At 52.6% G+C, this 67,914-nt stretch overlaps 5 protein-coding genes across 12 annotated transcripts in view; 2 read left to right on the forward strand and 3 right to left on the reverse strand.

Annotated features, from left to right (window-relative positions):
• Positions 1 to 13,160: 13,160 nt before the first annotated feature.
• Positions 13,161 to 18,704, forward strand: SHFL (shiftless antiviral inhibitor of ribosomal frameshifting; the record flags this gene model as incomplete). Its single annotated transcript, XM_084781658.1, has 8 exons — positions 13,161 to 13,474; positions 13,865 to 13,988; positions 14,139 to 14,188; positions 15,846 to 15,884; positions 16,014 to 16,163; positions 17,819 to 17,922; positions 18,060 to 18,214; positions 18,475 to 18,704. Exons 1-8 carry the CDS (start codon positions 13,454 to 13,456, stop codon positions 18,702 to 18,704), a joined length of 873 nt encoding a protein of 290 aa, XP_084637784.1. The 5' UTR covers positions 13,161 to 13,453.
• A 37-nt stretch (positions 18,705 to 18,741) lies between these two features.
• On the reverse strand, positions 18,742 to 25,603 carry ANGPTL6 (angiopoietin like 6). Its single transcript, XM_084781657.1, has 7 exons — positions 25,521 to 25,603; positions 25,164 to 25,221; positions 23,841 to 24,392; positions 21,529 to 21,706; positions 20,410 to 20,597; positions 20,060 to 20,330; positions 18,742 to 19,006 (listed from the first exon to the last, which is right to left on the reverse strand). Exons 2-7 carry the CDS (start codon positions 25,209 to 25,211, stop codon positions 18,816 to 18,818), a joined length of 1,428 nt encoding a protein of 475 aa, XP_084637783.1. The 5' UTR covers positions 25,212 to 25,221; positions 25,521 to 25,603; the 3' UTR covers positions 18,742 to 18,815.
• Positions 25,604 to 29,639: 4,036 nt separating this feature from the next.
• On the forward strand, positions 29,640 to 35,583 carry LOC311598410 (suppressor of SWI4 1 homolog). Its single transcript, XM_084783464.1, has 13 exons — positions 29,640 to 29,790; positions 29,883 to 30,053; positions 30,678 to 30,779; positions 30,969 to 31,019; positions 31,109 to 31,279; positions 31,879 to 31,955; positions 32,147 to 32,254; positions 32,340 to 32,463; positions 32,541 to 32,619; positions 32,705 to 32,834; positions 32,914 to 33,080; positions 33,161 to 33,382; positions 34,309 to 35,583. The coding sequence occupies exons 1-13, from the start codon at positions 29,773 to 29,775 to the stop codon at positions 35,385 to 35,387; spliced, it is 2,499 nt and encodes an 832-aa protein (XP_084639590.1). The 5' UTR covers positions 29,640 to 29,772; the 3' UTR covers positions 35,388 to 35,583.
• A 329-nt stretch (positions 35,584 to 35,912) lies between these two features.
• Positions 35,913 to 39,964, reverse strand: EIF3G (eukaryotic translation initiation factor 3 subunit G; the record flags this gene model as incomplete). 3 transcript variants are annotated; one of them, XM_084783229.1, is made up of 11 exons in its annotated part: positions 39,828 to 39,963; positions 39,663 to 39,709; positions 39,373 to 39,456; positions 39,191 to 39,279; positions 38,983 to 39,042; positions 37,659 to 37,763; positions 37,371 to 37,560; positions 36,681 to 36,788; positions 36,424 to 36,560; positions 36,222 to 36,328; positions 35,913 to 36,003 (listed from the first exon to the last, which is right to left on the reverse strand). In XM_084783229.1, the coding sequence occupies exons 1-11, from the start codon at positions 39,845 to 39,847 to the stop codon at positions 35,988 to 35,990; spliced, it is 963 nt and encodes a 320-aa protein (XP_084639355.1). In that variant the 5' UTR covers positions 39,848 to 39,963. The 3 variants fall into 3 exon arrangements, with proteins under 3 accessions (XP_084639355.1, XP_084639356.1, XP_084639354.1); XM_084783230.1 differs by lacking the exon at positions 35,913 to 36,003 and having other exon boundaries at positions 36,218 to 36,328; XM_084783228.1 differs by lacking the exon at positions 35,913 to 36,003 and having other exon boundaries at positions 36,218 to 36,328; positions 39,191 to 39,456; positions 39,828 to 39,964.
• A 10,793-nt stretch (positions 39,965 to 50,757) lies between these two features.
• Positions 50,758 to 67,914, reverse strand: part of DNMT1 (DNA methyltransferase 1) — a 60,524-nt gene continuing 43,367 nt past the window's right edge. For all 6 annotated transcript variants that reach the window (XM_084783146.1, XM_084783145.1, XM_084783142.1 and 3 more), the window contains 18 exons: positions 65,807 to 65,904; positions 65,523 to 65,670; positions 63,724 to 63,839; positions 63,012 to 63,213; positions 62,799 to 62,938; positions 62,295 to 62,468; positions 60,525 to 60,743; positions 58,526 to 58,718; positions 56,852 to 56,936; positions 56,332 to 56,460; positions 55,894 to 56,176; positions 55,624 to 55,765; positions 54,230 to 54,396; positions 53,638 to 53,815; positions 52,860 to 53,055; positions 52,232 to 52,515; positions 51,365 to 51,455; positions 50,758 to 51,092 (listed from right to left, as the gene is read on the reverse strand). In XM_084783146.1, coding sequence (XP_084639272.1) covers positions 51,052 to 51,092; positions 51,365 to 51,455; positions 52,232 to 52,515; positions 52,860 to 53,055; positions 53,638 to 53,815; positions 54,230 to 54,396; positions 55,624 to 55,765; positions 55,894 to 56,176; positions 56,332 to 56,460; positions 56,852 to 56,936; positions 58,526 to 58,718; positions 60,525 to 60,743; positions 62,295 to 62,468; positions 62,799 to 62,938; positions 63,012 to 63,213; positions 63,724 to 63,839; positions 65,523 to 65,670; positions 65,807 to 65,904 — 2,886 coding nt within the window. In that variant the 3' untranslated portion in view covers positions 50,758 to 51,051. The remainder of the gene's footprint in view (positions 51,093 to 51,364; positions 51,456 to 52,231; positions 52,516 to 52,859; positions 53,056 to 53,637; positions 53,816 to 54,229; positions 54,397 to 55,623; positions 55,766 to 55,893; positions 56,177 to 56,331; positions 56,461 to 56,851; positions 56,937 to 58,525; positions 58,719 to 60,524; positions 60,744 to 62,294; positions 62,469 to 62,798; positions 62,939 to 63,011; positions 63,214 to 63,723; positions 63,840 to 65,522; positions 65,671 to 65,806; positions 65,905 to 67,914) is intronic.

Raw genomic sequence — 67,914 nt, forward strand, 5'->3', positions numbered from 1 at the left:
AGCCTGGGTCCAGTGGGTGGCGCACGCCTTTAATCCCAGCACTCTGGGAGGCAGAGGCAGGGAGATCGCTGCGAGTTCGAGGCCAGCCTGGTCTACAGAGTGAGCTCCAGGACAGCCAAAGCTACACAGAGAAAGTCTGTCTCCAAAAACAAAAACAAACAATAAAAGAAAACAAACCAAAACAGTGCTGGAGATGTGGATCAGTTGGTAGAGTGTGTGCCTTTCACAGATGAAGCCCTAGATTCCATTCCCAGAATGGTATGACCTGGGTGTGGCAGTGCACACTTATAACCTCAGCACTCAGGAGGTGGATCCAGAAGAGTCAGGAGTGCACTATGTCTCCATGGTGACTGTGGGGCCAGCCTATAAGACCCTGTTCCAAAATTTTTTGAAGGAAGGTGCAAAGAAAACAATGCTAGGTGACCCACAAGCCAGTTGAGCTGAGTAGCCCAGTTCTGCATAAGTAGAGCAAAGCCATTGGCCAGTGGACAAACTGGATCAAAACCTCATCTCGCTGAACATCATTGAGGAGACAGCCTACACACTCACCCAGAAGACGCAGCTGGGTCGGCACAGTGAGACAAATGCCACTGTAGAGTGGTTGACTGACAAACAGGGACTGAGAGGCGGCTTTGGGTCCTCCCAGGTGATACAGACGTGGGGAAGACAGGGGCAGGGAATGAACCTAGGTGTTGGTCCAACCAGACTCTCGCTGTCCATGGTCCTGAGTCCCCAAGGTGTCCTACCGAAAGCTGTCCGCAGTGCTGACAAGAATGTTGGGAAAGAGGTGCTAACCCAGGAGCTAGCTCACCCAGCCGATCTGAAGGGAGCTACCAGCAGATCGGTAGACAGTGCTGAGTGGGGACCTAGAGGAGGCTGGTTGTGGACGTCCTGACAACCTGGCGGAGATCTGTCCCTGGCGTTGAGGACCTTGAGGAGAGGGGCGTGGTGTGGTGACTGACGTGCCGCTGTGTCCCGCCCAACCCATGCAGCTGTCTGTGGTGCTGAATGGGGCTTTGGGAAGTGGGTCAGCAGAGGTTCTCAGACCAACACAAGGGTGTCTCTCCATGGTGCTGAAACGAGGAGGGTTAATGGCGGCCATCAATCCATACAGAGCCCTTTGGGATGCTGCACAGAGGCCTGGTTGCATGGGTCACTTTTTGTGGTACTGAACTGCTGTCTGTGTTCCAACACTCAGCCCACCATGGTGACCCTTGAAGCCTTGATCCACTTCAAACAAGCTGTATTCTTTGAGGGTACCCAGGATCCCCGTGTGGAAATGAATGTCCCCAACAGAACTTTGGATGTTCAGTGGAGCACCCACCGATCACAAGACCCACCAGCAGCAGTTAGCAAAGGCAGTGCTCTGAGGGATGAACATGCAGAGTGATACTGGGGCTAAGACCAAAAGCCGTGTCCCTGCCATCCTTCCACCATAGGATGACCTCATAACCATGGGCAATTTGACCATCTGTCAACATGTCACCCTGTTGGTTCTTTCTGGGGCTCTTCTAAAGCCCTACACTTTGAAATCCCCATAGCCCTTGACAACCAGAGCTTACAGTCTAGAAAGACACTACAGTCTGTGCTTAATAGATTCCATCCTAATATTCTAAATACAAGAGCAGAGGAGTGAGTGTGTGAGGGAGGAGACTGTGGAAACAGGGAGTAAGAATCCTTCCATGACCCGGATGCCATGAAGCCTCAGCCATGGCCCAGCCTGATGACAGGCCTGTCATCCTGCCTGTTTGGGAGGCTGAGACAAAACCATCACAAGGCCAGCCTGGGATTCAGAGCGAGTTCAAGGCAAGCCTGGGCAACTCAGCAAGACCTTGTTTCAAAATAAAGTAGCTGGGAGCCTAGCTCAGTGCTACAGCCCATGCCTAGAATCCCCCAAGGAGAGGTTAGGAGCCTGGCTTAGCCGTAAAATGTGTACCTAGAGTCTCCCAGTGAGGCACTGGGGACATGGCTCAGAGATCTAGCACTTGATAGTATGATGGGCCTGGGCCTGGTCCTGAGCACCATCAAACTCAGAAGAAGAGAAAGAAAGAAAGAAACTCTTTCTATGGGCTGAAGAGATGCCTCAGTGACTAAAAGCACAGCCGTTAAGAGCTCTTCCAGAGGGGCTGGAGAGATGGCTCAGTGGTTAAGAGCACTGATTGCTCTTCTGGAGGTCCTGAGTTCAATTCCCAGCAACCACGTTGTGGCTCACAACCATCTGTAATACGATCTGATGCCCTCTTCTGGTGTGCATGAAGATAGTGTACTCATATACATAAAATAAATAAATATTTTTTAAAAAGAGGTTTCTAATAGAGAAAGGCAGAAATGAATAAATTCCAGGTTGGGAAAATGGCAGAAGGCCAAGGTTCTGTGAGTGCTCTCCTCCCTACCTTACCTAATGGCTGGCTGTGTTGCTTCGTCCTCCATCCTCCAATGCATTCCCTCAGTTCTTAGCTGAAGGTGAACCACACATCAAGGCCAGTGTCAGGGGCAAAGACACCATCAGGTAAGTGTGACATCTCCACCACCTTAGTGTGCTCACTGTCACCTGAAGGTGAGCTCAGCAGCCAGCACCCGCCCAGAATTCCTAGTGAGGGACGGGGGCATCGCTGAACCCTGCAGGACCTGCCTAGCATTCATGAGTTTGTGAGTTGCAACAAGGCAAACAAACAAACAAGCAAACAAAACAACAACAACAAAAGCTGTCATAAACTTAGGAGGGGGCGGGCTAGAAAGATGGCTCAGAAGTTAGAAACACTTACTACTTTTCCAAAGGTCCTGAGTTCAATTCCCAGCAACCACAGTGTGGCTCACAGTCATCTATAATGTGATCTGATGCCTTCTTCTGGCATACATGTGTACATGCAGGCAGAGCATTGTATATATAATAATAAATAAATACATCTTTATAAGAACTTAGGAGCGTCATTAACAACAGCAGGCAGACTCCTAGCTGTTCTGTAGTGCTGGAGGAGTCAGTTCACAGATAGTGCCTCATCCTCCTCATCCTCTTCTTCTTCTTCTTCTTCTTCTTCTTCTTCTTCTTCTTCTTCTTCTTCTTCTTCTTCTTCTGGGGAGTTTGACAGGGTTTCCCCGTGTAACAGCTCTGGCTGTCCTGGAACGCTCTCTGTAATCTTGGAGATCCACCTGCCTCTGCCTCCCAAGTGCTGGAATTAAAGATCTTTTTCTTTTTTTAATTTTCTTGTTCTTTTTTTTTTTTTTTCAGACAGGGTGTCATTATGCAGCTTTGACTGGAACTCACTCTGTAGACCAGGCTGGCCTCAAACTCATAGACATTTGCCTGCCTCTGCCTCCTGAGTGCTGGGATTAAAGGTGTGTTCCATCGTGTCTGGGTCATTTTCTTTTACTTTTTAATATTCTTTGTTTGTTTGCTTGTTTGTTTGGTTTTGGTTTTTCAAGACAGGTTTTCTCTGTGTAGCTTTGACTGTCTTGGACTCACTTTTGTAGACCAGGCTGGCCTCGAACTCACATCGATCTGCCTGCCTCTGCCTCCCAAGTGCTGGGATTAAAGGCATGCGCCACCACCATCTGGCTACTTTTTAATATTCTACTCATGTGTGCATGCACATGTAGAGGTCAGAGTTCAACTCTGCGGAGTTGCTTCTCTCCTTCCATCATGTGCATTTCCAAAGATCAAAGGTTATGAGGCTTGACGGCAACGCCATTGTCCACTGAGCCTTCTCACTGGCCCTTTGTGGGTCTTCTGGACACTAGAGGCTCTCGTAAGCTAAGGTTAGGGCTCAAGATGAACAGAATTTGAGCTGGATTCCCACACGGCTCCAAACGTGCGAAGGGAGGGAGGAGACAATGAGTGAGGATAGGAGGTCCCTGTTGGCTCTGTTTATTAACAATTAAACTTTATTATACAACCCAACTAGCATATACAAGAAGGAAAAAAAGGTTAAAGGGACAGAATAGTAAACCTTCTGGAATCCGTTCCGCAGGACGAGTCCTTAGGTGTCTCTGTCCCGCGAGCTGGTCCCTTCCTCTCTCCGCGTCCCTGCTCGCCTTCACCTGTTGTTTTTCTTTTCCCCACCTTCCCAGTCACAAGCAAAGGGCGGTCTCCTTCTCCCTTCGAGGGTCAATTAGGAAAACAATAGCCACGGTGGGGCTCCCAGGTCGGCTTCCTGAATTCCAAGCCCAGGAAGGCTCCAAACAGTCTGTCACAAGGTATTCATGGCTTGCCCCAAGGGTAAAGCCTGCTAAGACTGCTTCCACCTGTGACAAAGCTTAATCTTTCCCACAGTACCCCTTTTCTGCCTGGTAGATTCTGACCATGAACTACATGTCCCCAGAGGCCTGGGAGGGAACCTTAGAAGAAATCTGGCTAAATGGGATTCTGCAACACGCTCTTGACAGTGAGCTGTGCCCAGCCAGCCTCCCGCTGCTACTGTGTTGGTTTGGTTGACTGCTTCCCACTAAGCATAACCACAACTTCGTTCAATCACTCAAGTTACATCTATGAGCATCAGTCACACGTTGGGCCATTTCTTGGCCACGGGAGCATTTCCATAAGCTAGAAGAATACCCCCTCCTTGTTGGACATGTGTGAGAGCTAACAGGTGTTTGGGTGAGGGAACAGGGATTGTCTCAGAGAGGATGCATCACCAGAAAGCCCCCGCCAGCTCAAGTGGTAACTCACGGCAGGTGCATATGGGGGACTCTGCACCGGATCCGTCACCCACAGGCCTAGGGTGTCAGTTCTGCCTAAAGTGGAGGCACAGGGTGGGCACTGGATAATTCTGAGACAGTGGAGATGGAGTGTGTGTTATGACTGGCTTATCCAACAGAGGGCAGAGGACAGGAAAAAGGGGACATTTCCCCCAAATCTCCAGTCATAGGGACTAGCAGCTGGGAGACCAAAGAGATCTTATAGCAAACACACTCCACGATGACTTTCTTGTATGAGTGTGTGCTCACATGTGTGTGTGTTTATGGAGTGGGGGGTACTTGTGCCTTTGGAGGCCAGAGGTTGATTCCTCTCTACAGAGAGGTGGAGCCTTTCACTTAACTCGGAACTCGTTGCTTCTGGCCAGTCTAGCTGGCCAGCTTGTCCCAGGATCTCAGCTCTGCCTCCTCCTGGGTGCTTAGGTTCCAGGCAGCTGCCACACCTGCCTGCCTTTCATGTGTGGACCCAGCACTGCAGGTCCCACACCTGACAAACCCCTTACTGAGGGAGTCACCACCATCCCAGGCCCAAAGCTGAGAATCTCATAGTCAGAGTAGCAGGACAGATGGGAGAGGCGGGGAGGGGACGCCATGCTCTCCTGGCCTATCCTCCCACCTCCCCGTCTCCCACCCGCAGGTACCTTTACTTCTTGGCCAAGGAGATATTCCTCATGCTTTGGCCAATGGACAGGTGGTGGGGCACAGAGAACACTGCTGGGCCAGCTTTGGAGATTCTCAGAGTACATGACCACCCATGGCCGCAGTGAAACAGAGGAAACTGGGGTCCTCCTTTGAGTTATTAGTCTCCATAATAAAAGAATTTAATACTGGACTCGAATAGAGACACAGAGGCAGTCTGTTGGAGTTAAAGAAAAAGAAAATCCCAGTGAGGGCCAGCTGTAGAGGAGGAGGGCTGGAGAAAAGGGGAAATGCCGTGGCACTGAGGGTCAGACACGTGATGGTAGGGGAAGCTTTAGGGAAACAGTAAGGAAGCTGCAAGTGTTGAGGGGAAACCCCATGATTCAGGAAAGCGTGTTAAGGAAAGACACAGAGGAACAGTTACACTTTTTCTGGATAATTTAGAAAATTGTTGTTTTGGTCACTGTTCTGTTGCTATGAAAAGACACCATGGCAACTCTTACAAAAAAAAAAACATTAGAACCAGTTTACAGCTTCAAGGGTTTAGACCATTATCAAAGACGGGGCGTATAGGCCGCAGGCAGGTCGATATAGTTCCGGAGACGTAGCTGAGAATTTTACACCCTGACCAACACCAACAGGAGGAAGACAGAGAGAAAGTAACACTGGGCCTGACAGGAGCTTTTGAAACCTTAAATCCCACCTCCTCCAACACGGAGACACCTCCTAATCTTTCCCAACATCCCACCAACTGGGAACCAAACATAAGCATATACAAGCCTGGGGAGCCAGTCTTTTTTTGTGTGTGTGGTTTTTCGAGACAGGGTTTCTCTGTGTGTCCTTGGCTGTCCTGGACTCGCTTTGTAGACCAGGCTGGCCTCGAACTCACAGCGATCCGCCTGCCTCTGCCTCCCGAGTGCTGGGATTAAAAGCGTGCGCCACCACGACCGGCTCAAGCCTGGGGAGCCAGTCTTACCAAACCACCACTCAAGGGCAGACTTGCAAGCTTCCATGGCTGCTATCCATCAGCTCCTTCACAAGGATTGGGCATCCTGGGAAGGAAAAGCACAGCATCTCATTAAAGGACTAATTGTCCCCACCCATCTCCCTAGCATGGCTTAAGGGGAGCCCACCTTCCTATGGGCGGCCCCTCAGCCAAAGTGACTGGCGAGACCAGCTGAAATATCAAGTCTCCACCCAGGCCAGGCCGACTGAGTCCTGAGTCCAAGGAGAGAAGAGAAATCGCCAAGGAAGCCTGGACTGTTGGCTAAACCTTAAATAAAGAAAACATCCTGTGGTACCCAAAGTGCCGACATTCCATTCTGCCCCAGTTTTCAGTGGTTATCACTCGTGACCTGCCTGTCCCCTGCCGCTGTCTGATGTCATCTGGATTGACCGAACCTCCTTTGTGTGCTCCCAGCACCCATATTGATTTCACCCACAGAACCTTTGCACTCTCTGTTCTTCTGCCAGATACACTCCTCAGCCCGTTGCAGAGCTTGAGCCATTTCAACAGTGGGCTCTGCTTGAAGATCACCACTTCAAAGACCTCTCCCTTTAAAATGTAGGGCTGAGGGCATGACTCAGTGGTAGAGCCTCTGCTTAGAATCCCCCAGTGAGGGGCTGGGGATATAGCTCTGCGGTAGTGTACCTATGTAGCCTGTATGAGGGCCTGGGTTTATACCTAGCCCTTAAAAGAAGAAAAAGAAAAAGAAAAAAGAAGGTAGGGCTGGACATGGTGGTGCACGCCTTTAATCCCAACACTCGGGAGGCAAAGGCAGGTGGATCTCTGTGTGTTCGAGGCCAGCCTGGTCTACAGAGTCTAGAACAGCCTGGGCTGTTACACACACACACACACACACACACACACACACAAAACCCTGTTTTGAAAAAAAAAACTAAAAAAAAAAAAGGTAGAACAGACATACATAGTTTTCTTACTCTTTGACACATGGTATTTGCTTTCCATTGCTGATAACTCACCAACAGAGACTAAGTTTAAAAGACCACAGATTTATTTATTTTAGAGATTCTGAGCCAAGATCAAAGAGCAGATGATGACCTCTGTGCTGGCTTAATTCCCTGGCATCCAGAGCATCACATGGTGAAAGATGAGGGCATGAGAGGGGCTGATAAGAGGGCTCAGTGGGTGAGGGTCAGGCTTAGGGTTAGCACTCGGGAGGCAGAGGAAGGTGAATCTCTGAGTTTGAGGCCAATCTGGCCTACAGAGCAAATTCCAGGCTGGCCAAGGCTACACAGAGAAACCCTCTGTGGGAAGGGAGCGGGTAGATCATGAGCTCCAAAACGGCAGAAACAGCAATTGTTTGTTTTGAGAGCAGGTCTCACGGTGCAGCCTAAGGAGCTCCAGAGAAACAACCTCACACTAAGCAACACACAGGGCTAGTGAGAGCCTCCTTTGAACCAATTATACTAGCGTGTCAATAGCTACCGTGTTTTCCACTTTCTTGGCAAATGTGTTTTCTTCTTTGTCCATGCCCATAATTAAAATAAAAAAGTTCATGGTTACACACACTGCTAGGCACACAAGCTTCCTATGTCTAGTCAGTGTGACCTCTAAAACTCACAATGGAACTCTTGATGATAGGCAGCTTCTGTGGTGACTGGGGCTGTGGGGGGCTTAGGGGGAGGGGTGAAGAGGGGGGCAGTTTGGTGTGGTGGTGTTGCTGTGTGCTCTGGCTCATGTACTCATGCTACAGTTCAATATTCTGTTTAAGTCTCTGTTAATCTTTCCCCGTGTGTGTGTGTGTGTGTGTGTGTGTGTGTGTGTGTGTGTCTGTGTGTGCGTGCCTGTCTGTCTGTGTGTATGTCTCTGTGTGTATGTCTGTATGTATGTCTGTGTGTGTGTATCTGTCTGTCTGTCTGTCTGTCTACGTGTGCCTCTGTGTGTGTGTATCTGTCTCTATGTGTCCTTGTGTCTGTCTGTGTGTCTGTGCTCTCAAGTGCCCCAGCACATGGTGGTATTCAGAGGATAATTTGAGATAGTTTGTCCTCTTCTTCCACCATGAAGGTTCTGTGGATGGACCTTGGGGTGTCAGGCTTAGTAAACACACTTGCCCACTGAGCCATCTTACCAGCCTGTCCCTTTTTTTTTTTTTTTTTTTTTTTGTCATTGTTTTTTTTTGGGGGGGGGTTGTTTGGCTGGTTGGTTTTGTTTTTTGAGATAAGGTTTCTCGGTGTAGCCTTGGCTGTCCTGGACTCACTTTGTAGACCAGGCTGGCCTTGAACTCACAGTGATCCAGCTGCCTCTGCCTCCCCAAGTGTGTGCACCACCACGCTCACCTTGTTTGTTTGTTTGTTTGTTTGAAACAAGGTCTCACTGTTTAGCTCTGGATATCCTGGAACTTGCTATGTAGACGCACCTGCTTCTGTCTCCTGAGTGCTGGGATTACAGGTGTGTGCCACCAGCTCTAGTAATTTTTTGCTTGTTCATTCATAGGTGTAGTTATTTTAATTTATGTATATGAGTGCTTTGCCTGCATGTATGTTTGGGAACTATGTGTGTTCAGGCCCACGGAGCCCAAAAGAGGATGTCAGATCCACTGATCTAACTGGTACACAGTTTTGAGCTACCATATGAGTGCTAAGAATTGAACCTGGGTCCTCCGCAAGAGCAGCCTGGGGCTCAAAAGAGAAGAGAAAGCAGAATCTTACTCCTACCTCCCCCCTTGGAGGCAGGACCCACTAACAGGCTTTGAACATAGACAATTATGAGAGTGAGGCCACGTTATCTTTTTTTCCCCAAGACAGGGTTTCTCTGTGTAGCCCTGGATGTCCCCTGGATTCACTTTGTAGACCAGGCTGGCCTCGAACTCACAAGAGATCTGCCTGCCTCTGCCTCCCAGAGTGCTGTGATTAAAGGCGTACGCCACCATGCCCTGCCTTGGCCTCGTAATCTGAGAGGCTAAATTAGGGAGTGACTCAGCTTCACTTGGTTGTCGCTGGCTCGTACTAGATGCTCTCGAAAGAACAAATGACACAATTCATTAGCAGCCAGCACACAGGCCTTTAGATGGCTCAGTGTGTAAAGGTGCTTGCAGCCAAGTCTGGAGACCTAAGTTCAAGCCCCAGGACCCACATGGTGGAAGGAGAGAACCAACTCCTACAAATTGCCATCTGACTTCCACACATGTTCCATGGCATTCATGCATCTCCCCGCACACACGTAAACATACAATACCCTTATAGACAGCCAGACAGATAGACAGACAGACAAGGTTTTGCTACACAGCCCAGACTGGCCTCCCATTCACTATGTAGCCAAGGCTTGCCTGGAACGGATCCTCCCAAGTGCTGGGATTGTAGGCACATGCCACCAGGTTATGCAGTGCTAGGGACTAAAGACAGGGTTTGAAATGTGGGGACCAGGGCTCTACCAACTAAGCTACAGCCTTGCTCTGATATAGATTTATTTATTTATTTTGGTTATTCAAGACAGGGTTTCTCTGTGCAGCCCTGGCTGTCATGGAACTCGCTCTGTAAACCAGGCTGACCTCAAACTCACAGAGTTCCGCCTGCCTCTTCCTCCCAAGTGCTGGGATTAAATGTGTGCACCACCACCACCATCACCTGGCTCTGATTTTTCTTTCTGGTTGGCACATGTCTGCAATATGTCTGATTGCCACTTGTGAACATGGAATTACGATAGAAATGGAGCATTAGCATGGTCACCAAAGCAAACATAGATGTTTCCCCCTGTGACTCTGCAGGGTCTCTTCTACCTATTTTGAAACAGGCAGCAGCTCCTGACCAGCAAATCAGCACAATGGAATTCTGTAGAGGAATGCTAATTCAGAACATGGCTGCTCCCGTAAGAGATCATCACATCCAAAGATCTTCTAGGTCCATGTGATCCGGCTGGAATACAAACCTCTTTAATGCAGGAGACAGAGGCAAGTAGATGTGAGTTCAAGACCAGCCTGGCATAGCAAGTTTCGAGTAAAGAAAAGCTTAGGTTCAAGTGTGATGGTCCATGCCTCTAATCCCAAACAATGAAGGTAAACTTAGTTTGTAGAAGGAAGCACCTGTGTTTGAAAGTGATGTCTACTTGAATGACAGAAAAGGTGACAAATCAAAGGAATATTTGACAGAACAGGATATGCCCAACTCTCACAAGAAGAAAGAGGAGCTGGGCATGAGGGCTGGGGGCTGGGGAGTAGGACAGTCATGGCTGTTACACAGAGAAACCCTGTGGGGGGGGGGGCAGCTGGGTGTGGTGGCGCTCGCCACTCTGGGACGCAGAGGCAGATGGATCTCTCTGAGTTTGAAGCCAGTCTGGTCTACTAAGAGAGTTCCAGGCCAGCCAGGGCTACACAGAGAAACCGTATCTCAGAAAGAAAAAGAGTAATAATAAGAGGAGGAGGAGGAGGAGGAGGAGGAGGAGAGGGAAGCTCCTTAAGGGGCAATGCAGAGAAAGGGAGGAGACAGTTTTACTGGGACAGTAATAGAGAGACAGATTGGAGAAAGAGAACTCATGTGAAGACCAAAGGAGCCAGAGAATGAGAAGGAGGCAGGAAATAAGAGCAGATTAATCTTATTTATTTATTTTATTTTATTTTATTGGGGGTTTTTTGTTTGTTTGTTTGTTTGTTTGTTTGTTGAGACAGGGTTTCTCTGTGTAGCCTTCACTGTCCTGGACCCACTTTGTAGACCAGGCTGGCCTCGAACTCACAGCAATCCACCTGCCTCTGCCTCCTGAGTGCTGGGATTAAAGGTGTGCACCACCACGCCCAGCACAGATTGCTCTTATTTAGAGGCCAAGTTAGTTTGAGGCCAAGCAGAGCAATCCAGGGACCAAGAGAGAAGCCAGATTGAATAAGTCAGCTGGGAGAGGCGTTTGAGCCAGAACAGCTGAGCTGAACCAGCCAGCCCAGAGCTCAGAAAGAACAAGTAAGGGTGAGCTTATTAAGCAGTAAGTCTCAGAGGCTAAAACATTCTAGCCCTAGATTAGATTGTACAGAGCCTAGAAGCTTCCAGGACTAAGCCTAGGTTAGCCTAAGGAGGCAGTAAGCCTCTGAGGCAACATCCGAAACAGGTGAATAAAAGCTCCTTTTACAGAATTTACTCTTGCATTCTAACTGCAACACTGTAACCCTTGACCAGGCTTCCTCACCCTCCCGCCTCTGCACTGCCCTGCTGCAGTGTGCACCTCTCTGCTTTAGTCTCCATTGACTTAAGCCTAAAGGCTGATGTACCTTGACATAACGCCCTCTAGCCTTATGCCTATTACAGCCAATAATACGGCTTCCCCTGGTTTCCTTTCCTACAGGAATACTCCCCAATAGTTGATTGACACATCTTATGTTCATTCTATTTCCTGAGGAACTTTTATTCCATTTTCCATAATAGCTATAGAATTTCAATAATTTATTGATGACTCTCCATGTGAGGGTGTTCCTTTCAGGTTGAGTGGAACCAGGGCCTCACACATGCTATCCACAAGATTCTCACTCAGCCTGTAGATTTGCCAAGTGGAGACCTAGGAGCCGGAAGTCTGCAAGGATATTAGGGAGCAGGAGTCTGCTCTTCTTCACCTTCTTATTTTGTCTCCAACCTGCATGACACTCCAAAGGTCACACAATGACTGGTGCAATACTTATGTCCCACATCGTGCTAAGTGCCATTAAGTCCCCCTGGAGAACCAGGCATGGTGGCTCACAGCTGTAATCTCAAATAGGGAGACTGAGGCTAGAGGACCACATACCATACTTTTGTTGTTGTTGTTGTTGTTAGGATTTTTGTTTGTTTGTTTTTGGGTTTTGGGTTTTTGGGGTTTTGGGGGTTTTTTGGGGGGGTTGTTTTGTTTTTTGTTTTTTGTTTTTGAGACAGGGTTTCACTGTGCAGCCTTGGCTTGTCCTGGGCTCACTTTGTAGACCACCAGGCTGGCCTCGAACTCACAGCGATCCACGTACCTCTGCCTCCCAAGTGCTGGGATTAAATGTGTGCGCCACCACGACCGGCCATACCATACGTTTAAGGACAGCGGGGCTATACCATGAGATCCAGGGTGAACCCCCTGTGATCCCAGCATTCAGAAGATGGAAGCAAGATGGAACGTTCAAGGTTATCCTCAGCTGCATAGAAAGCCCCAGGGTAACCTGCACTATGGGAGCCGCCATTGAAACTGCGGGGCCCTGAAAAGAGGTAGAGGGGGTGGGCAGATCAGTTTCCATTTCCTGCTCTCTGCTGTTTACTCCGTTTTCGCTGTTAAACCATTATCTGCACCTGCCGCATCCACCCTGACTGTCGACAGGAGTCAAAGATTTCTGCGCTCCTGGATCACAGTGAGCCCCAACCTCTGTACAAAAAGGGCCAAGGAAGAGAGTGACCGGGAAGAAGGGATTTGAACCCAGGAAAAAATCCAGGCCTCTTAGAATCTGGGGCCCATTCTCCGCTTGAGAAATCTGTAAAGCTTGCCCCCAAAAAAGTTTTTTCATTTTGTTCTAGGCTATCCTCCCTTCTCTTTTCTTTCTTTTCCTTTCCTTTCTTTCTTTCTTTTTAAATAAAAGTCCTACGTAGACTAGGACAACCTTGAACTGATCTTTCTGCCCCCACCTTCCAAATGCTGGGGTGAGAGGTGTGTTACCATGCCTGGCTTGAATGCCCATTTCACAGAAGGGAAAACTGAGGCTGGGAGGGAGTTATAGGAAGAGATGCTGCAGGGGTTGGAGCCGCTGAGTATAGGAAAGAGCTCTGGGGTTCCTAAGAAGCTTTGGGTTCTGCGTGGGAGGAGCAGCGCGGGAGCACCTACACCCGCGGCGGAGCGGTGCGGCCCCGCCCCCACGGGGGACGTGAAGACGCGGACCCCGCGCAGCGTGGGGACATGTGACCGACTGCAGAGGCCGCGCGCTGCATCCCCGGCCCCGACGCGCTGCTGCGCAGGACGCGGTGAGGCGCGCGCCGAGGCCCGGGAGCACCGACCGGGAGCACCGCCGGGCGCGCGAGTAGACGCGCGGCCTCACGGCCAGGGCGGGGTCCCCGCGGGGTCCCCAGCTTCGCGCAGAAACGAAACCGAAAGAGGGGCCCGAGGGAGGCGGAGCCGCGCCGGCGCCACCCAGCCCTGCGGGGCCCGGACCCAGGCGCGGCCAGGTGTGCACCGGCCACCATGGCTCAGGATGGCGTGGAGGTAGGACAGCCGCGCCACCGGCGACAGGCCGCGCGGAGAGGGCTCCCGGGGACACCGCTACCCGGGCCGCCTCCCTCCTCCATCCCCGGGCAAAGCGGGGCTGCGGGTCAGAGGTCAGAAGCAAAGTGGGTAGCCTGGCCTGCATCCCGCCACACACATACCGCCAGACCGCAAATTTCGCACGGGGGAGGCTGGGACGCGCCGCAGTCTCCACCATCCCCCCACCCCCCCAATGCTTGGAGAACTTTGGATTTTTCCAGGAAATGGCTTAAAGGGAGGGGGGAGGGGGATGCGGAGACCAGAAGCCAGGGTCATGTTCAGGAGAATAAAGGTGCGGGCGGCGCTCCTGGTCGCCCCCCAACACCAGAATTCACCCCCCATCCCTCCCAGTTGGAGAAGAGCGTCAGGCGCCTCCGGGAGAAGTTTCATGGAAAAGTGTCCCCCAAGAAGGCAGGGGTTCTTATGAGGAAGTTTGGCAGCGACCACACCGGAGTAGGGCGTTCTATCGTGTATGGTGAGTCAGCCTTGGGGTGAACACTGAGTGGGTGTGGTTTAACAATCGCGGTAGCGCTTTAGCGACCCTGGCTCCCCTTGAGTGGAGGTTTTCCAGCCGCCTGAAACTCCTACACACCCTTCAAGAGCCCCTCCCATATTCTCCCACTAGGTGTCAAGCAGAAAGATGGACAGGAGCTGAGCAACGATTTGGACGCTCAGGTAACCTATCTTGCCTCTCTTCTCACAGGAAGGGGAGAATCTCCTTCCTCTTGGGCAGCCTGCCCTCTCAAGCAGCCTGCATTCAGGAGGCGCTCATTATGTGTAAGCTGATTACCTCAAGTGGAGGTCCTGGATGTCCCTTGCGCTAGAAGAAAGACTGGGCTGACTTGAGCTGGGAAGGAAAGAGATCTGATTGGAGGAAAAGGGATGAATCTATCAATGCAATATGGTTGTTTTGCTTCTAAGCTTCCGTAGCTGGACCTGTCTGTTTAACTTGCTTGAAAGACACACCAGAGCCGGACGTGGTGGAGCAACGCCTTTAATCCCAGCACTTGGGAGGCAGAGGCAGGAGGATCACCGTGAGTCCAGGATAGCCAGGCTACAGAGAAAAAAAACCTCTGTCTCGAAAAAACCAAAAGAGAAAGAAAGACAGACAGACAGACATACCAGAGTTTTGTTTTGTTTGAGACAGTGTCCCATGTAGCCCTGAACTGTCCTGGAACTCACTATATAGGCCAGGCTGGCTTTGAACTCAGAGATCCACTTGCCTCTACTTCCCAGGTGCTGGGAGTCAAGGCTTGCACCACCTCGCTGGGCACCTAAAAGAATCCAACAAATAGTATTCTATAGGCTTAGGTCTATACGCAATATGATAAAAATAATAATAATAGCAGCAAGTAGCCTTCATGGAGAGCGCCCGTAGGTTCATCTCATACCCTTCCTTATGGTCCCAGGAAGCAATCCAGCTACAGGCGAGCACAGCCCAGGGTCAGGACATTCACCAGGTTCCCGAGACCAGCAGTTCACTTCAGAGATTCAACCTCTAGCCACTCGGAACGAAACTTGTGCTTTGAGGGGTCCCCTTGTGAGGACCCACACAGAAAGAGGGACGTGACGATGGTCCCCCAGCAGGAAGCAATAGTGTTTGCAAGCCTCAAAGCCCTGAACATTTTAAAGCCATGTGGCCAGGGAGCAGAGAGATGGCTGAGCTGTTAAGAGCACTTGCTGCTCTCACAGAGGTCCTGAGTTCAATTCCCAGCGTCCACACGGGACAGCTCACAACCACCTCAGTCCCAGGGGATCTGACACCCTCTCCTGGCCTCCATGGGCGCCACATGTGTGTACACGTACACGGGGACACACATAGCCATACAGAGGCCAGGTGTCACATGTGTGGCCTCTGCAGGTCATTCAGGGCTCTGGGTTCCATGGGCCATGCTCGCTGAGTGATTTTAGATTCAGGACCATCTGGGAAATTAGAATAGCAAATGTCTTCACTTGTCAAGGCTATTTGGGACATTGTTTGTGCTTTTGTGTATTTTTACAGTACTGGGGATTGAACTTGGGACTTCATACTTTGTAGGCAAGGGCTCTAACGGGGAGCCGGCCCCCTCCCTCGGCTATTTACTCTATTTACTCGTAACCCTGCCTCACCCTCCCAAGTAGCTTGAATGACATCCCTGTGCCACCTGACCCAGCTCAAGTTGCTAACTGGCGTGCTCTCAACACCGGCAACAATGTTTCATCTTTGTATATAGAGCCAGGATCCCGTCTCTAAGCCAGGAGCCCCATACAGGGGCTTCTCCCCTCTAAACAAAGGTGTAGCACCCCAAGATCTTTTCTGGTTTCTGCCCTCCCCTTCTGTATCTCCCCTCAGGACCCACCGGAGGACATGAAGCAAGACCGAGATATCCAGGTGCGTTGGTGGCTGGGATGAGATGCAGGAGCGGATGCCCCACCTATGCGTGGGGCAGGAGGGAGGATGTTCACTGTGGGATCTAGAGGCACAGGTGATTTTTTTCGTCTGCATCCATCCATGTTGCAGGCAGTGGCCACCTCTCTGCTGCCCCTGACGGAAGCCAATCTTCGAATGTTCCAAAGAGCCCAAGACGACCTCATACCTGCCGTGGATCGACAGTTTGCCTGCTCTTCCTGTGACCATGTGTGGTGGCGCCGTGTGCCCCAGAGGAAGGAGGTGGTACCCTAGATGTGGCTTGATTCCCTCCCATATCTCATTTCTGACCTCTGTGTCCAGAAATTATGTTTCTGACTGAAGGTTATCAATTGGGGGGGGGGGTCGTGTATGTGTGTGTGTATGTTTGTGTACATGCAAGTGTAGGCCAGAGTTTGGTGGTGGATGTGTTTCTTTTTTTTTTAAGATTTATTTATTATTACGAATACAATGCTCTGTGTGCATGTACATGTACAGATACATGCCAGAAGAGGGCATCAGATTACATTATAGATGGTTGTGAGCCACCATGTGGTTGCGGGGAATTGAACTCAGGACCTTTGGAAGAGCAGTCAGTGCTCTTAACCTTTGAACCATCTCTCTAGATCCCGGATGTGTTTCTTAGTTGCCCTCTTCCTTGTTTTTTGAGGCAGGGCCTTTCATTGAACCCTGGGGCTCATCAGTTCAGTTAAAGGGTTCGCCAGCAAGCAAGCATCTTGTCTCCGCTTTCCCAGCACTAGGGTTATAGGTGCGTTTAGCTATGCCTCGCTTTTCTTCCTTTCTTTCTTTCTTCCAGAGCAGAGGACCGAATGCAGGGCCTTGCACTTGCTAAGCAAGCACTCTACCACTGAGCTAAATCCCCAACCCCTATGCCTGGCTTTTCTAATGGGCACTGTGGACTTGAACTCAGTCCCAGCGGCATAGTAGGCACTTTACCCACTGAGCCATCTCTTTACCCTTTTGTGTTTATTTTTTTTTTAGGTTTATTTATTTTATGCCTATTAGTATTTTGCTCATATACATGTCTGTGACCACAATGTCATGTGGGTGCTGGGAATTGGACCTGGACCCCCTGCAGAAAAAACAAGTGCTCTTAACCATTGAGCCATCTCCCCAGCCCCTTGGTTTGATTTGGTTTGGGTTTCTTTGAGGGTTGTTTGTTTGCTTGCTTGCTTGTTTTTGAGAGGGTTTTATGTAGTCCAAGCTGGTCTCAGACTCATTATGCCTCCACAGCTGGTTCTTGTGGGGCTGGGCTCCTAGCCAGGGGCTTCACGTGTGGTAGGCGAACCCAGCTTCAACATCCAACTGAAGTCATCCATCCTTGAACTTGGCTTTGACAGCTATGGCACAAATCAAACCCAAACCTGGTTTCCTAACCTCTATTCTTCCTTCCTTCGTTCTTTTTTTGTTAGACAGGGCCTCTCTATGTAGTCGTGGCTGGCCTGGAACTCAGAGATCTGCCTGGCCAAGTGCTGGAATTAAAGGCGTACACTGCCATGCCTGGCTTGGCATCCTAACCTCTGGATTATTAGTGTGCGTCTGATAAAAGCTGAGGCTGTGGCTCCATTAATACAGTGTCAGCCTAGCACTCATGAAGCCCTGATTCCTTCCCCAACGCCACGTTCCAGGCACAGGGACACAGGCGCCCCTCCTTCCCCCCCCCCCCCCCCCCCCCGCCCCGGCTTCCATGAATCCTCCCTGGCTCCCTAGAGCTGGCTGCTCCCCCCCCCCCCCGCCGCCCCCCCCCACTTCCTCGTTTCCAACAGCTCCTGTCATCCCAGCACTTGAAAGGTGGAAGCAGGAGGATCAGGAGTTGAAAAGAGCTCGGACCACGTGAGACCCTAGCTGAGCCCTGGACCTTGGCCCTGACTGATCTGGTTCCCTCCCTCCCTCCTCAGGTGTCACGGTGTCGCAAGTGTCGGAAGCGGTATGAACCAGTGCCGGCAGACAAGATGTGGGGCCTGGCAGAGTTCCACTGCCCAAAGTGTCGCCACAACTTCCGGTGAGGGCCCAGACCCCGTCCTACCCTCAGCCCTGTGCCCACCCCAACCCACCTGTCAGCCCTGTCCCAGCCAAGTCCCTCCTCCCGTCCCCTGGGCCCAGCCGCCCCTCAGCCCCTCACAGCCCTGTGGCCCCCAGGGGCTGGGCACAGATGGGGTCCCCATCACCCTGCTACGGGTGCGGCTTCCCTGTGTATCCCACTCGGATCCTGCCCCCACGCTGGGACCGTGACCTGGATCGGCGCAGCACTCACACCCACTCCTGCTCAGCTGCAGATTGCTACAACCGGAGAGGTGAGGCCCTGGAATGCACCCTACATTCTGCATCCCCTGTGGAACTGACCCCTGGGGCTGCTCTCTCCTCCCATGGAGTGTCCAGCCTGTCAAGCCCATGGTCCCCACTACCCATGAGTCTGTTTTTGTCACCAAGTTCCCACTTCCCTAGCGAGTTTCGACACCTGTAAGTTTTAGGACCTCTGTGTCATTCGGCTCCAGCGGGTCACCCTACAGGGCCCCAGAGTCTCAGGGGACCTCAGCAACTCTTCTTCCCCTAGAGCCCCATGTGCCTGGGACATCCTGTGCCCACCCCAAAAGCCGTAAGCAGAACCACCTCCCCAAAGTGCTGCACCCCAGCAACCCCCACATCAGCAGCGGCTCCACGGTGGCCACGTGCCTGAGCCAAGGCGGCCTCCTGGATGACCTGGACCGTCTCATCCTGGAGGACCTGAAGGAAGAGGAGGAGGAGGAAGAGGAAGAGGAAGGGGATGGCGGGCCCCGAGAGTGACCCTAGCCAGGCGCACCCAGGAAAGACAGACACTCTGTGTGGACACCTTGTGTTGTTATAAGATACCAGCTCAAGGAGATAGGAACACCCTTGGGGTTACTCATGGGACAGTCACAACCGCACAAGCCGGGTCAACATAACAGCCTTCTTCAGAGAGTACGCCCCACCGCGGAACTCAGCCCAGTAGACCCCGTCCTGGTAGCGGCTCCGGTAATGACCTCCATGATACCATACGCCATTGAGGTTGGAGTGGGCACAGGCATGGTACCACCAGCCCCCGCGATGGTACAGGGCACAGTTACCTGAGGGGGAGAGAGAGAATGTGTGTTTCCACCAAATTAAAAGTCTCTGCCAGCACTTCTTTGGGCAAAGCTTTTGCAAGCATCCCTCAACTTTCCCTATCGTATTGAATAGAAGCCCTGACCCTCCACCTTGTCACCAAATAAAAGGCTCTGGCTTCTCCCTTTCTTCTTCAGAGTAATAGCCTTAATTCTCTTATCTCCTTACCAAAATAAGAGGCATGCCTTTCCCGTACTTTCTGCAAAGTAGTGCTCTATCCTTCGTTCCTTTGGCGGGGCCGGGAGGGGGTTCCTGCATTGTTTCTACTTCTAGGGGCACTGGCACACACCTGTAATCTCAGTACGTGGGAGGCAGAGGCAAGACAGTCTGGAGTTTCAGACCAGCCTGGGCTCCATAGTGAGATCTATCTCAAAAATAAACAAACATAGACTGGGGATACAGCTTAGATTGCATAGGGGGCCAGCTCTGTCCCTGCATTAAAGGAAGCTTAGCTTTCATTCTCAACCCTCTGAACCGTATAGGGTGCCAGGGTCCCTAGTTAGTCATCAGAGAAGGACTCTGGGCTCCCTGCCTCTTGTTCTCTAGTTAGCACGGAAACTTCCTGAACGCTGAGGTACTTAGCCTTATGGGAGTTTCTTTCTGAGACGGGGTATCCTGTAGCCCAGGCTGACCTTGAACTTGCCATGCCAAGGATGCCCTAGAACTCCTGTTCCTCGGGCCTCTATCTCCTGGAGCTGGGATGGCAGCCCTTTCCCGCCACACGCAACTTGCCACAAGGCAAACTTTGTGTTTATTTTTAGTGTAGGTGCCCACAGAGGCTAGGAGATCCCCTGGTGCTAGGGTTACAAGCTGTTAGGAGCTACCTAGTGTGGGTGCTGAGAACCGAACCCAGAAAGAACAGTATGTGCTGTTAGCTAATGAGCCGTCTCCAGCCTCCCAGAAGGGAGAACTTTACAACTTTTCTCTCTAACCAGAACAGCAGTCGTCCTGTCCCCCACCCCACCCCCACACCGCTGCCATACTTGCCCTCCCACCAGAATAAAAGTGCTCCTTACCAGAATAGGAGTCTCGGTCCCTATCCACAGTGCTGAAAGGTTTGTCGTTGTGCCAGGAGAGAGAATCTCCAGCATCACCGTGGTACTGGCCAAGCCGCAGACGGTAGTGGTCACTCTCCGGTTCCAAGGAGAAGCTGTCATAGTGGGCGCGTGCCCTGCGGCCCCCCCAGTCCTCTAGGAGTATCAGCAGCTCGTGGTCCCCACGGCTGGTCACTTGATGCACAGGTTCCAAGCCCAGCCAGTATTCCCCGTCTGGCCGCCCAAAGCCCACCTGGAAGGACAGGAGGAACAGGACGGGTTCTCCTCCCACACCCAGCACAATGTCTGTCACCCCTGCCACGAGCACCCACCTTGTAGTGCTGCCAGTTGGTGAAGAAATTGACAGAGCCATCTTGCCGCCTCTGGATGACGGTCCAGCCGCCGCCCTCCTGCTGCTGTTCACACCACACGGACACCACTCGCCGGCCCAGCCGCAGCTCATACACGCCGCTCTGCAGGTGGCCTGCCCCGTGAGCCTCTGCACAATCCCTCCATGGGCCTGTGGCAAGGTACAGACTGAGCCAACCAATGCCTCACTGGGTCACAATCCCCTTACCCAAATAAAAGTCCTCTTCTTCTTTTTTTTTTTTTTTAAGATTTATTTATTATGTATACAGTATGCATCAGATCACATTATAGATGGTTGTGAGCCACCATGTAGTTGCTGGGAATTGAACTCAGGACCTCTGGAAGTGCAGTCAGTGCTCTTAACCACTGAGCCATCTCTCCAGCCCTAAAAGTCCTCCTCTATCTCCACCCAAGAGAGAGCCATATTCTTACCAGTCCCTCTTCTCTCAGTAAACATGGCCCTATGAGTCAGCTTCTCACCAAAAGAGCAGTCCTAAGCTCTCATGCCCTCATCAAAATAAGAGTGCCCCAGTGGTGGTACACGCCTTTACTCTCAGCCTGGTCTACAGAGCGGGTTCCAGGACAGCCTGGGATACACAGAGAAACCCTGTTTTCTCTTCCTATTTTCATGCTATAGTAAAAGGACTGGTCTTGTTTTGTTTCTGTACTGTTGGAAGGCAACTGAAGACCTTGCTACTCTACCACATATCCGGCCTGTTCTTCACACAGACTAATAAGCCTTTCTTTTTTCTTTCTTTCTTTTTTTTTTTTCAGATTTATTTATTTATTATCTATACAGCACTCTGCCTGCATTACACCTGCAGGCCAAAAGAGGGCACCAGATCTCATGATCGATGGTTGTGAGCCACCATGTGGTTGCTGGGAATTGAACTCAGGACCTTTGGAAGAGCAATCAGTGCTCTTAACCTCTGAGCCATCTCTCCAGCCCAAGGCTTTCTTCTTACTCCCCTTATCCTAGTCCTCACACTAGGAGCCAAATCCTAACTCTTAGTATTTTCATCTACCCACATGGCACTGGAACCCCCGGCCAGACACCTCCCAGCTGGCCTGCCTTGACTTACCCACTGGCCTGGTAGGGACAGCAAGGTGTCCTGTGGGCAGGGGAGAAGATGGAGGCCCCTGCTGTCTCAAATTCTGGTCTCTCTGGTGCTCTGGAGTTTGGTCTAGCCTCCTGCTGGTGTTGCTGGCACTGCCCACTAGACTCAGAGGAACCAAAGGCACCAAGGGCAGTGGCAGGACCTGGGGCCATACAATCAGACATAATTATATTAACTCTCAGCTGAGCCAGGCATGGTGGTGGCGCACGCCTTTAATCCCAGCACTCAGAAGGCAGAGGCAGGCAGATCTCCGTGAGTTCGAAGCCAGCCTGGTCTACAAAGTGAGTCCAGGACAGCCAAGGCTACACAGAGACCTGTCTCCAAAAAAGAAACAAAAAAAACAAAAAACTCTCTCAGCTGAAGAGGCCAGGCATCCCCTGACCTGGGGGTGGGGGTGGGGTTGGGGGTAGGGTACCAATGACAAGCAGAGTCAATAGGTTAAATTTCCTACCAGATAAACAGAAAATCAGGCAGAGCAGTGTCTCAGCTTCACCACCCATCCTAACACAAGCAAGGAGGGCAAAGAGGGGGTTGGGTTTCCTGTTCTGTCACTCTCTGAGTTGGCCTGGCAGCCAGCAAGCTGCAGTCCACCTGTTTGCCCACCACAGGCAGGCAGGCCAGGCCTCAGGCGTCCATAGCAAGCACTCCTCCACACTGAGGTACCTCCCACCCCTGCTGAACTTGGTTTGTTCTGGGTTTTCTGCTTGAGAAGGGGGTCTCACTCCAGCTGGCCAGCCTGGACCTTGTGACAACCCTCCTGCCTCTGCGCCCTACATGCTGGGATTGCAGGTGTGGGTATGCCTGCTCTGCTCTGTGCTTTTGAGCGCAGAGGAAGCTGGGCTGATTCCCACCGTGCTGGTGGCTTCCTCTGTGCCGGTGACCCCCATTTCACTGCAGCTGTCTGCTGAGCGGGAGCACATGGACCTTGGACGAAGTAGGAAAATCTACAGAATCATCACTAATCCAAAATTCAGAGCCAATGGTGGGGGTGTGGTTCAGCAGGAACCATATAGGGGAGGCCCCAGAGACCCCAAAACCACCAGGGATGAAAACCCAGCCAGGTCTGTTGTCCCATGCCTGCCATCCCAGGGCCTAGAAGGCAGAACTTGAGGAACAAAGTCATGTTCAGCCACACAGGAGCTAGGACCCAGGCTGGACTGCAGGAGACCCAGTCTCAATTAAAAAACAAAACAAAACAAAACAAAACTGACAGGCATACTTGCACACACCTTTAATCCCAACACTCAGGCGGAAGCAACTGGATCACTGTGAGTTCAAAGACAGCCTAGTCTACAAATCAAGTCCAGGACAGCCAGACAGAAGGCCTGTCTCAAAAACAAATGAACAAACAAACAAAAATAACAACACAAGGAAACATACAGAACCAACTACCCTGGGCCCTCTGCACACACACAACAGAGGTGCCGCTCAGTTTTCAGCATGTGGGACTCCTAAACAGCAGGAGCAGTATGTGACTCTGGTGCCCACCTTGGGATCCCTTTCCCCTAATTGGGCTGCCTTGATAGACAGACGTACCTGGTCCTACTACAACCTGAAGTGTCAAAGCAGCTTGATCTCCATGAGAAGCCTCCCATGGGAGAATGGCAGGGAGGTGAGGCGAGAGGGTAGGGCTGGGAGGAGAAGAGGGAGGGGAAACCAAGATCCATGTGTACAATAAATAAATGAATAGTAATTTTAAAAGTTGGGCGGTGGTGGTGCACACCTTTAATCCCAGCACTCAGGGATACAAGAGACAGAGGCAGGCAGCTCTCTGCGAGTTCATGGCCGGCCTGGCCTACAAAGTGAGTTCTAGGACAGCCATGACTACACAGAAACCCTGTCTCAAAAAACAAGCAAAAAGCTGTTTTGCAAAAAACAAGCAGAAGCCTCATGACAAGAATATATTGTCTTAGGGCTGGAGAGCTGGCTCAGCAGTTAAGACTACTGGCTGCTCTTCCAGAGGACCCAGGTTCAATTCCCACCATCCACATGGCCTCCGTGAACACTGCACACACACGTGGTGCACAGACATACGTGCAGGCAAAACACTCATACACATTAAGATGAAAATAAATCTTTTTTAAATAGAATATATACAGTCCTTGTCTATGGTGATAGTCCGTGTGAGCCTAGGCACCTATGAATATTTTTCATGCAGTGGATGAGGTTCTCCCCGGCTGTTTACCCGGATGAGCAGTGGGTGGCGCCAAAGGCACGGTTTCGGATTTGGGATCTGTGACACATATACACACACACACGTGCCCCAGCGGAGGTACCTGCTGCTGGCCGCGGTCCGGACCCGCGCACGCGCGCTGCAGGCGGTCGAGGAGGCTGCTGTGCTGGCTCATGAGCTGCGCATGCTCGCGGAGCTGCGCGTCCACCTGCTGCAGGCGCGCCGTCGTCCGGCGAGCCTCGGCCTCGGCGTCCAGAGCGCGCTCCGCTAGGAGACCCAGCGCTGCCGCAGGCTCCGCCCCCGGGTCAGGCTCCGCCCCCGCCTCCTGCTGCAGTTGCGCGCGCAGCTGGCCCAGGCGCGCGTTCAGGTCCTGGCTGTGCTCGCGCAGCGCGCGCACCTCGCCTGCGAGTGCATCTTCTTCTGCCGCTCGCCTTTGCAGCGCGCGCAGCAGCTCCTCGTGGCGGCCCACGCGCGTGCGCAGCGCGGCCAGTTCGCTGTCGTGGGCAGCTTCGGAGCTCCCGCAGACGGCGCCAGTCGCCTTCTGCGGGGACACTACCAGTGTGACGCGGCACCGCGCGGCGTCTCCGAGCGCCCGCCAAGCGCCCAGCAGGACCAGCAGCTGCAGTGTGCGCAGCCTGGCAGCCCCCATGGCCACCTGCAGCGGAGAAGGAGAAGGGTATTACCTGTTTTAGCCCAGTTTGGTCTCACAACTCCCAGGTAGCCAAGGAAGACACTGAAGTCTTAATACCCGGGCCTCGCCTCCCGTGGTAGTACTTGACGACAGAGCTGAGCTAGCTGCAGCTCAGACTTTTTACCATAGCTGATCCAGCAAGCAGCATCTGTTTTCACTCAGAATTCCCCGGTTCCAGACTCCTGAGCCTGGGCCCAATCACCCCTCTGCCCTCAGAACCTTCGGTGGCTTCCACCTCAGGAAAATACCTTATGTGTGTGTGTGTGAAAAACCCTAGACTTCACTCATGGTCATCACCGTGTGTTTGTGTGTGTGTGTGTGTGTAAAACCCTAGACCTAACTCATGGTCACCATTGTGTGTGTGTGTGTGTGTGTGTGTGTGTGTGTGTGTGTGTCTAAAACCCTAGACCTAACTCATGGTCACCAGTGTGTGTGTGTGTGTGTGTGTGTGTGTAAAACCCTAGACCTCACTCATGGTCACCACTGTGTGTGTGTGTGTGTGTGTGTGTGTCTAAAACCCTAGACCTCACTCATGGTCACCATGTAGCCCAGACTGGTTCTGAACTTGAGATCTGCCTGAGCGTCCCCATCGCTAGATGGTCCAGGCGTGCCACCATGCTACGCTTCACACAGCGCCTTCAGCCAGCTTATTCACGACCCCATCCCTGCCCCCGCAGAGCTCACGGCACGCCTAGGTCCTCATGCCACCACGCCCAGGCACTCGGGCTCACATACTTGCTCAGAAGGAGGCATGAATGCAAAGGTCCTGGGGTCGGATCTCATTTCCGATGTGCTGAAAAGAATAAACAGCAAGGAGGCCTGTGAGGGTGGCATAGAAGGGAAGAGGCGGGAGGGAGCAGAGGACAGCAAAGCACTTGAAACCGTGGACATTTCTGCGTTCGAGGCAGGGTGCGGTAGCTACAGCAGCCCCGCGTCAGGCCGAGCTCCCAAGCACTGGGCAGGGAGTAAAGCATCTCTTTGGCATGCGTGGAGTAAAGAAGAGGCCTGAGATCCCACCACACTACACCCCCAAATCAAGACCGAGAGTCTCTAGACAAACAGCATCTACCTGTGTCCACTGCCCACGCTCACCTCTCATGGCCCAGATGCTGACTCCAGTGAGGTTTGCAGCAAGCGCACAAAATCTGAGGGAGGGGCCTCTGAGCTGTCTCAGTAGAGGAGGCTGGAAGAACAGAAGCCCGGAGGAGGCTTGGAAATCACCCCCCCATCCTCACCCCACCCCACCCCAGCCCCCCACCCCCATCCCCCACTCCCACCCCATCCCCCCACCCCCCGGCCTGGGATGGAGCCTGGGAGCACAGCAAGTGTAAATATTTAGTATTTCCAGTGTGAGAACCCAGAGCAGAAACGCCAGATCCCCTTGTCCAGGCCTCCAGGGCAGGATAAGAGAGGCCACTGCCCTCCACCAGCTTCCTCCTTTCTGTCAGAGGTTCACAGAGCACGGGAGGCCCTGGGCTCTTGTAGCTCTTGTGAGATCCAGACTCAGACAACCATGATATACCGGACTGATAATGATGGCTATCAGTGAGCAACCTCCCTAGTGTTGGGGACACCTTTAAGGGGCAAAACTTATTTCTCATTTAATCCTAGTACCCAGGCTAGGGTGTGACTCAACTGCCTAATGCCCCGAGTGAGGGGCTGGGGTGTGGCCCAGTGGTAGAACACCTGCAAGGTCCTGGGTTGGTACCCTGTATTGCAAGAAGGAAAAAAACAAAAAAACAAAACTTCAGGATGAGGTGGTGCACGCTTAATCACAGTACCCGGGAGGTAGAGGCAATTAGATCTTGGGAAGTTCCAAGCCAGCCAGTGAGCCCCTATCTTAAAAAAAAAGGGGGGGGGGAGTGGTGTGGGGGGAGTGTTAGATCTGGGCTGATGGTGGCAATGTGAGAATAAAAGGAAGAGGAAACCGACCCCAACAGAAACAGAGTGCTTTTTACTACAACAATGAAATGGAGTCGGTACCAAGTACAGGAGGATTGGGTTTTAGAGGACAGAAAACTATGGGGTGGAAATTTTTATCTGTGTGTTGTTCCTTCTTCGGGGCTGAGGCATGCCAGCAAATGTTATTTTTGTTTTTGTTTTGTTTTGTTTTTGGTTTATCACGACACAGTTTTCTCTGGTGTAGCCTTGCCTGTCCTGGACTCACTTTGTAGACCAGGCTGGCCTTGAACTCACAGCAATACGCCTGCCTCTGCCTCCCTAGTGCTGGGATTAAAGGCGTACGACGCCGACGCCACGCCTGCCAGCAGATGTTTTTAATCATATGTGGGCCTTGTCAGGCTTCTCCTGGCTCTTGCCTGCTGATGTTTTCACTACTGTGTTGGCTTTCTTATCAGACAAGGTGTTACCAGTATACAGGGAGCTTCTGAGTTTGTCTGAGGCTCTTGGCTTTAGACCGTTGTCTCAGTCACTGTCCTGCTGCTGTAAAGAGACACTATGACCAAGGCAGCTTAGACAAGAAAGCATTTAACTGGGGGCTTGATTACAGTTTGAGAGGGTGGGTGAGTCTATGAGCATCGCGGCGGGAGCGTGGCAGCAGACAGACATGGTCCTGGAGCAGTGGCTGAGGGCTGATGCACAGCAGGAGGCAGAGAAAGACACTGGGCTTGGAGTGACCTTTTGCAACCCCCAAAGCCCAGCCTCAGTGACATACCTCTTCCCATGAGGCCACACTTCCTAATCCTTCCCAAACTGTTCTGCCACCTCGGTATCAAATGTTCAAATATGTGAGCCGCATTCAATCCACCACAATCAATCACTGGGTGGGGTGGCACACACCTCCAGCACTTGGGAGGCAGGAGTAGGGGGACCTCTATGAGTTCGAGGCCAGCCTGGTCTACAGAGCTAGTTCCAGGACAGCCAAGGCTACACAGAGAAACCTTGTATCCAAAAACCCAGAAAAAAGAAAGGAAAGGAAAAATAGCTTGGGCCTGTGTAGCCATAGCAGCATTAGGGCCGTCCAATCCAGCACACACTCCAGTCAGCACAACCAAAGCTCACACGTCTCATTACAGATTCTCTCTGTTTTTCTCCAACACAGTCACATTTTCATATCAGTCAACCCATACAGCGACAGAACAAGAGTGAAAAGTCCATGTCGTCACTTCCCAGAGATAGAGATCCTGGGTCCCTAGACCCAGGACCCCTGACCAGGCCTGCACTGGGCAAAGTGGCCTCTCCTTGCTTAGCAAGGTTCTCAACTCCCCAAAACTGAGCACACTCCAGGGCCAAGAGAGGAAAGGCCTGTTCTAGGATAGAAAGCAGCAGCCAGTGCTGGACTGTGGAGAAGCCCCTTTGCTTCTCCATTACCAGCAGAGAGAAGAAACCGCAGAAGCCACAGAAAAGGGCTAAAGGACAAGGGAGCTGAGGAGGCAGCGACAGGCCTGAGATGGAGGGAGTCAGGAACAGGAAAAAGATAAAACTTTAGAAGTAATGAAAAGGGGCAGTTGGTGAGGGGAGGGGTAAGAATAGCAAGCCAGGAGGCTGGAGAGATGGCTCAGAGGTTAAGAGCACTGGCTGCTCTTCCAGAGGTCCTGAGTTCAATTCCCAGCAACCACATGGTGGCTCACAGCCACCTATAATGTGATCTGATGCCCTCTTCTGGCCTACAGGTGAAACGCTGTAAACACAGTAATAAATAAATAAATCTTTTCTAAAAAAACAAATAGGAAGCCAGATGGGATAGGGTGGCAAAATAGAGAGTAAAGACGAAGAATTAGGAAGAGGCTTTATAGATACAAGCTCCTAGGAAGAGACAAGATGCTCAGCCTTGGGGTGAGTGTTCTTCCCTTCACTGATTTTTTTTTTTTTTTTTTTTTTTTTTTGGGAAGAAGCCAGAGTCCTGCAGCTGAGATGCTGTGAGAGAGAGTGTGGGGGAGGGGTGGGAGGGAGTGGGACAAATGGGAAGAGGTTAGAGCATTTGGCCTCCAAAGGAAGCTTCCAAGCTTCTGCTCATCTGCAGACAGGGATCCTGGGGAGCAGAACTGGTCCTTAGGATCTGGGAGACAAGGATAACGGATCTCTCAGGGCCCAGTCTCTTGACTGGCTGAGCCCCAAGTGCCAGGGACCAGTTTGCCCAGGATCAGTATGGCATCTTTCTTCATTAAGGGCAGGGAGACAGGATTTAATGATTAAAAAATAAGATGCCAGGCAACAGATATTATATGGAGTTTATTAAATGAACATGGGAGAGAAGGAAAGGGGGAGGGGCACAACAGAGAGACAGAGACGGAGAGGGAGAGGAGGAGAGAAGAGGTAAGGGGGGGAAAGGGGGGACTGTCCTTTTATATACTGGGCAGGGCCACGCCCAGTGGCAGGTAGGCTATGACATCACAGGTAGGCTATGACATCACAGGTAGGCTATGACATCACAGGTAGGCTATGACATCACAGGTAGGCAGACTGAGGCAGAACCCTAACACAGGACACTTAAGAGTTGGTTGTTAAAATATAATAGAAGGCGAGGCAGGAGCCAACTCAGCAGGGCGGATGCTGAGTCCAAGGCTACCATGGGCTGCATGGGAAAGAAGAGGGAGAAGAGACAGGGAAGAAGGAAGAAAGGAAATGCAAGAGAGTATAGGGAGAATTTCGGTTTCTTAAACTATTTGTTTGTTTGTTTATTTATTTTTCGTTTTTTGAGACAGGGCTTTCCCCGCCCAGCTAGAAAGAGGTGGCCCACACCTTTATTCCCAGCACTTAGGAGGTAGAGACAGGTGGATGAGTTCAAGGCCAGCCTGGTCTACAAAACGAGTCCAGGACAGCCAGGGATACACAGGGAAACCCTGTCTCGAAAAACCAAAATAAAATAAAATTAAATTTAAAAAAAGCCTAGCGGTGGCGATGGACGCCTGTGAGTTCAAAGCCAGACTTGTGTACAGAGTGAGCTGCAGGGCATGGCTGGCGGGGCCTGCGCTCGCTCACTCTCAGCACTCCCCATTCCCTTCCCCGTCCCGTGCCGCTTCTAATAAACCTGCTTTTATGTATTACAGCTTCGTCGCAATTAGCTCATTCTGTTTATTCAATCAATCAGACAGCTAGGGCTACAGAAAGAAAGAAATCCTGTCTGGGAAAAAAAAAAAAACCGAAACCAACCAAACAAAATAAAAACCCAACACCCCCGTAAAGACTTTTATCCTTTAAGCCAACTAGCGCTGGATGACGTCACTGGAGGGCGCACCGGAAGTGGGAAGCACTACGAGCCACGCGTCACCGGAAGTCGGCCACACAGCGCGTGGAGTCGAGCTTCATTGAACCTCCTGCATCGGAAGTGAGCGGTGTGCGCCGGAAGCGGCTAGAGAGGCGGCCTCGTGGAGAAGCTGGCAGCATGGGACAGTCGGGACGGGTGAGGCGCAGCGGCCGGGGCGGGCATCATGGGGCGCCGGTGGGGTCGCGACGGAGGCCGGGGCTCTCACCGCCCGCTTGTCGTCCTCGCAGTCCCGGCACCAGAAGCGCGCTCGCGCCCAGGCGCAGCTCCGCAACCTCGAAGCCTACGCCTCACAGCCGCACTCGTTCGTGTTCACGCGGGGCCGGGCAGGTCGCAGTGTCCAGCAGCTCAGCCTGGATGTGCGGCGGGTCATGGAGCCCCTCACCGCCACCCGCCTGCAGGTGGGCACCCCCCGCCCCCCAGCCCTTCACCTCCAGCCCCGGGCCTTGGCTTCGTGGCAGCAGCGAGGGACTCCGGCGAGGACTTGGGGCCCGAGGTTGATGGTTAAATTAAGTAGCAGGGCTCCTTCCTTCCATGTCGGAAGCCCCCCACCCCCGGCTGAATCCGGAGCACCGTTTGAACCAGGCGTAATGGTGTATAGGCGACATCGCAGCACTCGGGAAGTGGGGGTGGGGTAAGACCACGTTGGAGGTCGGCCTTGGTCACATAGTGAGGTCTTCTGTAATAAATACAGGCGGGAGGGGGGGGGGGTGGGCAACCGAGAGAGATGACTCAGCGATTAAAAGGGGCTTGTTGAGTTCACTTCCCAGACCCCATGTAGTGGAGGGGGTGAGCCAGCTCCTGAAGGTTGCCCTCGTAACCTCCACCTGTGCCCCTTTACATGCTTACATACAAAATAAACGCTTTATGAAAGTTTTTTTTTTGAGTGCTGGGACAATAGCTTAGGTTAAATTGTCAGGACCTCCAAAACCGGAGTGGTGGTCAGAAACAGCATCTCAGAATCCTCAGTTTAAGCTTCTTTGCTTGATAAATAACCTGTATCCATCCCTTTCTGTAATTAACAGGTTCGAAAGAAGAACACACTGAAGGACTGTGTGGCGGTGGCTGGTCCCCTCGGGGTCACACACTTCCTTATCTTGAGCAAAACAGACAACAGTGTATACTTGGTGAGTGGGCGCCACACCGTGCCCTTCCCTTCCTTGCCCTAGCTGCTCCTGTCTCGTGATGAGTCACTGCCCTGATCTGTTCTGATGCTGGCTTCAAAGTAAACGCTCTGAAGCAACGGAGCAAGGCTTACCCTTTGCCCTGCCCCCTAGCCAGGCACCTCCCGCCCTCACCCATCTTTTCTTTGGCAGAAGCTGATGCGCCTCCCAGGAGGCCCCACTTTGACCTTCCAGATCAATAAGGTGAGTGGTAGAGGTGATGCTAGAGCCCAGCTTGCCTGGGGAGGGCCCTGGTCACACAGATGGTCCTTAGCCTCTGCCCTCCCTTTCAGTACACACTGGTCCGGGATGTCGTCTCTTCCCTGCGCCGGCACCGTATGCATGAGCAGCAGTTTAACCACCCGCCCCTCCTGGTGCTCAACAGCTTCGGCTCCCAGGGCATGCACATCAAGCTCATGACTTCCATGTTCCAGAACCTGTTCCCATCCATCAACGTGCACACGGTGGGCCAGATCTCCAGGCTGCTGCCGGGGTGGGGGTGGGGGCGGTGGGCAGCTGGGAGTGGGTATTGCAGGCCCTATGTTGGGTCCTCGTGTGGAGAGACTCACTGGCAAGATGCAACTGGCTTGGCCTTAAATTCAAAGGCAGGACTGGAGCTGGCATGAATTTGTTACTGAGACAGGATCTCATATATTTCAGGCTGGCGTCCAACTTTGTGGCTGAGGCTGGGCTTGAACTTGTGATCCTCTGTCCCTTCCTTGCTTAGTCCACTTTGAGAGGTGTACAGTTGGTGCGCAAGCACTGTACCAACTGAGCTCTACCTGGTTTTCTTGACCCAAGGTCAAAGGTTAGCCCATGCTAGGCTTAGCCTCAGCCACCCAGAAGGACTAAAGCTTCAAATACTCTCTTGGCACTGAAGTTCTCAGGGCTCTTATAAGACCTCGCTTAGTAAGAAGTCTGATGGGTGGCTTTGGTGGCTTCTGCAACTGAGACTTCTAGCCAGGGCTCCAGTCTGTAGACACCCCTAGAACATTCCTAGTGTTCACCCTAGACAGGACTGCTGGAGAGAACCAGCTCACAGGCCCCTCTCCCTGACCCCCAGGTGAACCTGAACACTATTAAGCGATGCCTCCTCATTAACTACAACCCCGACTCCCAAGAGCTGGACTTCCGACACTAGTGAGTGTTGGTGGGGGCACGGGACTTAAGGCGGGACACCTCGTGCACCTGATGAGAACTCTGCTGCTGAGACTCGTGTGATTGCTCAGACTCAAAGTAAACGCCCTGATGCACGCACAGAAGGAAGAGGGCAAGGAACTGACCCTGGACTCCGTGACCCTTGACCCCTCCCTCTGCTCTCACCACTGCAGCAGCATCAAGGTGGTTCCTGTGGGTGCCAGCCGGGGCATGAAGAAGCTTCTGCAGGAGAAGTTTCCCAACATGAGCCGGCTGCAGGACATCAGTGAGCTGCTGGCCACGTGAGGAAGTGGGTGGGTGGCAGGTGCCCCTGCAGGGGTCTGCAGCTCAGGTGGAGCACCCAAGCTAACCTGCTGTCCCACACAGGAGTATAGGGCTGTCAGACAGTGAGGTGGAGCCAGATGGAGAACACAACATCACAGAACTGCCCCAGGCTGTGGCCGGACGGGGCAACATGCAGGCCCAGCAGAGCGCCATCCGGCTTACAGAGGTAAGGGGCGGCTCATGGTGACTCTCACAGCCCCCAGGCTGGAAGCTAGCCTGACTCTCTTCCCATCCATGTTCCAGATAGGGCCCCGGATGACGCTGCAGCTCATTAAGATCCAGGAGGGTGTTGGGAACGGCAGTGTCCTCTTCCACAGTTTTGGTGAGGGGACGGGTGAGGCCAGCCTGTGAGAGCAGTGCTCAGTCTCATTGTGACCTTGACAGATACGTCTGGTCTTTCTCACCAGTGCACAAGACCGAAGAGGAGCTGCAGGCCATCCTGGCAGCCAAGGAGGAGAAGCTGCGGCTCAAGGCACAGCGTCAGAGCCAGCAGGCGGAGAACTTGCAGCGCAAGCAGGAACTGCGTGAGGCCCACAAGTACACAGGCACTGGGCAGAAAGGTGGCTGGGAGCCTGGGCACCTGGGCAAGCTGGCTTGTGACACATCTGTCCTCCAGGAAGAAGAGCCTGGCAGGTATGAAGCGAGCCCGTGCAAAGGCTGACGGGGACAGTGACGCTGAGGACCCGGGGGCACCTCCAGAGGCAGCGGGGGCCAGCCAGCTTGAGGATGATGAAGATGATGCTGAATATTTTCGCCAGGCCGTGGGCGAGGAGCCTGACGAAGGTGTGTGGCAGGCCCTGTGCTGGTGACACACGAGGCCCTTTCACTATTTCTGAGGACCTTGACCATTTCTTTCCCTACAGACATGTTCCCCAGAGCGCCCAAGCGGAGAAGACAGGAAGGGCCTCCGGGCAAGAAGCAGCGCAAGAAGCAGGGCGAGAGCAAGCAAAGGCATGGCTCAGGCAGGGGCCAAGGTGGCAGCTGGCGGCCTCCAAAGCCTCAGGGCAAATCCCAGAGAGTCAGGACCAAGCTGGGACCCAGAGCCACACGCCAGGACAAGGGTCCAACATCAAGGAGAGGAGCCTGAGCCTGCTTGGCAGTGGATGGACCGTGGATGCCCCAGATTGGGGCCCGGGAGCTGCCCTGACCTCCAGCGCAGCCCGGTTTCCTTTCATAAAGGAACTGCCCAGTTCTTACCTACAATAAACCTGAACATGGCACTTTTTTGAGTCTTCTCTCTGGTTGGGGTGGGGCAGAGCTAACTTGGTTGTGACAGGCCAAGAGACAGGCCCAGCCCAGATAGTACAAGGAGGAAGTGGGGTAGGTGGGAGGTGTCACCCTGACTGGCTATACAAGTTGAGATGAGCTGTTGGCCACTGCTGGAAACAGGACCGTGTATAGGAGCCGCTGTGAGGACCATGGCTACCCATAATCACTCAGGTGAGCCAGCACTCAGCCAGTTAAGAAAGGGGACATGTGCTAAAGTGGGGCTGACCAATCCACCACATGTCTGCCATCTTAGAGGGACAGTGGTTAAGGGACTAAGGATGGTGGGAGGGTGCTGCTGGCTGTTAAGACATTTTGGGGTGGCCAGGCCAGAGGTGGCCTTGCATAGTACAAGTCTTGTTCTTCAAGATGCTACCTGGTTGGTGTTGATGGCTGGTGGGGAGGGGAACAGTGCAAGGTTTGTAAGTTGGGGGTAGAGTTGTTGGGAATGCTGAGGCTGAGTGGGGACCCTTGACATCTTTGGGGACCCTCTGGTGGTTGTGGGGGGCCTGGCACCTAAAGGAGGGGTGGGCAGAGAGGGTCCTGTGTCTACCCCAGCTTGTTTCCAAGCCAGGTTTAATGTCCTGGCCCATTCCACCTCAAGATAAGCTGTTCCCATCAGACTAGGACCTGTCAGACTGCGTCTGCAGCCGCTCAGGCCTCTACCTGCTCAGCACTCACTTGTAGGAACTGATATGCAAATTTAGGAGCCAAGATGTGGCTCAGTCAGTTACTCTATCCACAGCCTGCTTGGAAGCTGTTGATGAGGTGTACAGGCGTGCCCAGCAGGGCTCCCTCTGGGCCATCCTGATGGCAGAGTTCCTGGTGGTGGTCGGCGGCAACGGCCTGGCCCTGTACCGCTTTATCACCCAAGAGCAAAGGCCCTGGCACCCAGCTGTGGTCTTCTCTGCGCAGCTGGCAGTCAGCAACCTGTGCTATGCAATGACACTGCCGCCTCTGGCTGCCTACTTCTACCCACCCAGAAACTGGAGCTTCGGAGAGCTGGCCTGTCGCCTGGAGCGCTTTGTCTCCATCTGCAACCTGCTAGGTGGCATCATCTTCATCACCTGCATCAGCCTCAGCCGATACATGGTGGTAGTGCACCCCTTCTTCACACGGAGACGCCTGCGACCCAAACACGCCTGGATTGTCAGTGTTGCCGGCTGGATCACGGCCATCCTGCTGGCTGCCCCCATGCTCAGCTTCTCCCGCCTGGAACAGCCCCCACCAGGCCTTGGAAAATGCAGCAGGGCCAATCCTAAAGCCTGTGTCAAGTGCCTGACGATGGGAAGCAGGCAGTTAGAGGCCTTCAGAATCTACAACCTGGTACTGGCAGTCCTGGGTGGCATCCTGCCTCTGCTGCTCACACTATTGGCATACAGTGCCCTGGGGTGGGTGGTGCTGCGCAGCCAGGGCATGACCACAGCCCAGAAACTGCGTGTGGTAGTGCTGGTGGCCAGCGGTGTGGCTCTCTATGCCTGCTCATATGTGCCCTACCACATCACAGTAGTGATCCTTCTGAACACCTTGTTAAGCTGGCTGACTCAATGCTCCAGCCTCCCCAAGGAGTCACAGATTTTGAAGCCAGAGCTGGGGCCCTTCTTTGGCTATCAGCTGACACGCATCCTTGTGGCCCTGGCCACATGCATACACCCCCTGCTCTACATGGCTGTGGCACCCAGCCTGGGCTGCCACCCATGCAACCGAAAGCCTCAGCACAAGAGCCCTCACCAAGACCTGCCTGTAGCAGGCAAAACCACACCCCAAAAGCAGCCGAGCCTACCCGATCTACCTGAAGCCTCCTTGCCACAAACTGGTTTGTGACAACAGCTCTGAAATGCCAAGGGTGCTCTAGCTAGCCCCCTCAAGGCTGGTATCTTAACCAGTGGAGGATGCCTCTCATGCAGACAGGTCCTGGGGACTGGAGAGATGGTTCAGAGGTTAAGAGCACTGGCTGCTCTTCTAGAGGTCCTGAGTTCAATTCCCAGCACCCACATGGTGGCTTAAAACCATCTGTAATGTGATCTGATGCTCTCTTCTGGCCTGTAGGTTTATATGCAGGTTGCATATTCATACATTCAATAAATTTTTATTTTTATTTTTGGTTTTTCGAGACAGCGTTTCTTTGTATAGCCTTGGCTGTCCTAGACTCACTTTGTAGACCAGGCGGGCCTCAAACTCACAAATCCACCTGCCTTTGCTGGGATTAAAGGTGTATACCACCAACCCCAGCTTAAATAAATAAATCTTTAAAAAAAAAAAAAGACCTTAGGCTGATGGAAGAGGCCAGTTCCACCCTCATACCCCCAACCCCCACAGGGAGACTCATGAAAACAAGCAGGACACAAGTTTATTTGAAGTCTGTTTACTGGAGGCTTTGTCTTTGATGGTCTGGGTGACAGCAGCAGGTAGTAAGTGTCTTTATTAGTTCGTTGATGGCCTGGAAAGAGGGAGGGAGGGGGAGAGGTGGTAAGGTGGGGACTTGTGATGCTAAAGGGTACCCGAGACTACATTTGTACCAGGGAAGCCCAGGCCTTGCCTGCTTAGGCCCAATGGCCAGATAAGGTTTTCCCCAGAGACAATAAAAGGACTGTCCTTCAGACAGGCCTGGTACCACATAACTGGGCTAGGGAAAATGTGGACAGGGGTGGAACTTACTTGGCCCACTCGACATTGAGGATGAGGTGGTCGTAGCCAAAGCCAGACACCCCTGCAATGGCTCGTGCAGCATCCTCCCGGCGGTGGAAGCTAATAAAAGCAAAACCCTGGAGGCCAGGGAGGGGCAGATATTCGGATGGTAAGAAGTGGGTCACAGGACCCTTATGACCCAGCCACCCGCTCCCCAGACCAGCCCGCCCACCTTAGACTGGCCAGTGGTCTTGTCCTTGGCCAAGTAGATGCGAGAGATGGAGCCAAAAGGCCGGAAGAGTTCCTGCAGGTCAGTCTCACGAGTGTCCTCAGACAGGTTAGTGACACGGATGGTGGCATTGTCGTCGGCTTTGTGGGCAGGAAAGGGCGAGGAAGCAGTGAGAAGAATGCCATAGCCGGACCCCACGCCCAAATGCAGAAGTAATTATAGGGTGTCTGGTTACCCACTCGCCTGGTTACCCTCCTCACCTCTACGGTTTGGCTGCATAGACTCCCCACGGCGGCTGGCCCCGTCCCGGAGACTCGGGGGCACATATTTCCCTGTTTTGTTCTGGGCGGCCTGCACGGGCTCCAGCTCTGGAAAACAGTGGGCAAAGGTAACACTCAGCCCATGCCCCCAGCTACAGGCACCCAGTCATCCTTTGGTGACTCAAATGTCATGTCCAGGAAGCTACCACGAAGTGAACAAGCCACAGAACAGACATGATCCTGCACCCACAGCCCGGCACTGCAGAGCCCACAGCATCCAGACTACAGGCACACAAAGTGAGGGGTGTCCCTAGGCCGTTCATCTATAATGGTGAGAAACAAAGTTCCACTCGAGTCATAAGAAACACAGAGGATTTCAACAACAGGGCCAGAACAGGGTATCGCCTGTATATAAATGCACGCTGCACGCAACACACCAACACACACACACGTTAGAATAAGTCGTCTATCAAACTACACAGGAATGACCATGCCCAAGCTGCTCAAACTTGGCTATAGATGCTGTGAGGAAAGAAAACAGCACACTACAAAAGAACAGTGAGGCCCCTCCCAGCAGCCCCAGGCCCCTCCCAGCGGCCCCAGGCCCCTCCCAGCGGCCCCAGGCCCCTCCCAGCAGCCCCAGGCCCCTCCCAGCAGCCCCAGGCCCCTCCCAGCGGCCCCAGGCCACACCTCCAGGCAGTTTCTCCTTCTCCCCAGTGGACAGGCCCAGCTGCTCAGCCAGCTCCTTCTGCATGGGTCCTAGTGTGTCCTTGTAGGGGCAGCGGGTAGTCCAGTGGTCGCCCTTGCAGATGCGGCAGGACACAATCTTCTGGCCCTTGAGCTTGTTCATTGGGTCCTCCTCCTCCTGGCAGTTTAGGTCCTGGAGGGGGGGACATAGGGGGGAACGGCTCAGAGGGGCTGCCAGGCCCTGCCCAGCCCACTGCACTGCAGCTCTGGTCCCAACCTCACCCTGCTCACCTCTTTGCTAGTGATGAATGTCATGGAGACGTCATCACTGACTGTGGTGGTGGCCACGTTGGGCCCCGGTGGGTCAAACTCTGAGTTGCCAAACTTCTTCCAATTCTGGGCTCCCAGAGGATGGGGAGAAGTGAGGACAAAGGCAGGTGAGATCCCACAGTAGAGTACCCCAGACAGACAGCCACGCCAGGGCCTGAAACCCCACACTCTAGTCTCCAGGGAGGCCGTCCATGAGATAATGCTGACAACTCCCACTTCCTTGTTTCCCTGTGTAGCCTTGGCTGTCCTGGACTCTTTGTAGACCAGGCTGGCCTCGAACTCACAGAGATCCGCCTGCCTCTGCCTCCTGAGTGCTAGCTGATAATTCCCACTTCCTAAGCTAGACATGGTGGTGCTTGGAAACAGGAACCAGAGGACCCTGAACTCCACAAGCTCAACACCATCCTGAGCTATATGAGGCACTGCCCCCCCACAAATAGACAAAAAACAAACAGAAGAAAAAAAAAAGGTATTGGTAAGGTGGCTCGGTGTGTAAAAGTGCTTACCATGCACTTGCATCTGAGCTTGATTCCAAACTCTCATATATAAAAAACTAGGCATGAGGGTTAGGGACCCCACCCCAGAAGAGTAAGTTAGGGAGTGAAATGATAGAGCAATTCAGTCAACATCCTCCTCTGGTCCATGTGTGCGTACAGGTGCATTAACACCCCCCCCACCTCACACACCATGCGCACGCGCGCTCTCTCTCTCTCTCCCTCCCTCCCTCCCTCCCTCCCTCCCTCCCTCTCTGAAACTAAATTTCCTTGTGCAACCTTGGCATTGTAGACCAGGCTGGGCTCAAACTCACAGAGATCCACCTGCCTCTGACTCCCCGAGTGCTGGGATTAAAGGGGTGAGTGAAAGGCAGACACAGACAGACACACACGCACACACACACACACACACACACACACACACACACACACACACACCATGGGGGAACTGGGGATCCAACCTATACTGTACACACACACACACACACATACCATGGGGAACTGGGGATCCAACCTATACTGTACACGCGCGCGCGCACACACACACACACACACACACACACACACACACACACACACACACACACACACACACACACACACACACACACACACACACACCACGGGGAACTGGGGATCCAACCTCATCTCCTCCCAGGCCTTAAACTTTCACGGCCAGACACTAAACCTTGATTCTACATCAACAACAACAAAAATAATTAGCTTCCCAAACTCCCCTGGGTCAGTCCTGGGGAACACTGCCCCCACAAAACGAAGTAGGAGGGTCTCACCTTTCTCCTTGCCACAGCCTTTGATGCCTTCCGGGTCTCAATCCTGAAGGTTCTGACAATCTGAAGATGTGGACGGGGGTGGGGGAGGGGGAGTGTTTTCAGAATGTCAGGAACTTCCTCAACCATCCACTCAGGCCCCTCACCCTCAATCTAAGTCCCCCCCCCCAAACACAAAGGCACAGGGAACATCTGCGCCCATCAACCTCACCTTGAACTTCTTGCCATCTTCATCTATCTTGTACTCGGTCACCGTCTTTATGTTCCCGTTGATGACTTCCTTGGGAGGTGGCAGGGGGTCTGGAGGAAGATGATAGAAACAGAGTTCCGGGTAATGGCTAGAAAGTAGGCTCGAGGGTAGGAAGGGAGGTGGGAGGGATGGACGTCGCTCACCTCCAGGCAGTAACTCCGGCTCTGGACTGGTGTCACCGGTGGGCAAAGGGATTCCTTTCAGGAGTTCGCTGGTGACACATTTGTCTGCCAGAAGGGACGCAGCGGGGAAGAAAAATGAGCCACAGGACCGGAACTTTTAAGCCAAGGTGGATGGGTTTTGGGGGGGGTGACACCCGCTTCGGGGGCAGAGCGCAAGGCAGGGGTGGGGAGGGCAGCGGGCAGGCCACGCGGGGCTCTAGCGTGGACGTGGGCACGGGGGTATCGCTGCGGGCAGAGGCGCGCACACTCACCGTCCTCTCCCTCCTCTTCCACCTGGTCGGCCCAGCTGGGCTTCGAGCTGCGGGGACACGAGATCGGTGAGCGGGTCCCGGCCCCCGCGCCGCCCGGGCCACCATACACCCCAGAGCTGCCCCCACATCGCCTCTCTGGCGACCCCGCTGCCACCCCACGCTCACTCAAAGTCGCCAGTCGGCATCGCGAAGTCTTGCTCCACGCAGCTCCAGCCCGGGTAGAGAGCGGAAGCGCGAGGAGAATGAGGCTTCCGGTGCCGCGGCTGCAGCCTAGAGCGGCGAGACCGCGGGGAGCACAGCGCCACCCTGCGGACAAAAGTGGACACGCAGGTCTCGTGCGCCGGGAAGCTCTGGGGGCCAAGCTGGAAAAAGGGTGTGTGTAGACCAGACTGGCCTCGAACTCACAGGGATCCACCTGCCTCTGCCTCCTGAGTGCTGGAATTAATGGCATGGGCCACCATGCCCGGCTCTTTTGGGGTTTTTTTTTGGGGGGGGGGAGTGTTTTTGTTTTGGTTTGCTTTGGTTTTGGTTTTGGTTTTTTGGTTTTTTTGGAAATAGGGTCTCTCTGTGTAGCCTTGGATGTCCTGGACTCCTTTGTAGACCAGGCTGGCCTTGGACTCACAGCGACCTGCTTGCCTCTGCCTCCCGAGTGCTGGGATTAAAGGCGTGCGCCACCATGCCCAGCCCAAGAACCTCTTAAAAAATTTCCCCCTCCTTTTTGGGGTGATGAGAGTAGAAGTCAGTGTCTCACCCTGTAGCTAAGATAGTAACTCCCCGCACTCGTCAGTCTCAACCTCGAAAGGGCTGAAATTACAGGCATGAGCACCACACTCAAGTTGGCCTTGAAGCCGAGGCTAGTCAGAAACTCATGTTGTACCCTAGCTGGCCTTGAACTCACATCGGTCTTTCCCACCCCACCCTTCTCCCAAGTCCTGGAACCAAACATGAAACCAACACATCCAAGACTGATTCCTTCTCTCCCTCCTCCTGGAGAATTAGGGTATTCAGACACCAGTAATCCCACTACTAGGCAAGAAGGTCATGAGTTAAAGGCCAGCCTCACCTACCTCTTAGATTCCAGGCTAGCCTGCTCTACATGAGACTCTGTCTTGCTTTGTTTTCCAGGATTGCCCCTGAACTCCTGAATGCAAGCAATTCACAAATAGCTGGGAGTACAGTTGTGTGCCAACAAGCCTGCCTGAAAAGCACATGTGTCAAGGAGGCTGTTGCTCCGTACTGTTTGGAGGACCAGCATTCTGGTCCTGATGTGGGAGAAACAGGCTCAGAGCAAACCTTTGTGCTGGGACATCCTTGCTCTGAGCAAGGGGTCAACTGGCTTCCTGTGCATTCTTTTCTCTGTAGCATGCTAGATCTTATCACAAAACCGTGTGTGTGTGTGTGTGTTGTGCGCTGTATGTTTGAAGACAACATGCTTGTTGTACACGAAGCCTTCTGCCACAACACACATGTGTACGTCAGAGGACACTTTGCAGGAAGCCTCTCCTTCCACTGTGTGGGTCTTGGGACTTGAGCTCAGGTCTTGAGGCTTAGCTGCAAGCCTCTGTAGCTGCAAAGACATCTTGCAAGCTCTACTCATGTCACCTTAAGCTATTTGCAATGCTGAGCTCTTGTCCACAGAGCTACGCCCCTAGAACTCTGAGATAATCGTCTTCATTTACTTGATTCTCTGCCTCTAGGAACATGCATTCCAAAAAGCCATTGTTAGCTTGGGATGCTGGGGTGGGGGATGGAATGCAGGCAGATGGGCACACTAGAGACGACCTGTATGCCCAGCACTTAGAACTTTTATCTTGGGGCTGGATAGATGGCTCTAGAGGTCCTGAGTTCAATTCCCAGCAACCACATGGTGGCTCACAGCCATCTATAATGAGATCTGGTGCCCTCTTCTGGTGGGCAGGCACACATGCAGAGAGAACATTGTATACATAATAAATAAATCTTAAAAAAAAAAAAAAAAGAACTTGTATCTTTGGGTTTTTTGTTTGTTTGTTTTCTTTTGTTTTTTGAGACCCGGTTTCCCTGTGTAGCATTGTCTGTCCTGGACTCACTTTGTAGACCAGGCTGGCCTCGAACTCACATCGATCCGCCTGCCACTGCCTTCCGAGTGCTGGGATTAAGGGCGTGTGCCACCACTCCCAGCTAAGAACTTGTATCTTGGCCTGGCAAGGTGACGTCAGTGGGTAAAGGTGCTTTCCACAACCCAGTCAACTCGAGTTCAACCCCCAGGACACATCCAGTGGAAGGGAAGAAGAGAACTGGCTCTAGTAGGCTGCTCCTGGCCACCGCCTGAGTGCTGTGGCATGCTCTCACACACTGAGTTGTACTGGAATTCTAGTAAGATTATTGTATCTAGGGTAAACATCAGACAATAGTTATTTTTCTAGAAACACTTAGACCTTAAAGAAATCTTGCGTGAGCCAGGAGTGGTGGCACACATCTTTAATCCCAGCACTAGGGAGGAAGAGGCAGGTGGATCTCTGAGCTTGAGGCCAGCCTAGTTTACAAAGTGAGTCCAGGACAGCCAAGGCTGTTACACAGAGAAACCCTGTCTTGAAAAACAAAAAACAAAAAAACACCGACATGAATTAAAAATGCAATGAAATCGACAAGGTCAGGCAACATCCAAGGATGGTATGGTCATAAAAGGTGAGTGGCTGACTTAAACTCCATTTTTTTTTTTTTTTTTTGGTTTTTTGAGACAGAGTTTCTCTGTGTAGCCTTGGCTGTCCTGGACTTGCTTTGTAGACCAGGCTGGCCTCGAACTCACAGAGATACACCTGCCTCTGCCTCCCGAGGGCTGGGATTAAAGGCATGTGCCACCACGCCCAGCTTAAACTCCATTTTTTTAAAAGAAAGATTTTACTTATTTATTGTATATGAGTGCTCTATTTGCATGTACACCTGTTATGACATCAGAGGGCATCAGGTCACATTACAAATGGTTGTGAGCCACCATGTAGTTGCCAGGAATTGAACTCAGGACTTCTGGAAGAGCAGACAGTACTCTTAACCCCTGAGCCATCTCTCCAGCCCTTAAATTCCATTTTTTAAAACTATTTTTCTCACAGCCGTGCGTGGTGGCGCACACCTTTAATCCCAGCACTCAGGAGGCAGAGGCAGGCAGATTGCTGTGAGTTCGAGGCCAGCCTGGTCTACAGAGTGAGTCCAGGATAGCCAAGGCTACACAGAGAAACCCTGTCTCGAAAATTAAAAAAAAACACACACACAACTATTTTCCTCTTTAAGGATGCAATAAACAAAATGGCCTTTAATCCCAGTACTCAAGAGGCAGAATAAGGTGGATCTCTGTGAGTTTGAGGCCAACCTGGTCTACAAAGGGAGTCCAGGACAACCAAGACACAGTGAAACCCAGTCTTGAAACCACCCCCAACGTTACCCCCCACCGCAATAAAAAAAATTCCAAGACAGAAAAATTGAGAGCTTAAAGTCAGCTGAAAATGATACAAATATAGTTGGTTCATGTATGAATTCCTCAAGTAACAAACAAAAACCAGTCTTTATCGTCGACGCTGGAGAACAGGGTCACTGGAGGGTTTTCTGTGGAACCTCAGTATGCTTTCCTGTGAGAAAACTCCTTGCAGTAGCCGCTAGAGGGCAGAGTAGAGTCAGTTAGAGGAAGGAGGAGCTTGGGGAACCAAGGTAAGATGCGAGCTGCAAAGCCACCTTTTAACGACCGGGCTGTTTTAGAAGTACAAAAACTAAAGAGAGTACAGATAGGATTTTCCCTTGGAACCTAGTAGTTTAACTGGTGAGCAAATCTGTGGAAAGATGTGAGAAGTCTATCCAGTGGTGGCACACACCTGCTATCAGGCGCCCGGGCAGCTGAGGTGGCAGCAAGGAGCCTCAAAGGAACCGCCCAGTGAAAACCTGTGGAGAGAACGTGGTCTTGCCTGGGTCTGGGCCCAGGGTGAAGGCAGCCTCCGGATGCTACCCACTGAGGCTCTGTCTCTTCAGACTGAGCAGCAGCATCTGTGATAGACTCGGAGGAGCCATATCAGTCTAGGATTGAAGACAGGGACTGGCGACTCCGGCCGGGCTATGGTATTGCAAAAGGGACCATCAGGGAGGAGGAGGACATTGAGGAACAGGAGGGAGGGAGGGAGGGAGGGAGGGAGGGAGGGAGAGAGAGAGAGAGAGAGAGAGAGAGAGAGAGAGAGAGAGAGAGAGAGAGAGAGAGAGAGAGAGAGAGAGAGAGAGAGAGAGAGAGAGAGAGAGAGAGAGGTTTCGGAGGTTCCTGTCCACTATGCGCAGAGTTGGAAGATTCACCAGCGAGCGGCGAGCTCGGTGGAGTCCTCCAGGTGCGGTCCACGGACGGTGCGGCTTCTTCTGCCGGGTAGAGAGGATCTGTTAGATTCCCGGAGAATTACGCCAAGGGATTTGCCCCCGGGGGGAACTGATACCCAGAAAGTTTCATTCGTGTTCTCCTTAATCTCCTTTCCCTCCTGTTTAGGGTAGTCCGGTTGTAAGGGAGGTACATGCCTTTAATAAATTACTAATAAAATAGAATTGTTGAGGTATCAGAGCCAACAAAATCCTATAGATAGTGTTGCTCTTTTTCCGGGGAGCAGAGTCTTGTGTCCCCTTGGTTGGCCTCAAACTTGCTGCAGAGCTGAGTATGGCCTCAAAGCTACGGACCCTCCCACCTCCCTAGGGCTGGGATGACAGGCAAGCATGTCACAACGGGTTTATTTAGTGCTAGAAATGAAGCTTGGTGCATGCCGGGCAAGCTCTCTTCCCCATGACCAAAAGCAACTTAGGGAGGAAAGGGTTAATTTGAACTCCTAGTTGAGTCTGCAGCCCTAAACTGAGGGAAGGGAGGGCAGGGGCTGAAGGCAGGCACTTGGAGACAAGATCTGAAACAGAGGCCTTGGAGGAGCGTTGCTCACTGGTTTGCGACCAGCAGCTCACACAGCTGGCTTCTGGTTGTTTTGGGTTTTCTGAGGCAGAGTCTCTCTCCCAGCTATTCTGACACTAACTGTTTAGACTGAGCTGGCCTCTAACTCAGAGATCCGACTGCTTCTCAGAAAGTTCTGGGGTGAAGGGCATGGGCCACCATGCTCAGCCCTTCAGTAGGCTTTAGATACCAAAGAAAGAGCTGGGGCTTGGGGCCGGGCGTGGTGCCGCACGCCTTTAATCCCAGTACTCGGGAGGCAGAGGCAGGCGGATCACTGTGAGTTCGAGGCCAGCCTGGTCTACAAAGCGACTCCAGGACAGCCAAGGCTACACAGAGAAACCCTGTCTCGCAAAAACCAAAAAAACAAAACAAAACAAAACAAAAAACCCTGTTTCGAAAAACCAAAAAAAATAAAAATAAAATAAAGCTGGGGCTGGGGATCAGGGAACAACAGCCGGGCATTGCTTCTCCCCTTTATCATCTGGGGCCCAGGGATGGAACTCAGGCCTCTAGGCTCGGCTTCCAGTGTGTTTGTCCACTGAGCCACCATCATGGGCACCAGTTTTTAATCCGGGTGGGGGTGGGTTGAAGGAGGTGGGGTGGGGAATCACCAATCACCTTTCTCTTCACCTTGCCTTAAATTCACCTTCCTGTTGGCATTATCTTTGAGGAGGCCGACTTGAGGCTTGCATGTTTTTTTTTGTTTGTTTGTTTGTCTGTTTGCCTCCATGCCTGGCTACCTTTCAAATCCCTCTCTCTCGTTAGAGGCTGGGCTGTGGGGAGAGGCAGAGAGGCATGCTTGTTGTCTAGGCACTCCAGAAGCAGAGGCAGGAAAACCAGGAGTTCAAGGCTGACCTCAGCTCCGTAACGAGGCTGCGAGTAGCCTGGGTTACAGGAGACTATCTCAGAAACAGAATATACTTCTGCAGCGTTTACAGGGGACTTGATCGCTCAGGTCCTGTGGCATTCTACCCACTTTTAGGCATATTTACCTTAAAAAGAAACAGCAGCCATTGGCAATAGTATTTTGGCCAGCCCTTTGAATCCCTTGAGTCAGAGAGAAACATTCACCTGGGAATAGGGCAGCCTCAACAGTGGAAGAAAGTCTAAGGCAGGAGGATCACTGCCAGTTCAAGATCAGCCTAGGCAATCTATATAAATGAGCTCCAGGCTAGCCTGGGCTATACAAAATGAGGCCCATCTCAAAACAACTACCACGAACTATCTCAGGCCATGGCTCACACCCATAATCCCAGCACTCAGGAGGTTGAAGCAACAAGATGAAGGCAAGTTCAAGGCCAGCCTGTGCTACAAAGTGGGACCCTGTCTTCCCCCCCCCCAAAGATTTATTTATTATGTATACAGCATTCTGCCTGCATGACAGAAGAGGGCACCAGATCTCATTATAGATGGTTGTGAGCCACCATGTGGTTGCTGGGAATTGAACTCATGACCTTTGGACGAGCAGCCAGTGCTCCTAACCTCTGAGCCATCTCTTCAGCCCCGGGACCTTGTCTTAAGAGACCAAAGGGGCCCAGAGAGCATCTGGCCTGGACAGTGAACAGAGGTGGGTGCAGACTTAAGGTTGTTCAATTGATGGTTGAGTGCTCAGCCCTAAAGCTTTTACACCACATCTCTAAACCTGAGACAAGGGCGGGAAGGAGGGTAAGAGGCAGAGAGCAGTGATGCATCTTCCGGACAAGACGGTCACTGCAGACATGCTCTCAGCAGCTTTGGCAGCTAACCTGCACAGGACTGTCCCCAGTCGGGTGTGGATGAAGAGGGGCTCCCCGAACCCTGCATTCCCCGCTGAATTACCCGCAGATATGAATTCTAGAGAATTATGTCCCCACGGTGAGCCCAGCAGGCTCCAATGGCTAGTTCCTAACATGTGGTCACACAGATGGCCCAGGTTAAAACTAGTGGGTCACAAAACCAACAGGTGGGAAGGTGGGAAGGAGACACAGGGAGTGGCAGGCAGGTAAGAAGGTGTAGGGAGGGAAATCAGGATGTATAATACATGAGAAATTGTCAGGGAACAAACGGGACGACCCGAGTTTGGATCCCCAGCACCATGTAAAATGTGGGTGGGCCTCCTGCCCCTGCAACCACAGCGCTAGGAAGGCAGGCACGGGAGAATCCCTCGGGCTTGCTGGCTGCCAGCTCAGCTCAAAACTGATGCGCTCTAGGCCCAGTGAGAGATCCTGTCTCAAGGAATAACGTGGCGAGTGAAAGACCATTTGTCAGCCTCCTCTGGACTGCACACAGGCACTCATGGGTATGCACACCTGCAGGCACATGCATGTACAACACATACATGCACTAACCAAAAATGGGACCAGCAGGCCATCCAATGCTGGGTCTGACTGCGTGTCCTAACCCTTTACAAGTACTCGCCCCAAAAAGGAAGTGTGGATCAGCAAGCTCAGGAACAGGCATGTGCCTGTCATCTCTCAGCGCCCAGAAGGCCCAGGTAGGAGTAGGGGTTCAAGGCCAGCCTGGCCTACATGTGACTATCTCAAAGTTGTTTTTGTTTTTCAAGACAGGGTTTCTCTGTGTAGCCCTGGCGGTCTTGGAACTCACTCTCTAGACGAGCTGGCCTCAAACTCAGATCTGCCTGCTTGGTTTTTTTTTTTGTTTTGTTAAATCTGGGTGTTTTGCATCAGTGTATATATGCATGAGTGTAGTACCCAAAGAGGACAGAAGAGGGTGCCAGACCCCTGGGACTAGAGTTACAGGCGGTTGTAAACTATTATACGGGCACACAGTCCTGCCAGGTGGTGGTGGCGCACGCCTTTAATCCCAGCATCTGGGAGGCAGAGCAGGTGGATCCCTGTGAGTTCGAGGCCAGTCTGGTCTACAATGTGAACCCAGGACAGCCAAGGCTACATAGAGAAACCCTGTCTCGGAAAAAAAACCAAATGCTTTCTAAAAGTAGCCAGTGCTCTTAACTGCTAGTGCTCTCTCTCTCTCTCTCTCCTCTCCCCCCCACCCCCCCGCCCCCCAGTTGGCTTGTTCTGTGGAAATTCAATAAGTAAGCTACACAGCCACGCTACAGTGGCACACTCTTTTAGTCCTAGCACCTGGGAGTAGAGGCAGAAAGATCGCTATGGAGATCAAGGCCAGCATGGTGTACAGAGGCAGAGTTCCAGGACAGCCAAGGCTACAGAGAAACCTTGTCTTAAAAAAACAAAACAAAGGCCAAAAAGAAAAAAACAAAACAAAGAAAACAAAAACAAAAAATTAATCTTAGGCACAACTAGTAGGGAGAGGTCAGGAAAGGGCTTGGTGTTGCTCTCTTTAATGGCTTCAAAGTGACCAACACGTATCTCCAGTGAAGATGAGCATCTACTGACCCACAAGAACTATTCTCAGCCTGTGCAGGTGGCGCAGCAGGTGAAAGGGTTTTCGAGTTAAGCCCAGTGCCCCAAGTTTGCAGTGGAAAGAAACCCGGAAAATTATCTGACCTACACATGTGCACTAGGGGACAGAAGGACACGGACAGACACACAGACACACACTACAGTGTAACAGATGGGCCTAATGGCACACACCTTTAGTCCCAGCACTTGGGAGGCTGAGGCAGGCAGATCTGTGAGTTTCAGGCTAGCCTGGGCTGCAGAGTGAGACCCTGTCTCAATCCCAACCCTGGGGGGTGGAAAATGCAATTAAAAACTGTGAGGCAGCGTGACAGAGCAGTTAGCGCTGGACTTGGAATACAGGGGCAGGCAGATCTTTTGTTCCTAACCTTGGTATATAGAGTTGCAGGCAGGAAGTGTGCGCTGATTTGAATGAAAATGGGCTTATGTATCTTGAATGCTTGGTCTCTAGCTGGTAGAACTGTTTGGAAAAGGATTAGAAGGGTGGCCTTATTGGAGGTGTGTCACTGGTTGTTTTTTTTTTTTTTTTTAAGATTTATTATGTATACAGTGCTCTGCTTGCATGTACTCCTGCAAGCCAGAAGAGGGCGCCATATCACATTACAGATGTTAATGAGCCACCATGTGGTTACTGGGAATTGAACTCAGGACCTTTGGAAAAGCAGGCGGTGCTCTTAACCACTGAGCCATCTCTCCAGCCCAGGCATATGAGGTTTTAAAGGTCACTCCAGGTCCAGTGTCTGCCTGCTTTTCTCGGCTACCACCCCAGCACCATGCTCCGGGTCACAATTGTCATGGATTCACTCTGAAATTCCAAGACAGCCCCCATTAAGGGTTTTTAAAAAAATAAGTTGCCTTGGTATTGGCAACATAGTCTTCACAGGAGTAGCAAATATACTGGGCTATAGTGAGATTCTGAGGCTGGGCGTGGTGGCGCACGCCTTTAATCCCAGCACTCGGGAGGCAGAGGCAGGTGGATCGCTGTGAGTTCGAGGCCAGCCTGGTCTACAAAGTGAGTCCAGGACAGCCAAGGTTACACAGTGAAACCCTGTCTCAAAAAACCAAAAAAAAAAAAAAAAAAAAAAAAAAAAAAAAAAAAAAAGATTCTGACTCAATACAAAAAACAATCCCCTATTCTGGGGCACACCGTGGTTGAGTGTTTGAGTGTTTGGTGTGAGAGCCAGGAGCCTGAGTCCCTAGGGCCCACACATAGGTGGAAGAGCGCACGATGTGAGCTGCGGCATACACCCGCCCCCATCATCACACTTGGCACAGCTGGAGGGTTGGGTTCGCTGGTAGTGTGCTTGCCTAGCAGGGGTTCCATGCCCAGCACTGCACCAGCTAGGAGTTAGTGCAGGCAGGTAGATCAAAGCCAGCCCAAGCTATGTGACATCGCTTGAAACAGATTATCTAGCACTTCTCAGGGTTTGACTGGCTTCTGGTCCCTGAAAGCAAAGCCTGAACTCGAGCTCCAGAACGTCCAGTACAGAGGCACACTCAGTGCCCACACAGGTGAGCAGGGCCAGTGTAGGGCCATTACAAGAAGCCAGCACGGAGGCCACCCCTGCAACTTCCCTCAAGAGACGACACCCCATGGCCCCGTTGGAAGACAGTAGCTGCTCCATAGAGGCAAAGGGGCGCCAGCTTCCACTTATGCGAACATAGATCCGCCGATTGCTCCAGCTGGGTATGGGGGCGGTTAGGGGAGGATGAGGCAGGAGGACCGAGTTCCAGGCTAGCCTGGGCAACATAGCGAGGCCTCAACAAACTACTGCTGGGCTTAGTACAACACACTGGCACTTGGAAAGCAGAGGCAGGAGGATTGCCACTACTAGGCTAGCCTAGGCTACACAGTGAACACAGTGGTCAGACAATTACAAAATACATTTAAAAAAAAAAGTATGTGTATATATTGAGCCAAACCCAATGACCCAGCAGTCTCTTCTGGATTTTTCTACAGATGAGAAGGGCTACAGGATCTCAGCACAGTTCACATCCGTTTGCTCCCAATGAGTTTTGTCACTTTGCATTCCACCATTTCGTCTCTTGCTCTTGGCACTTTTGTGACTCAAGGAGTGAAGAGGAAACTGATGACTATATACACGCTGCGTGTTACAGCTGACATTGCCTAAAGACAAACTGAGGTTTTGTTCACTTTAGAACTGAGTACGTCAAGTCAGACTGCAGACAGCCCTGGCGGGTCCTAAGCCAACTGGAGCTCTGCTTAAGGGCAGCCAGGCTGTTTGGAGGGCAGCTCAGCCGTGGATCTGCCTCTCTTCTCGCTCAGCATCCTCAGTCACCAGATGGCTGCTGCATCACCAGGCACCACAGGAAACAGCAGCCAACTCCAAAACCGAAAGGGCGAAGTGGCCATGGACATCAGCCAAGACTGGTCTCTTTTTCTTCTTTTTAAGTTTTATTTCCTTATTATTTATACAGTATTCTGCCTGCATGTGAGCCAGCAGGCCAGAAGAGGGGACCAGATCACATTACCGATGGTTGTGAGCCACCATGTGGTTGCTGGGAATTGAACTCAGGACCTTTGGAATAATAGACAGTGCTCTTGACCTCTGAGCCATCTCTCCAGGCCTAAGACTGGTCTCTTAATAGGCATTCTAGAAAACTTACTAGAAAGTTCCATCTGCCTCTCACTGGCCAGAACTGAGTCACTGAAATGTATCCTACCAAAGCATGTGTGTCCTCGGGCGCCTTCAGGCTGGTGCCCTTCCCGCCTTTGCTGGGGGGGTTGCAGCCAGAGAGACCAGTTACCACCTGGGGGTACTTTATAGAAGCGCTTTATTTGAAGAAATATTACAACATATAAAAACTACATCAAGTCTCGCTCGCCACCTGCACAGTGGCGGATCTGATAAAATACAGAATTAAAAAAAAAAAAAACTTTAAAATTCAGAATGCACAAAGTACTGCACGGCTTGGTCACAAAGCAAACCTCACACAAACAGCTTAGTGTCAGCCATGGCCACAGACACTGTGCACAACACTTCAAATGCTGGGGCTCAACAGGTTAAAAACGTTAACGTCAGTGCATGTAGGGCTCTGGGTGAGAGCAGAACTAGTCCATGGTAGCAGTCTCTTCCTTTGCTTTCACTGCAGCTGAGGAGAAAGGGAAGGAGAAGTCACCCAGAGCACACAGCAGCACAGGTGCTCACGGCTGGCCTGGACAACCTGTAGCGGTTGGAAACATTCAGCACTGGACACGTTTTCCAGAAGGTTCTGCGCTCAGTGCTTGGGTCGGCACTCGAGGCCGGTGTCCGCTGACTATGTCAGCCAGTGTGTGGTCAGGCCAGGCTCCACTGCTCTGTCCTCATGTGGAGTTGGTGGCATGCACAAGGCCCAGGGCTGCCCACAAGGAGAGGGACACGTACCTGAGGCGCTCTCCTGAGCCGTGGCCAGCAGACACAACTTAATCTCTAAGCCAATGGCTTTGGCCAGTGGTGGCGGCACAGCGTTACCCACCTGTAGGAACGGAGGTGACACCAGATTGACACCAGTCTCACTTGTGGCCTAACCCATGGCCTGCCTCAGATCAGACCAAGGCAGAAGCACGCCCTGGGCCCTGGGCACTCAGTCGATGCTCACAGACCCACAGGTCACTAACAGGGAGCTCTTTTTGCTTGTTTGGTCAGGTCTCTCTGTGTAGGTCTATGCTGGGATCCAGAGAGCCACCTGCTTCTGTCTCCCCAGTGCTGGGATTAAAGGCATGCGCCACCATGCCCTGCAACAGTGAGCTTTTAAAAGGCTTTAAGAAAATCTGGGAGCTGGAGAGATGCCTCAGAGGTTAAGAACACTGTCTGCCCTTCCAGAGGCCCCGAGTTCAATTTCCAGCAACCACATGGAGGCTCACAACCAGTTATAATGAGATCTGGTGCCCTCTTCTGGCATTCAGGTGTATGTGCAGACACAACATTGTATTTACATAATAAATAAATACATCTTTTAAAAAATGCAGACACACCCAGACCCACTTTGACTCCCATTATGAGCCAAGGGTCAGTCTGTAGCATGGGGGCTGGTCTGGGTGGGACTCAGGTGAGGTGGGTGTTTCTGGCATGGGCCCCTTTTAATAGCAGCTCCTAACTAGGGGCAGCCAGCCTAGGAAAAGCATTTGTGCCACTGTGTTGCCACTGATGACCCACACTCTCAGTAATAGCCCTGGGACTCACAAGCCCTGGGCCCCACTCCCTAACTGAGAACCGAGGATGCTTGGTGACAAGCTCTGGGGCTGGACTGACCTGCCGGTGCCTGTCCAGGATGTTGCCGAAGAGCCGGTAGGTATCCGGGAAGCCCTGGGAGCGGGCACACTCCCGCACACTCACCACCCGGTGCTGCTCTGGGTGGAGCACGCGGCCCTGCTTGCCCATGGGCTCGGGGTTGGTGACAGTGGTGCTGAAGAAGCCATCCCACTCCAGGCGCCCATAGAGGCCGGCCCAGTGGTTGTGTCGGTTTCCAGTGTGCGGCAGGCACCAGGGGATCAGAGTGTTGAACTGTCTGGCTGTGGTGTCACAGGGCTGGCCAGCTGCAACAGAACACTGTGCTATGGCCAGGGCTGGTGCCAGGCTGCACGGAGACTCGCTGGGGTGCCTCATCTCTGCAAAGGGGCTTCCAGAAGGGAGCTCTTATGGCTGCTTGAGTCAAGCACAGAGCATGTGGCACCCCTATGCTGTGGGCGCAACTGTTGTAACCTCACCCCCTGGGATGGCCAGACTTCTGGCTTAAGCAGTAGATGTTGTCAAATGAGGACTGCTACGGAACCCCAGGAGGCCACCCCCCGCCGAACAGCCAGACCACACACAGGGAGGGCTGTGGCAAGTGGGATTCACGTCTGTGGGAAAGGCAGATGACTAAAGCCTGGGGTCCCACCTTCCACACAGGAACAGACCCCACGCATGGCGCCAGTGCTGCTGCGGCCATTCTTCCTGTCATGGTAGGTGTAGCGCAGCTTCTTGGTCAGAGTGCCATCCGACAGCCGCACCTCTATATTGGGCAGGTCACGCCAATCTGATCCTGGGAATAGCGGGATGTGGCGCATGCGTGCAGCCACCAGCGCGCTCATGTCCTAGAGAACAGGGAATCCCAGCTGAAGCCTAGCTCAGGAACCCAGACACTCAGAGCCAATCAGGAGCAGACAACCAGGCCCCCCTAGCTGGGATATGCCCGGAGGGACATCTGAGAGGACCCCACAGGACACGGAGGCTCAATGTGAAGTCAGCCAGGGAAGCACACAAAGTGAGAGATCTGGTGCGTTAGAAGCCCAGACAGAACAGGTGGTAAGAGAAGGTGTACTGGGGCTGGAGAGATGGCTCAGTGGTTAAGAGCACTGCCTGCTCTTCCAAAGGACCTGGGTTCAATTCCCAGCACCCACATGGCAGCTCACAACTGTCTGTAACTCTAAGATCTGACATTCTCACACCAATGCACATAAATTAAAATTAAATAAAATATTTTAAAAAAAAGAAAAAAGAGAAAAGGTGTACTCTGGAGGCACTTCATGTGGATGCTACCCAGGGTCCTCTGAAGATGACAGTACTGGCCAGAGGGGTAGGGGCTCAGATGTGGAAGCTGGAGGCCTGTGGAGGTACAAGTAAGCCCAGGAAAGAAGCCAGCTCAGGCATGGGCAAGGCCCCAGGGAGCACCAGACCTTGCAAATATGGTCCCTGAGGATAGGCTGGTAGTGTGAGCCTCGCAGCTGCCTCTGGAACCAGGACTGTGGCTCTCCGTTGTAGGAAATCTCAGGCGTCGAGGCTCCATTCTGAATCTCAGGGAGGTCAGACATGGTATCCCGCACCGTGATGGTTCGGAAGGGGCCCGAGCTCAGCCTGCAACAGAGGGTGCTCTCTTAGATGCCAAGCCTCTGCTGGAACTCGGGATGTGGGGCCAGCTGCAGGATGGACTCTACTTAAGCCTGTGCACAAGGCAGAACCTGAGGTGGAAGGGCGCAGACTTGCACCAGCTTGAGGTTCCAGCCAGAGCCTGGCACAAGCCTCCTCAGTGAGGCAACCATCACGACGTACTGCCCCTGTCCCGCACACCGGGGGCTGCCCAGCCCCACGACCCACTGCCCCTGTCCCGCACACCGGGGGCTGCCCAGCCCCATGACCCACTGCCCCTGTCCCGCACACCGGGGGCTGCCCAGCCCCATGACCAACTGCCCCTGTCCCGCACACAGGGGCTGCCCAGCCCCATGACCCACTGCCCCTGTCCCGCACACCGGGGTTAAGCATAGCTCCTACCTAGTAATGTTGCTAACAAATTTCTTGTCGTCCACCACAACACTCAGCTGGCAGGCACGGGGTGCAAACACATGCAGAGGCTCTGGGAACAGAGGCAGCTTCTCTCCTGGGGCTGCAGCCAAGATGATGGCCCTCCTCCGTGTCTGGGCCACCCCGTACTGTCCAGCCTGCAACAGGGGACCGGGCATGGTGGCATTAGGCAGTGTCTGTCCGCCTGGCCTCTTCACGGAGAACTAGAACTGCGAAGCAGGCAACACACACCTCCAACTCAAAGGATGCTATAAGCTGACCAAGGGCAGCTCGCCCCAGTTCGCCAGCGCCATGCCACTGGCTAAATGGCAGCAACCCCCAAGACTACAATAATCTGAATTTCCAGCCCATGGGTCTTCATAGGGCCCTGTCATTCCAATTCTGTCAATCCCAGTAAATGCTAACCCAGCGCTATGTCTTCCGCCTCTCGACCTGCTTCTCCTCACAGTGGCTCCTGCGTGTGTAAGCAAACAAGACCGCTGGGTCACCAGCTGGAGAGCTCCTATGCCCAGTCTGCTCTGGATTAACCTGTGGGGCCACCTCTTTCCTCGTCTTCCACTGACCTTTCATCTGTGCGGCTGCTGCCAAGCCCCGCCTTCTTAGGGGAACACCGTAGAGCTCGCAGGAGCTATGCAGAGGCCAGGAGCCCCCAAAACCCGACAGTCATACACCTTGGCTACTGACCGGCCTTGGCCACTAACACAGGCTACATACAGGCAAGGGTTGGAAACAGCACTTGCCCCATGTGGGCCCCCACAACCCCCACTGCGCATTTTTGCTGTGTGAGTTTAGAATCAGGGTCTCATGTAGCCCAGGCTAGCCACTCACTTGCTATATAGACAATATCTTGAAGTCTTGATCCCATATCTCCACCCCCACCTACTTGTTGGGGTGACAGGTGTGTGAAAGTGTATCTGGTCTATGTGATGACAAGAAAGGGACCCAGACCTCCACCAGCTGGGAACTCCCCACACTGAGCTACAGCACAGTTCTAGTCCTGAGACAATGGTTTTGAACCCATGGATCCTTCCTCTTCAGCTTTCCAGGACCAGAACAACAGGCTTGGGCCACTGTATCTGGTCACCCACGCGTTTCAGTTTACATTTCAAAACAGGGTTTTTTCCTGTGTAGCCCTGGCTGTCCTCAAACTCGGATCTGCCCACCTGCCTCGCTAGTGCTGGGATTAAAGGCGTGCACAGCCATACCTGGCGAACACTACGCTTTTTCTGCCAGAGCTACGAGCCGCCTCTCCTCACAACCACGCTGGTGGTCATGCAGACCTCTGCCGCCCACAGCAGACCCGAGCACCCTCCTGGTGAGGGATGGAGGCCACTGTGACCCTCTGCCCGCTGTGTGGTGCCCACCTGCAGCACACCAAAGGTGCACTGGTAGCCCATGCGGACCAGGCAACGCAGCGTGAGCTTCAGCACCATGGAGCGCTTGAAGGACACGAAGTTCCTGACGTTCTCCAAAAGGAAGAATCGAGGCCGGTAATAGTCGCAGTAGCTGTGTGGGCAGGAGGGACACAGTCACTGCCAACCCCTACAGGTCCCGGGCATCTCCCAATTAGGGAGGGGCAGCCACAAAGCTGCATCTAGCCAGACAGCAAGCGACGGGGAGCTGTGCATGCCTACCTGAGGAAGGACACCACCAGGGAGTTCTTGAACTTGGAGTAAGTGCGGGAGTTGAAGCGGTTCATGCCGCTGAAGCCCTGGCAGGGTGGTCCACCACACAGCATCTCCACATCGCCCTTCTGCGGCAGCCTCTGGCCCAGGGAGTTGGTCACCTCACCCGCCATGACCAGCTTGAGCAGCACGTTGCAGTCCTCTGTGAACACCGTGGCGCCAGGGTTGTTCAGTCGGAACGCCTGGGCTGCTGGTTCCCACATCTCGATGGCCCACAGTGTCTCCGAGACGCCTGGTAGACACAAAGTCAGAAGTTTGTCTTGTCGGAACCGTTTTCATTTTATCTGCTCAGACATGCGTAGGCCCGCTGAACAGCCACCTCGGCCAGCCAGACGAACTCTGAGTCCTCCCCAAAGGCAGGCCAGAGTCCACACTAGCCCTGCTTACCTGCTTGGTGGAATCCTTCTGATAACCCTCCACAGCCAGAAAACACGTCCAGGGTCCGAAGCTTGGGCAGTTTGATGGCCGCCTCGGGCTCTCTGGGCTCGGACACCGGATGCTTTGCTTTCCCTTTCCCTGGAGGAGGAACAGGTCACCACTGTTAGAAGGGCCCACCAGACTGCTCTCCTTAGAGGCCTTACTCAGGAGACTCTGTCTTGCTATGTGATCTAGAGTAGCCGCCCTGGGAGACCTTCCTGATTTGGCCTCCCTAGTACAGAATCTGGGGATTGGGGGGGCAGTGTGTGTGGAGGCAGGAAGCTTCTGAGCTCCAGTGTAGCCTGGATGACATGCAACCTTGTCTCTCAAAAACCACACACAAGAGCAGGCAGACCGCTGTGAGTTCGAGACCAGCCTGGTCTACAAAGAGTCCAGGACAGCCAGGGCTACACAGAGAGACCTTGTCTCAAAACACCAAAACCAACCATCCAACCCAGCCCCACACAGGAGAGTGACGGTGGGGATGCACCTTTCCCCTTTCCTTTTCCTTTGTTCCCAGGGTTGCGGGCGTGGTTTGGAGGGTCTTCGAAGCTTTTGCTCCTTGCGTTGTAGGCCTGCACAGAGAGGAGCCACATTAGTCCAGAAGAAATGCGTGGATCCCCTCACACTGTTTAAGAACCGTCTCTTGAGCTGTGAGTAGAACCACAGCCAATCAGCCACCAATGGAGTTGGATCTCACCACTGGAAACACCTGCAGCCAGTGGGCCGTGGTGCTGAGGCACAAGTATTCTGAGACTGAGGCCAGTCAACTACAGAGGCTGTCTAAACTCAACTGTTCTATTAGCCCTCCCGTGGTCTGCTAAGCACCTAGAGTTTATAAGGAAAGCCTACTGCCCAGTGCCACACAAACACGCATACACAGAAACTGGAAAAACAGGAGCTAAAAGGCTCTACCTTCCCAGCATGTATCAAGACCCTAGGCCCAGCTGGTAGATGTCATAACAGTCCCTCCGATAATGGTGTTAAGATAATAACATGTTGCATCCTCCCCACCCACCCCAGACAGGGTTTCTCTATGTGGCTTTGATCCATCCACCTGCCTCTGCCTCCCAAGTGCTGGGATTAAAGGCATGTGCCACCATGCTTGGCGATTTCTACTCTTAAAAGGCGGAGAGTTGGGGCTGGAGAGATGGCTCGGTGGTTAAGAGCGCAGCCTGCTCTTCCAAAGGTCCTGAGTTCAATTCCCAGCAACTACATGGTGGCTCACAACCATCTACAGTGAGATCTGGCGTCCTCTTCTGGTGGGCAGGCATACATGAAGGTGAAATGCTGTATACTTAAATACATCTTTTTAAAAAAAAAAAGGCTGAGAGTTGAATTCTAGAACCACCTGCTGCCACAGGCCTGTGCTGTGGGTAACTGCGTGGATGTGCAGCTCTGTAAGTACTGCGCCCGTCCCCTCACACGCTCAGCAGTCAGCCTGCCGGCCGTCACCTAGCCCCTTCTGAATACCCAACCCTGCCTCCACACCTGAGTGCTGGGACCCGACACAGGGCTTTATGGGTGCTAGGCAAGAGCTCTATAGACCAAGCCACACGCCCAGCTGTCCTGTTTTCTTTAAAAGCCAAAATCCCACTCCTAAGACTATATGGGGGAGAGGGGACCGACATGACACAAGGTTTTAACCCCAGCACTTGGAAGAAGAGGCAGATGGATGTGTCAGTACAAGGTCAGGCTGCTCTACACATGGAGTTGCAGGGTTATGTGGTGAGACCGTATCTCAGATCAAACAAAACCAAAACAAACAGGGCTGGAGAGATGGCTCAACTGTAAAGAGCACCGGCTGCTCTTCCAGAGGACCTGGGTTCAATCCCCAGCCCCACACGGCAGCTCACAACTGTCTGTAGCTCCAGTTTCAGGGCTTCTAATGCCACCACATATACACACATGCAGGCAAATTCTCAAAAAACAAAAACAACCAAACAAACAAAACAAAAACCAAGCAAAGCAAACCCCACATACACATTAGCTGCTCCCTTGGTCCACATACTATCTCCTGTCCTAAGACACGCCCAGGACCAGCCTAGCCCTTGCTAACACAGGCCCTACCGCTGAGCCCTGCCCTAGCCTTAGCCACTTTCTTGGGCACCCTGCTCTCGCACATTTGCCCCTGAAGCCTGGCTCCAGACAGCCTGGGATCCACCTCGAGGAAGTAGAAGCGGTCGGGGCCCCCCTGTGAGTAATCCTGGATGCTCTCGAGCAGGTCTTCCCCGTACTCCACAGTGCAGCGGCCTTGCACGTCGCTGAAGTCCACCACTGCCTCCTCGTCACTCCAGTACAGCAGGTTGATGTCTGCATGGTAGGTTGCCTTGATGGACTTGTGGGTGTTCTCAGGCCTGTAAGGAGGACACTAGGTGAGGACTGCTTTACCACAAGCTCATAATCACCGGCCGAAGCACCCTCATTTGGAACACCTGGAACCGGCAATTGGGGTGAGGAGTCTGAGGAAAGGCACCTTGTTAGTCTCTACACCTCATACCTCAGCTTCAAGGACTTGCGGTTTTTGACACAGCATCTTGCTCTGCAGCCCAGGCTGACCTCCAACTCAGTGGCCCTCCTGCCACAACATCTCAAGAGCTGGAATTATAGGCATCAGCTACCATCCTGTGGCCACAGGCTGTTTTAGACAACACTTTTAAGATCTATTCCTTTGGGGCTGGGGAGATGGCTCAGTGGTTAAGAGGACCCGAGTTCAATTCCCAGCACCCACATAGCAACTAACAACTGTATGTAACTCCAGTTTCAGGGGATCCGACACCCTCATACAGATAGACATGCAGACAAAAACAGCAATGTACACAAAAAATCAAAGTAATTAAAAAAAAAAAGATTTATTCCTTTTAATTTAATGTGTATGGGTGGGTGAGTACAGTGCCTGAGAAGGCCAGAAGATGGCATCGGATCCTGCGGAACTGGAGTTACAGATGATCGCGAGCCACCATGTGGGCACTGGGAATCAAACTTATCAAATCTTAAGCACTTAAGCCGACTCTCCAGGCCCTGCGTGGCGAGTAGTATACCCGTGGCAGCCTGTGAGATGAGGTCAGCTGTAGAATTTGAGTATTTTGGTTTAAGGATGCTCAACCTATCACAGACTCATGGAAGAGACCACGCCCCAGTTCCATCAGCTTGGTGACCAGCACCCTTACTTGGCCCTAATACCACAGCAGGAAAGGGACTCCTGGACACCAAATCAGGGCCTGGTCTGCTTCTCTGCCGCCATCCTGCCCATCAATGGTGGATGCCCTGCTCTTCTGTAACCACATCAATTAGTACAGACTGCAGAAAAATCAGGTGTAGTAGCAGGGGCCTGTTATCCCAGGACTTGGGACAAGGAGACAGGGATCCCAAACTCCAGGTCCCATCTGGGACAGTTTCCCTGCACAGTAGCCCCTTATCACTTCCAGTTACAGGAGCTTTAGAAAGAGAAGACTAAGGGCCGAGGCAGGACTGGACTACAGCGTAAGTTTCAGGAGAGCCGAAATGAACACACTCCCCCCCCCCCTTTATTTGTTTTTTCTTTTCCTTTTTTTGGTTTTTCAAAACAGGGTTTCTCTGTGTAGCCTTGGCTGTCCTGGACTCGCTTTGTAGACCAGGCTGGCCTCGAACCTAGAGATCCTCCTACCTCTGCCTCCCAAGTGCTGGGATTCAAGGCGTGCGCCACCATGCCCGGCTCTGTTTTTGGTTTTTCAAAGACAGGGTTTCTCTGTGTAGCCCTGACTGTCCTGGAACTCACTCTGTTCTCAGCTGGCCTCAAACTTGCAGAGGTCCGCCTGCCTTTGTCAACCGGCTGAAAACTATTCTCAAACAACAAAGAAGCCCAAGATGGGAGATGGGAGTGGGGTATGTCGAGTTAACCCAAGAGCTGAAAAACAGAAATCCCAGAGGCAGCAAGGCAGGCACGGGGCAGAAGGACTGGAGGGCGATGGGAGGCCAGACAAAGGGACCCAGACAACCCAGGACACCCTCCCTGACACTGTAGCTTTTGGCCTTTGCCAGACACAGGCTTCCCAGTATCCACACCCAACCCTGAAAGCCACAACTGTGCCAATACACCCGTGCCCTCGGGATAACTAGAAGCAGCTGCCTCCACCAGCAGAACCTTCTGGAAAGGGGTACCAGCAGGTAGAACCCACACCCACCTGTAGAACTTGTTGAGCCTGATCTTGATGTCTGCCTCGTTGGCCTTGCCATTCTTCTTGCCACAGTGGATCTCTTTTATCCGGCCGATGCGGTAGGGCTCTGGAGCATCGAGGTTGCTCCCCTTGATGTAGTCCGAGTACTTGCGGTAGTGCTCAGGGTACAGGTCCTCGTTCACCGGCTCCTTCTTGGAGCGTTTCATAGGGCTAGCCAGCTTGATGCTGCACAGAGGGAGGAAGAGTTACCAAGGACACAGCTGAGCTCGGGGCGCCAGAGTCCAGATGACAGGCTGGAGCGAGGCGACTCCTCATCACAAGCCAAATACCACTGGGAGACTGACTGACACAGGAGGGCCAGAGCTCCAGGCAAGCTTGGGAGACCTACTGAGTTTCAGGCCCACCTGGACCTGTCTCCCGGCCATGCGTGGCATCTTGAACTTACTGGTATGTGACAAGGTCCTGTCAACAAAACAGGCTGAAACGTCACAGGAGGGGGGGAGGGGGGGAGGGGGGGAGAACACTTCACTAGAAGGAGAGCAGCTTCTGAGAGCATGCAGGAGCACCTTCCCAGGTGTCAGCCAGGAAAGCAGCCCTGGGCTCTGAGAAGGCCTTTGTGCCTTGCGGGCGCTCACTGTGGCACGATCTTCATGTCCTGACTATGGAGCGCAGATGTTAAGTGTGATGCTAAGTGATGCTGAAGGATGGGGTCTGAGGAAGCCTGAATCTGGTCCAGCCTGTGGCAAAGCTGGTTGTCCAGCCTGGCTCCCATCGCCTAGCAGTTGCCTCCAGAGTCTGCTCTAGTCCCAGAGGCACCCCTGAGCACCTGTGTGGTCCACCTACCGTGCTTCTACCTGGTAGCCGACACCACAGGGAGCAACCCATAGAGGACAGCAAAGACAACCGCTGTGAGACTGGGTAATACACTCAACACCACCGGGCGGAGGCACCATCCCGCCATCCCTAGCTCCATGAGTCAAAGCAATGAAGCTGAATTTGGGGGCTGTGGTTACACTGGACACTAGGGAATGAGTTGTCGAGTCTAGGCACTGAGCTGTGCTGGGAAAACACGAGCTGCAATTCCAGCTGGTGCTGAGGGTGCAGAGCGGATGGAGGTTGGAGGGGATGATGTTCTGGCACCTGACATGCAGAGTCCAAGCCAATCTGTTCACAGTAAACAATCTCCTTAAGCAGGCCCTGGGTGTACTGGCTCAGACCTTCGAGTTTTGGCGGCCAAGCCCCCATCAGCTTCAGGGAGGACGCATGCGCCTGAGGCCTCCCAGCAGCTCAGAGGCAGAGCTGAGGCAGGAACACTGTCTCACCCAGCCCCCTGCCCCCTCGCAGCTCAGACTGCTGCAGTTCAGATGCTGAAAGGCTGGGTCCCCAGAGGAGCATTATCAGCGACAGGGCCTTTACAAGGTGAGACCTAGAGGAAAGTCCCTGGGGATGGTGGCAACAGAGCCTCTTCTTTTTGCTCTGTGGCCAGGAGGCGACATGAGCTCTGTTGCCCTCAGAGGTCTAGAATGACAAATCTGCCACTTGTACTGGAACATTCAAACTTATGAGCCAGTAGACGGCAACCTTCCTTCATGACAATTCAACTGCATCAGGCATTTTGTTATAGTAGTGGAGAGCTAACAGCTCTGGAACTCAAGTGCAGCCATTAGGTATCAATTTCTCACCAGAAGCCAGTGTGATGGGCTAAACACTGGCTTAAGGGGAGCAGCCGGGAGCATCACAGAGCCAGCTGACTGGCGTGGAACACGGGACACTCACTTGAAGGCAAAGGCCTCAGGAGGCAGGTACACGCTGTCACCCAGCCTGTAGACAACACCATTCTTGGTGATGGAGCTGCAGCGGATCCGGCCATCTGCCTCATCAAGCTGTTCCAGGACCTTGGGCATCTCCTTATGTCTCAGCTCCCCCAGCCGGATGCAAGACAGGCAGAACCTGCAGAGGCCAAGGGCAGAAGGAACTCAAAGCTCAGAAGGGACAGAATGGCGACTGTAGCAGTCACTGAAATCCCGTCCTTTGTGTCTTTTATGTCCACACTCTGAAGAGTTCTTGGGGAACACAGCCCAAACACAGCAACTAACACTGGCTAACAAGCCAGAGGCTGTGCACATCTACAGCAGGGTGGTCAGCCAGCACACGCAGGCCCAGGGTTACAACCCAGCACCAGGCGGTCCACATCTTAAACAGCTGCAGCCAGGGAGGCTGGAGCCGGGGTTGGGGGTGTGTGGGGGTGACTCGCAGCGCAGAACTGGCTCCCACACTCACTTGTGCTTGTTGTCCTCCGTCGGCTGGGTCTTGGGAGGGGATTCAAACCGTGCGTAGTCCTGGTTGTACCAGAGCTGGTAGAAATACGTCTTGCCATCATCCTCAGCCCCAGGCAGCACGGTCTCAGGGTCCAGGCCTCCCTGTGCAAATGAAGACGTTTCAGCCCGGGCTCTCACAGTGGCACAGAGTACGTGGATGAGCGGAGGCACTCACCTCCATGGCCCAGGTTTTGGAGGGCGCTTTGTAGATGACCTTGACCTTGCTGTGGATGTAGGAAAGCTGCATATCTTCACACTCGCCCACCAGGAACAGCTCCAGGGGGTCAGAGGTGGCTCCAAGGACTGTGTCTGTGCCGGCACAGAACCAGTGTGCGTGGAACATCTGCCCATTCTTGTCTTCCCACAGCGCTGTGACCCTGCAGGAGCAGCAAGGCAAGACAGGAAGCAGACATCTCACGTAACCAGCGGAGCCTGACCACACAGACGTCAGCTGTATCTTTTGGTTTCATTCTGGCCCAAACTGGGAAATGCAGTGTGGCTTAGTGTGCCTGGCCCTTTAAAGGACCCTATGACTTTCAGTGTTGGTTGGCTCTTGGACTTCTGGGAATAGCAGAGGCTGAGAGAGGAGAATAGGGGCAGAGAAGGCAGCTGTTGACAGTTGAGCCAGGATACGCTGAGCTGAGCCAGAGAAGGTACTGTTAGGAGACAGCTAGGAGAACCCGCAAAGAACCCACACAAAGTAGCAAATGGGAGAAAAGAAAAACAAAAACACAAAACTACATTTGGTGCCTACATGAGGTGCCAAAAGAAAAGAGCACGCACACGCGCGAGGGAAAAAAGGCATTCTTTTAAATCAAAACTATCAGGACTTCAGGTGTTCAAGTGGAAAAGCAAGCTCTCAAGTCTGGCAGAAGGAAGGCACACACCTGGCCAGATACAGCGGCTTGGAGGAATCATCTGGAATGACGGAGACGCAGTCCCCCACCTCCAGGGTCTCTTCGTCGATGCACACCTTCCGATAGTACGTTCTCTTCTCTTCAATCTGAAACCAAGGCGCTGGAGCTCAGGGGACAGTCACGTCCCCGCTTCTCGCTGGCCTCCCCGGGTGGCTCTCCCTAACTTCCTATGAAAATAACTTGGGACTAAAGGCTGTGTGGGTCAGCAGCGCAAGAGCACTTAACAGGTACAAGGGTCTGGGCTCCATCCCCAGCAACCCTAAAAAAATAAAAACATGACTTGTGATTTTATGAAGTCATAAGGGCCAATGAGGTGGCTCGGTGGGCACAGGAGCTTGCCTCAAAGCCAGATGACCCGAGCTTGGTCTCTAGGACCTGCAAAGGGGGGTGGGGGGGAGGGGAGAGAAAGAAGTGACTCATACAAGTTGGCTCTGACACTCACACCCATGCTGTGGCATGAGGGTGCATCCACAAATAAATGTAATACAATTAAGAGAAAAGCCAGGCGTATATGGCACACACCTTTAACCCCAGCACTCTGGAGGCACAGGCAGGCCTACCCAGTCTACACCGAGTTCTAGGCCAGCCAGAGCTACAGTTTAAAAAAAAAAAAATCAGCTGCTGAGGTTTGTAGCACATGTAATCCTAACACTTGAAAGGCTAAAAAACTATCAAGATTTTCAGCCCAGCAAGTATAGAGATGGCTCAGCATGAAGAGTACTCAGTGTTCTTACAGCGAACCTGGGTTCAAGTCCCAGCACGCACAGTGGCTCACAGCCACCCAGGTGACTCCATTATCTTCTGACCTTTGTGGGCACCAGATATAATGCATGTGGTGCACACGCATGCATGTAGACAGAACAATCATCTACATATGAGAAGTGTAAAAAAGTTAATGAAGGGCCGGGCATGGTGGCGCACGCCTTTAATCCCAACACTCAGGAGGCAGAGCTGGTAGATCTCGCTGTGAGTTCGAGGCCAGCCTGGTCTACAAAGTGAGACTAGGACAGCCAAGGCTACACAGAGAGACCTTGTCTCAAAAAAAAAAAAAAAAAGTTAAGGAAAATAAAAATTAAGAGCCGGGAGCAGCGGTGCACGCCTGTAATCCCAGCACTTGGGAGGCAGAGGCAGGTGAATTGCTGTGAGTTGGAAGCCAGCCTGGTCTACAAAGTGAGTGCAGGACAGCTAAGGCGACAGCTAAGGCTACACAGAGAAACTGTCTCAAAAGATAAAAAATTAAAAAAAAAAAAAGAAAGAAAAGAAAAAGAAAGAAAAAGAAAAATTAAGTTCTAACCCACCCTGAGCTATACAGTGAGATCCTAACTCCAAAACAAAACAAAGCATCTAAAGGAATGCCTTTCCCTGGCCTTGGCTACCGTAGAACACACTCTGTAGATTGGGTTAGCCTAGCACTTTGAGATGTCTGCCTCCGCCTCCTGAGTGCAGGGATTAAAGGCACGCACCACCACTGCCAGGCTTATATTATTTTTACTTAAAAAAAAAAAAAGAAAAAAAAAAAAAAGGAGAAAACACCTGACATGGCAGCACTCGGCTTAGCGCTTGGGAGGTAGAAATAAATGGAGCATCGTAAAATGTATAGGCTGCCTGGGCTACAGATGCAGCTCAGGATTTACAAGGGAGGGGCTGAAGTATGGGCCAGCTATAGAGCTCTATCTAGCCTAGCGTGCCTGAGGCCCTGCGCTCCTCTCCCAAGTGAGCCAGCAGCTAGTCTTCCGGCTCCAGCGGCATGCAAGAGGCAGGGGCCTCACCCTCATGGGCTGTCCAAGCCAGGAGATGCGGTCCTTGTTCTGTTTCTTTTTCTTCCCTTGGTGCATCTTTTTGGGCGATGGCACCTCTGGGATGTCATCTTCAGCTTCCTCATCATCATCTGCCTCCTTCATGGCCAAATTGGGACACCTGCCAAGTGCACATGGCTGTCAGCCCCAGGGAAAAGCATCTTGCTAGCTCCATACCACGTGGAAGGACACTGCACGGCACACTTGCTTTAGCCACCCTGGCCTGTGCTAACTGAGCAGAACACAGCATAGCCTACCTCCTCTTGAGGCAAGCCTGTTTGCTCCGCCCAGTGCCACCAAACTTAACCATATCCTTGCACGCCTTGCACTTTCCACACTCAGGCTGCTGACAGACCTGAAAAATATTAAGAGGGTCAATCAGTCACCAATTCAACTAGGAACTTTCATTTTTTTGTTTGTTTGGTTTGGTTTGAAGACAAAGTCTTTCTACATAGCTCTAGCTGTCCTGGAACTCACTGCGTAGACCAGACCAGGCTGGCCTCAAACTCAGAGATGCTCCTGCCTTGACCTCCTAAGTGCTGGGATTAAAGGCATGTGGCACCACACCCAGCCCAGGAACTTTCAAAAAATACACATGCTCAAGGCTGGCTTGGCACCCAAAACCCACAAAAATGCAGAAAAACCCAGCCAGAGTTCTGATTTTCACACCACACGCCTTCACTAATTGTATTTATGCTGAACACTGACAGCCTTTCTCACCCGTTCCCTAAGTAACCACACACAGCCTTAACTTGTACTAGGTATCAAGTCATCCAGCTGCCCACAAAGGATACACACAGGTACCACAGCCACACTATCCCCTTAGGGAAGGAATGTCTGCATCTGAGAATTCGGAGGTGCTGAGGGTACCCTAGAAACTCACAAGCTCTGCTGAGGTGTCACAGAGCCAGTGTTCCCACCAGTCACTGAGGACCAGTATGGACAACCAAATACGACAGGGCACGAGAACAAAATAATCAAATGGGGCTACCAAGCATCCAGCTTGCTTGTTCAAAAAACAAACACACACAAACTCTAAAAGGCATAAGCACTGGATACAAGGACCCTGAGGAACAGCTGAAGAGTGAGAACAGGGCATCTGTGGAGGGCTGCCAGGGGACAGCAGACGCTACTGTGGGGCGTGGAGACCAGCCAGGCTCTACTGCACCCAAGGGAAGGCCAAACAGTAAGCTGTAAAAACATACCAAAATACACCCAAGTCCTGTGTCACAGCATTAGGGTAACTTCCTCTGAAGAAAATAGCCCTAGCTGTCCTGGTGGTGGCACATGCCTTTAATCTAGCACTTGGGAGGCAGAGGCATGTGGATCGCTGTGAGTTCGAGGCCAGCCTGGTCTACAAAGCTGAGTCCAGGACAGAGAAACCCTGTCTCGGAAAAAAAAGAAAGAAAGAAAGAAAAGAAAAAAAGAACGGCACATAGAAGTTTTCTCTCCCATTCGAAGCCCGCAGATGTCCAAGTGCCCTGTACAGCCTAAAACAAGGTGAGCCTGGGAGCTGGTACCAGGACACACTGACATCACAGGCCTGGTGAGCCCCTGTGAGCTGGTGCCAGGACACACTGACATCACAGGCCTGGTGAGCCCCTGTGAGCTGGTGCCAGGACACACTGATGTCACAGGCCTGGTGAGCCCCTGTGAGCTGGTGCCAGGACACACTGACGTCACAGGCCTGGGCATGGCCATGCAGCACTCGGGAAGCAGATGAAGGCGCACCAGCAGTTTAGGCCAATCTTGTCTACACAGCTGTCTCAGAACATGTGTGCACGTGAAGGCTGTGGGTCAGAAGATAAACTCATTCTCTCATTTTTTTGGCCGCGGTAGCCCAGGCTGACCTCAAACTCACTATGTAACTGAGAATAGCCTTGACATCCTGACCTTCCATCCGACCTCTACTTCTCAAGTGCCAGGGTCACGGGCCTGTGCCTCCTTGTATAGCTTAATCACATTTCTTTGAGGTTCTGTTTGTTTTTTTTTTTTTTTAATGTGATGTCGGTTGACTCCGAGGCTATCTATATGAAAAAGATTCACAAGAGCCAAGTGTGGTGGCAGAATTTTACAGAAACCCAGCTCTTGGAAGAATGAGCTTGGAGGATTCAGACTTCCAGGCCCCCCCCCCCCAAGCTGGACAAGACCCAAGTCACGGCCTTCATACTGGCACAAATCTACGCTGAGAGAAAAATGTACCTCTGTGGAAGTTCTAGACAGACTCCCAGGGAATGTGCCCTGGGAGGCAGCTCTGGGGCCAGCCGTCTCTCAGTACGCACAGTTCATGGAGGCAGAGCTAACATCTCTCATGGAAACTCAGGCTCTGCAGCCAACAGATAGGGTTGAAGTGAGCAAGCAAGAG

The sequence above is a fragment of the Acomys minous genome, assembly GCF_964271855.1.
Source record: "Acomys minous genome assembly, chromosome: 5".
NCBI classification, from domain to species: Eukaryota; Metazoa; Chordata; class Mammalia; order Rodentia; family Muridae; genus Acomys; species Acomys minous.

Excerpts from the sequence above, each read along its gene's own strand:
- ANGPTL6 (XM_084781657.1), bottom strand. The coding sequence starts at position 25,211 with ATGAGATCCGACCCCAGGACCTTTGCATTCATGCCTCCTTCTGAGCAA. Across the intron at positions 24,393-25,163 it reads TCATGCCTCCTTCTGAGCAA|GTGGCCATGGGGGCTGCCAG; the intron begins GTATGTGAGCCC and ends TCTCCGCTGCAG. Across the intron at positions 20,331-20,409 it reads CCAACTGGCAGCACTACAAG|GTGGGCTTTGGGCGGCCAGA; the intron begins GTGGGTGCTCGT and ends CTGTCCTTCCAG.
- LOC311598410 (XM_084783464.1), top strand. Across the intron at positions 32,620-32,704 it reads TGTCCTCTTCCACAGTTTTG|TGCACAAGACCGAAGAGGAG; the intron begins GTGAGGGGACGG and ends CTTTCTCACCAG. Across the intron at positions 33,081-33,160 it reads GGGCGAGGAGCCTGACGAAG|ACATGTTCCCCAGAGCGCCC; the intron begins GTGTGTGGCAGG and ends CTTTCCCTACAG.